The sequence below is a fragment of the Aulonocara stuartgranti genome (genome assembly GCF_965226115.1).
Source record: "Aulonocara stuartgranti genome assembly, chromosome: 3".
Classification (NCBI taxonomy): domain Eukaryota; kingdom Metazoa; phylum Chordata; class Actinopteri; order Cichliformes; family Cichlidae; genus Aulonocara; species Aulonocara stuartgranti.
Genome location: NC_138941.1, coordinates 57,780,749 through 57,841,696, shown reverse-complemented (window position 1 = coordinate 57,841,696; position 60,948 = coordinate 57,780,749). Strand labels below are relative to the sequence as shown.

The window sequence follows — 60,948 nt, the reverse complement described above, 5'->3', positions numbered from 1 at the left end:
ACGTTTAAGCTTGATCAGCTGTTGTTAGAATTGATTTAATATTAATTTCTAGTATCAGCTGATGTTTGTTGGCGCCACAGCTGTAAAGCTGCTGGTCATGATATCGATTTGGATATATGGTGAGAGGGAAACATGAAGATGAAACCAGGAGATGTCCTTACTGAATCATCAGAGCTGAACAGGTGATGGAGAAACAGGTTTACCTTTTAGGTGACATGAATGAGTTGAAGGGAAGTTTTGAACTGTTTCTGAGAGACAAATAACACCAGGATCCTTTTTTATGTAGCTGACAGCTGGTAACTGTGCAGGGGCGGATCTAGCAAAGTGTTGCCAGGGGGCCAGGTAGGGCATTAAAAGGGAAAGGGGGGCACAAGGAAATACTTTGTTATTCTCATTTAAAATGTCTAGCTTTTAACAAATAATTATCTGAATCTTACAACCAAAATTTTTGTCTGATGTAAAATGTATAGAAATCATACATATACCAACAAAACAGTGTATATCACTGTCACAACAGCGTTTGTTGTTTTTTTTCCAAAGGCTTTCCATAAAAGGCTTTATGGCTTTTCCTGTAATACCTGGTGGGCCGGTCTCTAGTCAAAATGCCCGGGCTGATTTTTTGTCCCAGCCCAGCCCTGTGCATGACACGCAGTGAATTAATCTGAGAGGATGCATTAAAAATTAAATGGCCGGGCCAGTGGTGCACATCGCAAATTAGCTCACATCAGTCACATCAGTTGTGCCACTTCTTAATGACGGTATCTTAGCTAACAACTCCAACTACTAGATTTAATTTGTAATTCGCTAACAATAACTTAGCTTACTGGTGAGAGGGACGTTGCTAGCTGGCAGTTTTTTCAAGCGATGTTGAAATTTCCACATTCCAACACTTCAAATGCTTCAGGAGCTGTGAGCTCAGTGCAGCATCAGCACTGTGGAAATACCATGGCTTGCAAAAGTATTGAGGCCCCCTTGAACTTTTCCACATTTTGTCACATTACAGCCACAAATATGAATCAATTTTATTGGAATTCCACGTGAAAGACCAACACAAAGTGGTGCACACATTGTTGCCCTGGCTTCATGTTTAGGGTCGTTGTCCTGCTGGAAGGTGAACCTCCGCCCCAGTCTCAAGTCTTTTGCAGACTCCAAGAGGTTTTCTTCCAAGATTGCCCTGTATTTGGCTCCATCCATCTTCCCATCAACTCTGACCAGCTTCCCTGTCCCTGCTGAAGAGAAGCCCCCCCAGAGCATGATGCTGCCACCACCATATTTGACAGTGGGGACGGTGTGTTCAGAGTGATGTGCAGTGTTAGTTTTCCACCACACATAGCGTTTTGTATTTCGGACAAAAAGTTCAATTTTGGTCTCATCTGACCAGAGCACCTTCTTCCACATGTTTGCTGTGTCCCCCACATGGGTTGTGGCAAACTGCAAACGGGACTTCTTATGGTTTTCTGTTAACAATGGCTTTCTTCTTGCCACTCTTCCATAAAGGCCAACTCTGTGCAGTGCACGACTAATAGTTGTCCTATGGACAGATTCCCCCACCTGAGCTGTAGATCTCTGCAGCTCGTCCAGAGTCACCATGGGCCTCTTGGCTGCATTTCTGATCAGTGCTCTCCTTGTTCGGCCTGTGAGTTTAGGTGGACGGCCTTGTCTTGGTAGGTTTACAGTTGTGCCGTACTCCTTCCATTTCTGAATGATCGCTTGAACAGTGCTCCGTGGGATGTTCAAGGCTTGGGAAATCTTCTTGCAGCCTAAGCCTGCTTTAAATTTCTCAATAACTTTATCCCTGACCTGTCTGGTGTGTTCTTTGGACTTCATGGTGTTGTTGCTCCCAATATTCTCTTAGACAACCTCTCAGGCCATCACAGAGCAGCTGTATTTGTGCTGACATTAGATTACACACAGGTGCACTCTATTTAGTCATTAGCACTCATCAGGCAATGTCTATGGGCAAATGACTGTCCTCAGACCAAAGGAGGCTGAATAATTACGCACACCCCACTTTGCAGTTATTTATTTGTAAAAAATATTTGGAATCATGTATGATTTTTGTTCCACTTCTCACGTGTGCACCACTTTGTGTTGGTCTTTACGTGGAATTCCAATAAAATTGATTCATGTTTGTGGCTGTAATGTGACAAAATGTGCAAAAGTTGAAGGAGGCGAATACTTTTGCAAGCCACTGTACATGGATACATCCGTAGACAGAATTCACAGTGTGTTTTCGGGACTTTCAGGTGTATGGACCAGTTTTCTTTTCTTTTCCTGTCAGAAAGTTTTAATGAGCAGCTGGATTTTTTCTCTCTTTAACTGGCTGGACACAGAGGACATCGAAATGCAGCTGATTGAACTGAAAACCTCAACTCTGTCGGGGTCAAAGTTTGCAGAACTACAGATGCAGTTGGAATCCATAGCTGTGCGTGTTCATGGAGCTGCATTTTCACCGTCTGGACATCACTACCTGATAAGGTTAACTGTCTTCAGAACATTGCAGAGGCCTTATTGACAGTATTTGGCTCTACATATCTGTGTGAGCAGATTTTCTCTCATGTGAGTGTCCTCAGGTAGTCGTCTGAATGCTGGACACTCGGAGACCCGTGTCTCTGAGTGGGAGACCGGAGATCCCATTAACATGTGTATCTCTGTATTAAAAAACATGCCACATTGGCCCAGTTTATTTTCTTAAATAGCATTTGCTTTTTCTGTTGTGTAGTTCATTTGCTGTTATGGAGTTCTTGTTATGGATAAAAAGTGTCTTTTTTTTAAATAGCTGATAACTATTTGCTAATAGCTGCCAACATCTGCAAACAGATATAATTCTAGAAAGTTGCTCTATATAGTGTGTAACTGTTGATATATAGCGTTGTTAACTTTATTGCTAATGCAATCATATGACATATTGACTTCTTAGGAAATTTTAGATTGCACTCATCATCAGAAAGGTTGCCGACCCCTGATCTAGACTCATGTGCTGAATTCACTAGAGCCAATACAATGTGGATATTCTCCCAGTTTGTGGGATGATGGGAACAAGGAATTATAAATGCCACATAAAGTGGGACACCAGATCACTTTAGTGCAGGAGCTCCAGTGTTTCAACTGACCTACAATCTACAACATTATATTACAAATGTACATAATGTAAAGACTCCAGAGGTGTAGTTCAAAAACTGATTTAGGTTTTACAAGTAATCAACTATATTTATCCGTGACAGTGTATCTTTTGTATCTTTTTTGTTTGTTTGCTAAGCTTTAAAAGTAAAGTCAAAGCAAACATTTAATCTGTTTTGAGTGGAGTTTGTTAAACCTGTTATCTGGCACTGTTTAGGCCAAGGTTTAGGTTTGGAAATACCTGGAAATATCTCAAAGGTCATATCTCAGGCTTTAAGATCAAGCATCATAGGCCTACTTGTTGGTTTGATTGTTTATTTAGAAACATAAACCTGTTTTACTCAGGTGACCAGGAAATTTCAGAGCACTGCAGCTGAAGAAAAAGCAGGAAACAAGTGAGGACAGCACTGCATCCAATAACATGGCTTTTGTTTATGTTATTTTTAATTTTTTAATTTTGTCTTTCTTTTTGCATGTTTTTAAAAACCATCATGGCTTAAGCCCCTTTGTTGTTGTACACAAGCATTAGGAAACAAAGCTCCTTTCCCCAGTAACCTCACACTGTACAGAAACAGTCGAGCAGATTCTTCAAACCAAGCTGCGTATCTATTGCAGATTCAGTCTTCCCAGCCTGGAGAAGGTCTACAATTTTGTTTCTGGTGTCCTTAACTTCTCTGCCCTTTCCTGTAGAGAGGACACCAAGCTAACACATTTTTTTTTAAATAGTTTTTTTTTTTAAATTTTCTAATTTTTTTGTAATTGTTTCAATAAATCACATTTCATTTTCCATATATGACAGTTAATTTGTATCATATTTGCTTATCTGTGTTTTTAATTACATAAAAATGTATTGTACCATTTATTTATGTTTTTTTTAGGGGGAAGAAATCACACTGATGATGTTGAAGTCCCAAAAACTGGCAAAAAAACTGTAGGCTGTGCATGAAATATGATGCACTAGGCATTAAAGGGTTAAATACAATTCAGGGGAACTTTATTGGCCCATGACATCATTATTTGTTTCAGTACTTTAGAGATTGTCCAGTGCTTGGCCTGGCTTTGTTGGGACCAAATGTTATTCTCCAGCAATGTCACATTCTTATGGCCTCCTCAGCTTCTTCTTTGGTTTTCTGCAGATGATGCAAAGAAAAAATACACACAATAAGAACCAGAGTTATCTTTGTAGTGCAACCCTCAGAAAATGATCAGTGTGGTGTTTCATTTTTTGGTATGAATTTGAAAAGTCGTATCTTACAGTGAGCTTACTCTGCTCATTAATTCCACTAATGACTCTATCCTTTGTTTTTTAGCGGCCACACTCATGTTGTTGTAGCTCTAGTTATTAGACATAATAGTAGGAGCTTACCTTTGGGGACCACAGAGATGCAGTAGTGAAATTATTGGAAACACTTTTGCGAATATAGCCCACAACGCATAATGTAAATATTCCACATGCCTCAGTTATTATTCTGCACTGCTCTTGCAATACAAATATATACTATAGGCTGAAGAAAACAAGACAAAGGAAAGATTTCATTTTCTTTTTTTTTAACAGTCAGCTACAATCTGACTATATATATATATATATAGATATATAGATAGATAGATAGATACATAGATACATAGATACATAGATATATATAGAGAGAGATTTATATAGAAAAGTAGAATCTAGTCATCTTAAAAAAATCTCAGATTTTACAATTTTAGATTATACAAAAAACATTTAAAGGTGAATACTGATACAGAATTGATGGGTAGGTTATAAAATCACTGACCTTCTCCTTGTGTCTTTCTTTCAGTTCACTCAACAGTTTGTCAGACTTCTGGTTTGCTCTTTGAGAGACTCAAACTGACACTGGGACTCTTGTAGCTAAAAAAAAAAAAAACACCCAAAAAGTGTGACAAAGGATTTTGAACAAATAGTAAAGCCTTGAAAAACACACGGATATGGTGCATATGTTGATCTTAATGTAATGAATACGCACCTCTTTGTTCTTATTCTCCAATTCATTCATCAGAGTCTGCACATTCTTCTCAGCTTCCTCTCTGCTCTGCTGTTCATCCTTCAGCTGCTGCTGGACTTCACTTACCTGGTCTTTAAGCTGGCAGGAATGTAAGGAAGTTTACATTGATTTTTTTTTTTTACCATTAAAAGTGTTAGCTGGTTTATTGTTTTTACGATTTGAAAAAAAAACATATAATGCTGAAATACCAGTATTGCATCATATAAATAATGTATCTACACTTTATTGCTACAGCAGCACCTTCAGCATCCTCGTGTTCAAATGTAGTACAATTTACAATTTACAATTCCTTGTTAATCACGGGAGTGACTTTCTAAAAATATCCCTCAATAGGCAAAATCCGCAAAGTAGTCAGCTTTACTTTTTTACAATTATTGTATATATATAATATATATAATATTCTTATATGTTTTAAGGCTGTAAAACCCCTCACTACACATTTTATACACTTTTCTCAGACAAGCACGAGCATTATCATTTCTCTCTCTCATTTAAACACTCTCAAAGTTCAAACCTTCCTACAAATATAAGTCCAATATTATAGAATGAAATCAACTTCAGAGTCACAATGCTAGCAATCGAAGATTTATGTAAATCTGACAAACTGAACGCAGAAATGAATAAAACGTTCGAGTGACTTACAGTATCTATGTAATGACAACCTTTACTATGCCCCAAAAATATATAGTTTGTCAAATGCACTGTGACCAACGTGACACAAAGCTGAAAGTAAAAAGGAAGTATATTTATAGTTAATGAGCAGTGGGTGTCTCTTGTAGATTATGTGTGGAAATATGAGGACAAATATTGGCTGCCTTGATGTCTAACCCCACTAAACACTTTTGTAAATCAGTCACAATTTAACCCCCCCAAAAATTCAAGTTCATTTCTTAGGTAGTTTTTATATCTGTGTTTTAGCTAAAATCATATGAATAATAAATACATTAAAATCAAGGAATTAACCTTCTTGATTTGGACCTCAAGCTCCTCCTTCAGGCAATTCAGGTCTTCCTTATGTCTCCGCTTCTCTTTATTGAGTTCATTCTCAAACTAGAAGAAAAGGATGATCAAAATGAAACCAAAAGATCAGACATCCCCAGTCTCTGGTCTTAAAACGGGTCACCAGGCTAAGAAGGTGGTTTTCTGTATAGAGATTGAAAATGTGACGTCATTCAGGGGTAAAACCGCAAAGAATTCTGGGAACTCGTGGCAAGAGGTACTAGCGCACACAGGCTTTCAATTGAACTCAGTTATACAGCGATAAAAAGAAACACAAAAAATGGCAAGAAGCTGTTGTATTATTAACTGCAATAGCCGGTCGCATGACAGCCACGGAAAGCCGACGGGTAAAGAGATCTTTTTTTTTTTTTATCGCATTACATCGTTGAAGAGAAATTGTTTGAGCCATGTTTCCGAAGTAACAAAGAGGCAACTGGATTGCAGCCATTCAAAGACAAAATATAACGTCCTAGAACACTCCAGCTCACAGGTTAGTCTGCTCCAAGCATTTCCACAGAGGTCAGTCTGCTGTTGTAGTTAATACGTCATTTTTCTTAACATAATTGGTGATATAGGTTACAAGCAAGTCTGGCGCTGAACAGAAATTGTCGCGCTATGCTCCTTTGTTTATTGTGCATAAATAGTGAATTGTCCTGACACAATATTGCGTTTCGCTTCTGTTATTACCATGGTACATTGACAAAAACAAGGTCCTATTAATAAACGATTAACGAATGTGTATTTATGAAGACGATTTGTGAGACTGGTAAACTTACCTTTGTACGTACGATGGTCTTTCGTTCTACACGGTGCATTTCAAGGTCCTGTATCCATCCGTCGGTAAACTGTACCTGGCCTTGTTGCAGTGACCTGAAGTTACTAAACTTCATGAGTGTATGCACTCACTGCAAGAACCATATAATTATAAATCTGAGCGTGGTGAAAGTTGGGCAGCACACTGACATCTTTTGTCCACTCTGTGCACTCGTAAGGGTCTGACCCTTTCACTCCTTTGATTTTTCCTCGTATCTTTTCTTTGACTTTTCATCAAGTCTGTCTTTGTACGGACCGGCATTCTTCTCCTTCGTTTTGTACATACGTTTTTGGGGGGCAAAGAAAAAGCAAGAATTTATTGGAACCGAAGAATGAACCTTTTGAGGTGCTGCAAATGCTTGCATTTGATGCGGTACTTGGATTGTTTTGCCACGAGTTCCCGGCATGCAATGTGCGAAAGTCACGTGGTCTGTCAATCTCTATACCTTTTTCCTGATCTCCCTGATCTCTGCATTCTTCTCCTCCAACAGATTTTGGGTTTGTTTCAGCTCATCAATAGTCTGACTTGTGTCCTCATGATCAGCTGATGGCTGATGGATCTATAAATCAGTCAAACAAATGTGATTTTTAAACTAAGACACCTCATATTTTTGTAAATATAAAATGAGACACAGAGTAGCAAATCATTTTTTAACCCATTGTGCCAATTAATCACATTCATGAATCTTTCATTCAGATTTACAGTAACAGAGTAAAACTGTTGATGTCTTTTGAGATATGAGACAAAACTGCAGGGACAAATGATAATAAATAAGAACAATTACTGCAACAAAGATAATGAAAATAAACACCAATGATAACTTCTGTCCTGATTAGAGGCACTGAGCTTCATAGCAGCAGCTGAAAGTCTGACTAGATATGATATCAAACATGAAAGAGACAAATATGAGATGAACTCATGGAATGAAACTAAAGGAAATAACCTGTTTTTTATTGGTTTCCAGCTCTTTCTTCAGCATCTGCATATCATTATCTTTCACTTTCAACTCTGCATCCATCTTTTCAATGACTTTCAGTGAATCATCAGGGTCACGGGAGAGAGGAGACTAAGACAGACAAACCAAGAGACACAAATCAGGATGAAACCTGTGTTCAAATAAATCTTATCAAAGCAGCATTTTCCACTGTAAGTGGTTTGCAATCACAGTTATGTAAATGTTTAATATATGTAGGGCCTAACAGGGCCTAAGTTTTATATCATCACTCATAATTATTTATAGTTACAAAAGTAGGACGGTTTAAGAACGTAAAAACATTTCAATTTTGTTGCAATATATAACTGCTGTCCGTATTAATTCCTTATTAGTTGAAAAATATAAAAATATCTATAGATACATTAAAAATTAAAATAAATGTAATCACTTTTCTGTCCAGAAGATCTTCCTCAGCGTTCTTCCTACTCTGTTGCTGTGCACCCTGGACCTTCTGCTCAAACCTGGCCACTATGTCGTTAAACTAGGAGAAGAGTGAAGTGAAGGGTAATCAAAAAAATCTGCATTTCTCCAACTCAATACAGAAGGAATGAAGGAACATCATACAAGACAAACCACCTTCTTCTTGCTCTCCAGCCTTTTCTTCACTTTAACATCCACCTCCCTCTGCTCCTCACGCTGCAGCTGCTGCTGTGCTGTAGCTACTTCCTCATTCACCTGAGATCACAGAGAAAAAAACAACATAAGAAATTAGTATATTAAATGTACATTTTCTTAGCATTGTTAACAAAATACACATATTCTTGAATTGGTGAAAAGTGTAATCAGGTTGCAAAACAAATATGATTTTAAGTGATCTAGATCAAAAGCTGTCTACATTTTAATCCTAGAAGTTCTTTTTAATTCTCTAAAAAACAGGTTTGGTACAGTGGTCATCAGCATCGATGGCCATTGCAGCTCATTTTCCATCGGCTGATTTTTGCCACTGAAAAACTGATAACTGTCTTCTGAATGAAAAAAAAAACAAAAGTATTTTTAATCAAAGAAGATTCTTTAAAAAGTACCATAACATGGTTGTCCTGAGTTAGTGTAATATAAGGTCATGTGTTCTGTAAGAGGTGATGTTGCTTACTTTGTTCCTCGTGGTGACAGCAAGGCCGAGGTTCAGCTGTGAAGAGGCCTCCTGCTTTTCTTTAAGTGTGTCAGGTGTCATCACCTCAGTTTTATCCAACTAACAAACAGAAGCACAGCTGAGAGGATCAATTATTCATTCATTTAGGTTAGCATATAGCTAAGCATGGACTAGATGACAACTGGGGAAACATCTGAGCTAGTTTCATGCATTTAGACCACCTCATTCATGCTCTCCAGCCTTTTCTTCAGAGTCTGCATCCTCACCTCATCATGCCCCCTGTGCTGCTCCTCACCCTGCAGCTGCTGCTGTGCCACAGCTACTTCCTCATCCACCTGAGATTAGAGAAAAAAATTTACAGCTTTTAAAATAAATGTTCTAAGTTTTGGAAGATTTAATTTGCAAAAATGTTACCCACAACATGGTTTGGTGAATTATTCTCCAGTGTCTGCAGGTTCTTCTCATCTCCTTCCTCAGTCTGGTGTTCATCACTGAGCTTCAGGGCTGCAGCTTCTTTTTCTTTTAACTTGGAGAAAAGTAGAACATTATGAAAAAGAAGCACGTTTTGGAGCGATCATCAGACATAAAGAATATTGTGTGTGTGTGAAGGAAATGCTCTAAAAGTGAGATTTCAGACTATTTACAGTCATTTAGCTTAACACAATAAAACTGCCAGCATTATATCATGGACACTCTGCAATGCATCCTTCTGATGGAGGACAAGATTCTATATAGATCATAGAAAAACACTTAAAGCCGGAACATTTCATCATTTTTTTTTAAATAAGAGGAAGATGAGTTACTGATCAAATATGGCTGTGCTCCCTCAAATCTAATGGATTATTTATTTTAACGACTTTGCTGAATTTAGAGATTGTATAATTATTGGCCACACAGATTCTGTGAAGGTGGTGTACTTGTTCACTGTAGTTGTACTTGCTATAAAATATTGTTTCATCAGTGGGGCTAATAAAGACTGAAACAAGCTGTCAAAAGTCAACAAAGCAGCAACTCTAAAAACTCATGTTTGCTTTACAATGGAGTCTCACTAAGATAAGGTAAGATAACTCTTTACTGTCATTGCACAGTCATACATAGTACAATAGTAAAATGAAATTGGAAAACTGTCCAACGTCAGCACTAGATACAACACAACATGACACGATACCACACATCACAACACAACACGGTAACTTAACTAATAAAAATTAGTGATGTGCGATACCACTGATTTCCTTTCCGATCCGATACCAAGTAAAATTCAAGGTGGTATCAGCGATACTGATCCGATACCAATACTCTTAAACTTAATGTTTCATTGCATTTCATAATACAATATATAATTGTATTATGTAATTGTAATAAAAACATAACCATATTGCTTCATAATGATTAGAGGACATCAGACAACTTGTTTTCATTGCTTAATAATGCAGAATAATCATATAGAAATAAAAAAAAACTGACGTTGTGCGCTATTTGAGCATGTTGCCTGCCTGCAGGACTAAAGGACTCTGCGAGAGGCGTCTGTCTCGCCGTAGCAGCACCTGTCCCTGTCCTCCTCTTCTGTTCGCCTCAACATAAACTTATCATATTTTGTGATGTGATTTACTCCGAGGTGTTTGACGAGGTCAGTGGTGTTGCCACAACAACGTGTCCACACAGGACTCTGTTTGCGCTCAGCCATTGTTGTGAGTGTGCATGCCAGGGGCTGCGACACATTTATACAGCCGTATTCAGCATATGACTATGAAAGGCGTAAGAGGAAGTAGTTCCTTCCAAATTAGACGATCCGAATGGTATAGTTTCTTTCCACTGCGTTCATTTTAATGGAAAAACTACAAATTTACCCCAGAGTACTAAAATATCGATATTATAATATGAGAATCGATTCTAGAACATAAATTGCTGGTATCGGAAGAATCGATATTTCAGTATCGATCCGCACACCACTAATAAAAATGACGACTAAGTGTTGCATACTGTTACTATTTCACATTAAATATTATTGCACCTTTTTTTTTTATAAAAATACAAAAATATTATTATTGTTATTTTTGTTACCCCCCAAAAGAAGTCCTGGGAGGTAACCAATCAGGTCAACTGTTTGCACTGATTAGGGCCGTTGCCCTGTTGTAAAAGCTGTCCTTGAGTCTATTTGTCATTTATCTAAGTTTGCCCCACTATCATGCCTTTATTCACAGACATGACAGTCATTCATTTTTACACCATCTGTAATTTGTTTTAAGTGCAGCTGGTTCATTTCTCTCTCCTCCCCCTGTTTTTTTCCTGAGTTGCTATCTTATCTTTGTGCTTCTGATTCATCTCTGACTGAACTTTGTTGTTCAGGTTAGACTTCCCTCTGACACGCAATTCTGCTTCTTTTTTCATCGGAAGTAGATAAAAGTAATGTCCATTGTTTACTTACATGCTTGTTGTCATTTTCTGTTTCCCCTGAGTTCAAAGCTTCACTTGAATTCCTCTCAGCTGTCTTATTTTCATTTTTGCTCCCTCCTGCAGAAACACAAAACATGGTAGATTAGTGTTTTGTTTGATTCTTATAAAGTCTTAAGTAACTTGGGTTGTATCTCTCATTATCCAACATCTTTTAAAATACCATTATAAGGGGAAAAATATTCATATAGCTCATTAAACTTGTAGCAAACTGAAGAAGGAATTTGTAACTTACTGTTTTTCTTTTGCTTACACTTGTATGTGACAGTAACAACAAGAAGAATGGGCACCAAGACAACAATAATAATGATGCAGTTGAGCACCGCAGGAGTCAAATTCTCTGAAGTGAAAAATGAAAGAAAATCATGAAAATAAAATAACTGTAATAATAATAATAATAATCTTCAATGTCAAACACAAAAAGGTTTCTTCATAATCTTCTAACAACCAGTAAAAATTAGTAAGTGAAGAAAAGCAGAGTTTTCTGAAGAATTTTTATACACATATAAACAAGTACTGAGCTTTAGATTTGAAAATACTTGTGTCAGGTTACCTGGGCTGACCAGGAAACCAAACCAGCTTTTTAGGCTCATTTTGTTCTGGAAAACAAGAAGGAAATAGTCACAATAAAGAGATATACCTCTGCATTCATGTTGAAATTAAAAAAGAAAAAATCGTGTGGTTTAAAAACAACATCCTAATTCAACTTTGATGTATGCCACTATGTGATGATCTATCAACACTTAATTTTATTTAATTTTATTTATTTTGAATCAAAAAAGGTTAGAGTTCATGTAAATGATTATAATTATTTAACATAATTATGCTTGAACTTTTTCTTCTCTGTAGATGGCCTTCACACTGTGTAATGTACAGCATAGAGGGATAATAACTATTACAATGTAACTTGTTGTAAATTGCCTCACAAATAAACAAATACACCTTAAATCACAACCAAATCTGCATCTGAGAACTAAAGTTTTACATGTTTGAGGCAACAAGTTGTCAGTTTGAACCACAGAGACACACATTATGTTTCTATTATACAGTAAATTATACAAACAACCAAACATAAAGTATTTACCTCATAAATTACACTGATGCATCTGCTTCCCTGCAGTGAGTGAGGCTGTGCAGCATTTGTCCTTGAGCACTGGTTAAAGGAAACACTCACCTGCAGTAACAGGAGGCGTGGTTTCTTCAGAAGTCTGATGAGGAAAAGAATGTGTGTGTTGCAAACAATCGGTTCTTGCGAGTGTCCACATGTTAAAATGAAACTTCATTAAATGCTTTTAATGCCAGCGTGATGTGATCTGGTTAAGCAGCTGTTGCAAACCTTACCTTTGACCTTTGACCTTGCTATGATGAAATGTTTTCTTGAGTGTGTCCAAACCTTGTTTCATTTGTGCACACAAACATGTTTCCAGGACAGACACAAACTGACAAATCAACAAATCTTAAATCTTAACATTTGATCAGTTTCCTGCTTCTCTGGAAACTGATGACATCATATCTGAGCTCTCATTATCGTTTGAGCGTGTAACCCTGACATGTGATCTAAAGAAGGAAAAGGAAATCTGGACATAAAGTGTACATAAAAAGTAAGTTCTGAGTATTGTCTCAAACTAAACTCAGAGTAATTGCAGCCAAAAGCAAATATCTGGAATCAGTTTGTCTTTATAAACAGAATTTAAAGCTGTTTGTATGTTGCTTCACTAGTATCAGTTGTTCATGTATTACTATTTCAGGAAATCAAATAAATGCTCCTTTTAGTTTTTTGCCTTTATTGAAATCAGCTTTAGTTGATAACATTTACTGATATAATCTAAGACAAAAGAAAACAAATCAAGGGAAACACAAACAGGTTTATGACTAAGTTTGGACAATGAAAGCATGAGGTCACCAGAAATATTCAGTGCATTACTTGTCATAACAGCTGCTTCACTTCTTTATCTCAAGATCTGATCAGTTTCCTGTTTCACTGGAACAACACTGCTTTAGACTGTGGTGTCTTGTTACAACTCACAGATTAAATGGGACAAGTGTCCATGGGTCCCATGTCTTCCCAAGTCCAATCTTTTTGGGCATTATTGTTAGTGGCTGTGGCAATACACCTCACAGGTAACGTTAGTATAACAACATGTGAATGATGACAATACTGAGATGTTGATGTTTATGTTTAGTATCTTGGTTTAAGATCTCACAGTGATAACACTTGTTAAATAGGGCATTACAATTTGTTTTGATGAGATTTGGTCATTAAGTATTGAAATGCACTTTGAAATTTAAACCTCATGATGTTAGTGGAGAAAATAAATAAATAAATATCCTTTGCATTTTATCCACTGGCTGACTTTAAACCATGAAGCAAGAGGACAATTGGGACGATTCAAGCTCTCTGGGATCAATAAAGGTTGACTTCATTCCTTCAAATGGTCTTTGACATGCACTTATCTGGATCAAAGACTGACGAGCAGGCACAGAACAACTCTGTCATCCCTGAAGCCGAGCCACAAATGATGCAGGGATCCAGAATTTTCCAGAGACTGTGACATACAAAAATACCACAAGAAATCGTATTTAGAGTAACTACAGTAGCTGGTAAAGCAATGTCCTCAATGTTGTTTTGAGTTAATAATTATCAGTTGAAACAATGAAGGTGTGCTCAACACTAAACAAACCACCCATACCCCAATACACATGGGGTCAATAATCCAACACAGGGCATCAAAAAAACATGAATAAAATACTGTATTTCCCGCACTATAAGGGGCACTTAAAGTCCTTTAATTTTCTTTAAAAAATCGACGGTGCACCTTATGTATGAATTCTGGTTGTGCTCACTGACCTCTAACCAATGTTATGTGGTACACGGCGCTCAAAAATCTGTCAAAAAATCTTTTACGACTTTGGTAAGCTACGAAGCCGCACTGCTTGATGGATTGTCGAAGCATTACGGCTGCCATAGTCAGGAAGCTTGCGGACTAATCTGGGTCCAAAACTCCGTCCGCTTCAGGCCCCTTGGGTCATTTGAAATAGTGTTTTGTGTTTATTTTCATTATTATTATTTTGTTGTTGTTATTATTATTCTTTGTTCTAGTTTATGCTGATTGTGTGTTTGGGTTTACACCCTTTGGTTCTTAGAGGTTTGGTTTTGTGCTTCCTCTGTTCTGTCTGTACCGCATCTCTGAGTCCAGTCTGTGCATTTCCTGTTTTAGTTTGAAGGTCAGTGTATTTTATCAGTGTGTTCTGTTTGTGCTCTTCCTGTCTCATCAGCGTAATCAGCTTCAGCCGTGTCTCCTGTTTCCTCTTAGTCCTGTTCACCTCTTGTATTTAGTGTCTGCGTCTTCCACTGCTTGTTGTCGCGTCATGCCCTCACTTTCACCGTGTGTTGTCTTTGCTACCCTGCCTGCCTGTTTAGTTTGTTTTTATACTCTCAGTTTGGTTAGTTTTCTGTTCGGTTGCTATCCAGCAATAAAGCAAAGTGTTTTGAGTTATGTTTGCCTCTGTGAGTCCTGGATTTTGGGTCCTCTCTCCCTGCCTGCCTGCACAGAGCCATGACAGTCCCAAAGTCAAATGAACACTGCAGCATCACTGAGAGTTAAAAGCATTCTAAATTCTTCCATCTTTAATAAAATGATCAGTGTTGCTGCTTTACCAGGTGTAACGATGAAGTTTAACACCCAGGCATCCATGAAAACAGAATTGTCAATACAAAATGATACTTAGTAGTCAGTATAATCTTTTAATATTATAAGTTTGCATATGGTAGTGATAGGATGTGCGATCCTTAATAGTCTGCAAAGGCTTTGTGTGCATTCCAAAGTGCTTAGATGAACTGTTGGACTTCCAGACCAGCAGATTTAGGGAAGTCGGTTATGGGGTCATACTCTGACTCGACACCTACACACACACACACACACACACACACACACACACACACACACACACACACACATATAAACATCCACATTCCAATAGGGCTTTGGAGTTGACGTCACGCCGCAATGCATTGTGGGAGCGCGGCACCATTTTCGGGGTCTACGAATCAAATCAAACACACTGTGTTGGAACGACGATTACAAGATGCTTAAAAGCAGCTCAAAAGAGAATGGACTGTATAGAGACCGATTGCGTCCAGAGGCGAAGCGGCAGTACTTGCAGAAAATAGCGTGCATTGGAAATGTGGACCCGTATGAAATACGGCCGTGGAGTAGAAACCCTGAAGACCAACCGCTATTGACGTAGCCTGATATATTTCATACCTTATCTGTGGAATCAGCGCGTACAAGTCGTCATTCAAACAAAGGTAAGTCAGCTCGAGTACAGCGTGTGAAATGTGTTTGATTTCCCTGCAAACATTCACATTAGTGCAGCATAAATTCATTCATGAGGGGAAATTACAGTGAGAACATGTGGAGGCTGTTAGAGGGATAACATAGTGAGTTCAGTGCATTGATGTGACATTGTCCTGAAGGATTTAGTTATTCTTTATGGTTAAAGAAATTGCAATGATTTATTAATGTTTATTATAAATAATTCTAATCATACATCTTGCTTCCATATTTGTATCCTGTATCACTAAAAATACATTTTATTTTAGTTTTATACTTTGATTAATGACCTGCAGAATCTCCTTATCATATTAAGTGATTCATAATTGTCACTTTATGCTTTCTCCATCTCTAAAGTGATGACATCCTTGCATTACATACTTTAGGTTCATTTTCTGCTGGCAGGTTTCTGACAGAACAGGCAGATTTAGACTATAACATGCAGCGTTCTATAGATGGACACATAAAGAAATGAAAAATTACATGTATGTGCTAACTTTCTTGACACTTTGTTACATTTATGATAAAGTAGATTAAACACATTTGTGTCGGCCTTGGCTCATAGTTCTTGTCTTTAAATGAACTTTGTCTGTGTGTGTTTCAGGTGCTGCACTCTAAGACTGAATGAACCAGCATTGCAGCCATGGGTCACTGTGAGCATCACAGGGAAGGTTGAAGCCGCCCGCTGCACCTGTAAGGCCGGAGTCGCAGAGACCTGCACCCACGTCGCTGCTCTTCTGTTTAATGTAGAAGCAACAGTGTTGATCCGTGGCACAAGGACTGTTACAGATGAACCTGCATACTGGGTTTTGCTGGGTAATGTGACCAAGATACAGCCAGAGGTTGGCCATAAGATAGACGACTTCTCTTCAGCTGCCCAAAAACGGCTCTTGATCAAAACATAGACAGACCATCTGTAGTGACAGGTAAAAGGAGCCGTCCTCAAAAAAGAAAAATCCCACCTGCTAGTGTGGAGGAGTTGTCACTGCTATAATGCCATAATGTTTTATCTAGGGGACTAGATTTATGCCTGTAGTGCACTGCTGTGTAAATAATTTGCATTTACTGAATATGTACTGACTGAGACCCACTGTTCAAAAGTTGAATAAAGAAACAAACTAATTGTTGCCTCTTTTGTTTTTATTGAAACCACTTTATAGAACATCACATCAGGTACAATGTAAAATCCATGTCATTTATAGTTTACAAATGACAAAATGTTCACACAAAATCATGAGTGTTTACATGATATCACCCACTACTAACATTACTTTATTTACTGTATCTTTTGAAAAAAAAATACCGCTATTTATACAGCAAAAGACTTAAGAATATTTAACAGGAGCAGGTTTCATTTTCCCTGGTTTTATTATGACACTGTTCACCAAAACGCAGCAAACCTTCACCATCTTATCCAGGAGGGTCACCTCTTCACCCTCACATGGAAGAAGTAATCTGATTGGCATGGTGGTATGTTTGAAGCAGGTCCCTCGTGTAGCGCTGGAAACCAGTCCCGATGTTTCATCCATTTCATCGGCTGGTTTGCTGCAATAATGCCAAATAATTAGTAACTCTATAAATAGAAGATAGTTCTGCACTCAGTAGGCTGTTTGTTTTAATTTGCTATGAGCTCAGAGCGCATCAAAAATAAAACTAATAGGCTATAAAGAGTGATATGAACATATTTAGAACTTACCGGAATGAAAATGTCTGGAGCACCAACAGATATTTGGAGATTGAAGAGAACTGCACGTCAGCTCGTCTCACAGCTGCTATCCAGGCTGGATGCCTTCGTTTGGTAACATCGATACACGAGCTGCTCATGTTGCTTCCAGGTTGGGAAAGGCCAACCCGAAGAAGTGTGCGGTTGGACGGAGGGAGGTACAGTATCTGGGGTACCACTTGGGGGCGGGCAGGTGCGTCCACAGGTGGAGAAGACGGCGGCTATCGCATCCTACCCGCGCCACAAGACGAAAAAGGAGGTGAGACGGTTTCTGGGGCTGGCAGATTACTACCACTTTGTCGTGCCGGGGTTTGCGCAGCTGACCAGCCCCTTGACCGATCTCACACGAAAGGGTGCTCCAGATCTGGTTCAGTGGACGAGGCCGTGCCAGGCAGCGCTTGTCCAGGTAAAAAAATCTCTCTGTGGGGAGCCGCTGCTTCACACTCCTGACTTTTCCTTCCCTTTTGTTCTGCAGACTGCCGCCTCGAACAGAGGGCTGGGGGCCGTTTAGTCCCAGCAGGTAAGGGGGGCCGACTGTCCCGTTCTTTACATCAGTCAGAAGCTGACAGAGCGTGAAAGACGGTACAGCACCGTGGAGAAGGAGTGCTTGGCTATCTGGTGGGCGGTCGACTCCCTTCACTATTACCTCCTGGGGCACTCATTCACCCTCTGCTCGGACCATGCCCCGCTGCAGTGGCTCCACTTTACAGCCCTTTAAGTTCAAGGTAGTCCATAGGCCGGGGGCACAGATGGCTGTGGGGGGGAGTAGGTTCGGCCGGACGGCTCCCTGGCCTCAGTCGGGCGGTGGGGGTGTGTGGCGGAGGTGTGGTCACGGGCCCGGCTGCAGGGGAGGAGCGGTGCAGTGAGCTCAATGGGGCGGTGCTGGAGAGGCAGGTGAGAACAGCTGATGACGGTTTTGCTTCCCCTTTTTTAGTGAGACGGGAGAGGAGCGGAGGAGAAGCTGGGATCAGCTGAGACGGGAGCTGTCCAGACGGCGGACTGTCAAACAAAAGCTCAGAATAAACGTTGCATCTGCGTGTGTGTACGTGGGGAAAGTGCCTCCCACAAAGTTATTCAATAGTTTTGGAATAAAGTGACAAAATTGTGAAGGATTAAAATTGTCATGGTCTCCGGTCCTCGTCAGCTGACAGCCGTCAGGTGCTTTGTTTTTGTTTACCTTTCTCTCTCACCTCTGCTCTCCCTTTCTCTCTCGCCCTCTTCCATTCTCTCTTTCTCCTGCCGGGGCGGAGCTCAGTATGGGCTGCCTACGCACCTGGAGGCGATCAGCACATCTGTCGCTGATCAAGAAAGATTGGAACCCTTCTTAAGAGGGCGAGTCTGCTCTACTCGTTGCTGGATGGAAACCTTCCCTTCCTGGACTCCTGCCTCTTTCACTCCTGGACCCTGGAACCCTGGCCCCTTTTCCCTTTGACACCATTATGTATATATATGAATTCCACTGTAGCAAACACTGTAAATAAATGCACCTTTTGAAGACACTAGTGGTCTGCGCCTGAGTCCGATCTACGAAACCTGACAAAAATATTCCAAGAGCTCAATTTAGTTCATCTGAACATGTTTCAATCACATTTTCTGAACAAGAAATACACAGGTTTATTGAATATGAATAAGTTGTGCTGTTTTAACTCAGTTTATAAAGTTTATGCCAAAGCAAAACAATTGTGTGCAACAAATTACACTATTGAATTAAACAAATCCAACATGTTCTTTTTTTCAGTGTAGTTTACACAAAAACTGGATCTCTTTTAATCACAGTTTCCTCCAAAGATGTGAGATGCTGTCATAGATTTTTCTGCTGCTGTCTTTGGCTGAATAAAAGATGATATACACACAAAAACCAAGTGGATAAACGTTTATTTTATCAATATGATCTGTAAATCATTTGCTTTATTTTTCATATTTTAGTGTGAATCTAAAAAAAAACAAAAAAAAAAAACAATCTTGGCTCACTATAAATTTCCAGTTTTCTTTCTCTGTTGTTGTACTTTAGTGATGTGATAATATGACACATACAGAGAAAACAAGACAAACAGAGGTTTGGGAACAAAGAGGAAACAATCTGAGCATTTTAGATCCAGACTACATGAACCGTATCCACACCCTATGACATTGTACTTATGTACTCGACTCATACAGACTCAGGACTATAAAATAAATCTTTAACTATTTTACAAATATACACATGTTAAGTAAATCCCATTTCCAGCTCCTGTTTCAGGACCTCCACTTCTTACTCAGCTCCTCCCTCCTCTGTTCATCTTTTACCTGCTGCTGGACTTCAGTTACTTTATGTTCAAACTTGGAAGAGAGAGAAGGGAATATAAGAAATGAGGTTAATCTGTAATGAACGCCTACATAAGTTAAAGCAGAGAACATGTATTTGCAGAGCAGTCGCCCCCTGCTGGTCATAGAGGTTGAACAAACTTTGCTCCATTAGCTTCACTTTTCACACCCAGACCAATAAAAAATAAAAATAATGTGTCAAATGCAATTTGCCAAAATTAGCTGCATCTCCTGCTACACGCAGCTACTTTTAGTAGTAGTATAGGTTAGTAATAAACTGAACTGAACACATGTAAATGAGGTGGGACTTACTATGTGCATAAATGGCTGAGAGGCAGAAAATGGGGAAAACAAAATAAAAACAACAGTCTCATCAACGATGACTTACTGAGGATGAATTAATCACTAAAAGTAACTTCATTAAAGGATAAGTCAAATTAGAGTATGTATACACTGTGTATATACTGATATATTGTAATGCAATTTATCAGAAAATGATTAAAATCATATTATAGATAGTTTGATGAACTTCCAATGTAAAGTTTAGGCTATTTCAATAAATTGGTCCTCTAATGAAAAATCAGTAATGAAGACCTTGATGAATGCAGTTAAATTAAAGATATGAACCTTTATGTCTTTGGTCTCAAGCTCCTTCATTCAGGATTTCAGGGCCATCTCAGCATCCTGCCTCCTCTGCTTCTCTTTCCCAAGCCTCTGCTGTAGTTTAGCTACTTCCTCATTCAACTGGGAGAGGAGGGAAAAAGGTAAAGGTACATTTATAAGAGTTCTACATACAATAAAGTTGTAATGAAAAAAAAATGCATGCCAACTTTTATATTGTGAAAATAAATCCAAGGAACAAAATATGAACCTCTTTCTTCTCAGCTTCAAGCTTCCTGGTCTGCAGCTCCTTCTCATCTTGTTCTCTTCTATTTTTCTCAGCACAGAGCTCCAAGAGTTCAGCCTCTTTTTCTTTTAACTCAGGGGAAAGAGAAACATTGAACACATTTAACTGAACAAATCAAATATTAAATATTTAACCTGATTATTTTAGTTTGTGTAATTAGTGTAAACATAAACAGAAAATGAATACAGACAGTGATTTCCAGAAACAAACTGCAGCTAAAATATATTATCTTCAAAAATGTTGGTATTTGGAGTAAAATTCAAACCTGAATGCATAAAATAAAAGATATAAGGTAATAGGTTAATGTAATAATAAAACGAAACGTGAAATGAAATTACCTCTTTATCGTATGTTGTGACACTTTGTGATGATATGTTGTCTGCACCTGGATGGTAGTGACTTCATAATTTCCTATGGAAACAGCAAGGATGTACTTTTCAAAGGACTGGATGGAGATCTGTCACAACTTTATTTTTACAACTGTGTATGTTCCCTCATCAGACAACTTTCAAGATTTTTAGTGAAATGTTTCCATTTTTTCAGATCATGAAAACAGGGATATTCTTCTGGTAAAGGCCAGATGTGTTTCATCCCACCGTGTCACACAAGGATAAATCTGGGGTCTAGGTAAGGCCTCAAGTGTGCCACAGTGAACACCAATCAAATCCACTACTGCTTGAACTGTATCAGTGACCTACGATTGGCCTGAAGAGAACTTGGTTTTATTTGGTAACTGAAGTTAAAATTGGGAGCAAAGATCAGACAGATTTGTGGTAAACAGACAAACAGCAACAACAAACTGTGTGTGCGCTGTAGCATCAACTGGTTAATACTAGAATACACACCTTACAATGTCCTGATGCATGCTCAATCATCCAGATAAGTAAATCCCCAAAGTTTGATTCTGTTCATCTGGATGTAGAATTTTAAGTGGGAGAAACGTTTCATCACTCATCCAAGTGACTTCTTCAGTCTCAGCTGACTGCAGGTTTCCCCAAATCTCATAAACAGTGCCTTTGCAAATTCCCATGACCATTGATTAACCCAAATGCAAATGGTAATATAACCCTTGTGATGGGTTTCAACCCAATTTTTGTTAACCTCAACTCAACCTTGTTGAAAACAAGCAGTTCTTTGAGTCTTTGGGCTGAAGGAAGGACAATACTCGGTGTATAAATGCTCAATCAACAATCATTTATTTCCATATAATTCAACACTTATGAGCATTACAGCCATCATGATGGGGAGCTGCTGGCGGAGGGTACGCAGCAGATCTCAAAATGGTGATGGGTTACACAGCTTTTTATACTCTCTAGTGGCCCCCACCTGGTCATAAAAGCCTAAGCATTCACATTCTTTCTCTCTTACGGCGCCTAATTTATGACCTCGGCTCCTTGCTCCTCTGCTCTCCGTAAGGTGGGGGGGGGGGGGGGGGGGGGGGCATGGAATGTGGTCTATCTCTTCTGCCCTAGACACAAAGTCTCCTGGTTACAACCTTTTTATATGATTCAACAATAAAGTATGTCAAGAAAACAGTGTAAGACATTCACAGCAGATCAAGGATACAGAGTGATGCATATTTATCTAATGAACTACAAAATGATTATGTTCCTTTAACTCAAGAATATAATGAAAACTAAACTACATACAGATCACACACTCTATATTAAAGGGTATAATATGATCTACAGCAATATCATAATTCAACTATTTTGATTACATAAATAAGGTAACATATGATAACAGAATAATCTAATAACCTCAACCCAATTTTTGGATAGTTATCCTAACCCAGTGTGCTGGGTCAAACCACTAACCCAATCATCTTAAGTTGAAACAACCCAGCGTTTGCTCGGTTCATATTTGGGTCACAAATTGGGTTATTTTTAACCCAATTTTTTTAGGGTGGAGAATATTTTCACGGTATTATCAAATCAAAATAAAAAATAAACTCAGAGTTATAATTATATAACATTTGGATCACTCTCAATATACCGGTATGTATAATAATAATATTTACTATGGCAGAATAAAACTAAATGAACAAACAAATCAGAAGAAAATAAAAGAGTGTTTCAAATGCATTTTGCCAAAATTACCTGGATCTCCTAAGCAGTCACTTTTTACAGTATGCAAGCTAGCAGGATTTATGGGTCATTCTGACCCACAATATTACTGTCTATGCCTAAGAAGTATAATACATGAAATAAACTGATGTACAAAAATAAGTAGTATATATTAATAATTAACTGAATATATGTAAATGAGATGGGACCTATGTGTAAAAATGGCTGAGAGGCAGAAAATGAGGAAAACAAAATAAAAACAAATGTTTAAACAAATTCAAAACTCATATATTTCCATGCACTTTAACAGAAAATGATTAAATCATATATTAGATAGTTTGATGAACTTCCAATGTAAAGTTTGGGTTATTTGAATAAATTTGTAATGAAGTAATGAAGACCTTGATGAATGCAGCTAAATTAAAGATATGAACCCTTAGTCTTTAGTTCAAGCTCCTTCATTCAGGACTTCAGGGCCATCTCAGCATCCTGCCTCCTCTGCTTCTCTTTCCCAAGCCTCTGCTGTAATTTGGCTACTTCCTCATTCATCTGGGACGGGAGGGAAAAAGGTAAAGGTACACTTATAAGAGTTTCTACAACATAATTACAAACTGTGATGAGAAAAAATGTTAACTTTTTATTTTGTATTAGAAATATTAGATATTAAATCTAATGAACAAAATATGAACCTCTATGTTCTCGGCTTCAAGATTCCTATTTTTGGTCTGCAGCTCCTTCTCACCTCTTTATCTTCTGTTTCTCTCAGCGCGAAGCTCCAAGAGTTCAGTCTCTTTTTCTTTTAACTTTTCATGGGAAAGAGAAACAATGAAAATTGACTCATTTAACAGAACAAAACAAATATTAAATATTCAACCTGATTATTTCAGTTTATGTAATTAATGTAAACATCAGTAATGAACTTTAAAAAGACATTAAATAGAGACAGTCATTTCCAGAGAGAAACTGCAGTTAAAATATAATATTTTCGAAAATGTTTATATTTGGAGTCAAATTCAAACCCGAATGCATAAAAGAAGGAAACAGATATAAGGTAATAAGTTAATATAATAATAATAAAAAAAAACATGAAAATAAAATTACCTCTTTACCGTTGGTCTCCATGGAGACCAACGGTAAAGAGGTAATTTTATTTTGTTTTCAGGGATTGCACGTTCATCTCAGTATCGCTCCTTATCTGCTTTTTTTCATAAAGCAGGTGCTGCAGTTTTGATACTTCATCATTCAGCTGAGAAGGCAGAAAAGTCTGTTCAGTTCAACTATGATAGGGGACATATTTACCAACCAAAAGGATGGAATAAAGCTGGTATTACATTCAGATTTCAGACAAAATTGCAGTGACCGATAAGAAGATAATAACAATAAAGAACAATATCAATAATAAAAACATCAATATTTATTTTAAAAACAAAATATATGGAGAACTGAGACAGTCACGTCCAGAGAGAAATTATAACTGATTAATAAAGTGTGAGTTAAAACACAAATAATATAACAGAATATATGGTGTAATGGGTTAATGAAATGATACCGCAAATGAAAAACTGAAGTAAATAACCTTTGTACTGTTGGTTTCCAGCCCTTTCTTCAGCAGCAGAAGAAGAAGGTTATCTCAGCATCCTTCTTCTTCTGCTGCTGTTCCCTGAGCTGATGTTAAACTTTAGCTAGTTCATCATTCAGCTGGGAGGAGAGGGAAAAGATATGAAATGTATATTTTCAAGAGTTTTCAATCTCTACTTTTTAAATTATATTTTAACATTTTAGGGGACTACAGATTTTAATACTTGGTTAAAAAATATGGGTTGAAAACACATCAGATATCAGTGGAAGAAAAAAAATCATGCTGCATATGTACAGATATAACAAAAAAAATGTAATTGGTCTCATGTCAACAGGCCCTATCTTAGCTTGAAAGCTTCATAGTACTAGAATGGTAAATCATGTACCTCTTTATTCTTGTCCTCAATCTTCAGCTTCATGGTTTGCAGTTCCTTTTCATTTTCTGTGCTCCTATTTTTCTCAGCACGGAGCTTCATGACTTCATCTGCTTTGTCTTTTAACTTTGGCAAAAGGAAACATTATTTCAAAAGAGGAACATTTGAGTTGACTGTTAACTGAAGTGAAGAACTCTCTCTGAAAGCCAGGTGGTTGGTGAACAAGCCTTCATGTTGATGCTATAAACATTGGCAACAATCTTAGAACTGGAAAATAGCTAAATGTTGTTGTGTCTATTCCTCTTTTTGAATGAGGTTGATGGACTCATATAAAATATTCAGTGCATTGAGATATAACTTGACATCAAACTGAATGTACAGAGCTAAAGGAAATAACAGGAAAAAAAAACCTCTGATTTGCTGTCCTCGAGCTCTGTCTTCAGGGTCTGCAGGTCTTTCTCCAGCGATTCATTCTTAGAGCAGAGTGATTGGACCCTGTCTAAGTCTACATTTTCCTCCAACTGAAAAATAAATAAAGAACCATGTTGTTGTATTAAGCCTAAAACATATTTCTTCTGTGTCTCTAATACCAGGGTCAGCTTGAGATGACGTGATTTGGTGCTAGAAATTTATAAAATATTTTTTTAATTTAAGTTAAAGTTTATGTTTTCACATAAAACTGATTCTCATAATGTAGAGATTTGTTTACTTTGCCTTCCAACTGAAGACACAGTAAACGTTGCAGCATATCCTCACTCTGCTTTTAACAAAGGCTCAATTGCATAAAATGGCATGTGTTGTAATCTACCACAAACTTAATGGAACAGCGCTGATATTGTATGAGGAAGTTTGTGTTTGTATTTGAGAATTACTTTCTCCATCCTCTTGATAGCAAGGGTAAGCTTGGTGAACTTCCTTTGTGACTCATCCATCCCTTTACGCGTGTCATTTCTCAGCCACTGAAGTCTCTCCAGCTAACAAAAAACAAACACAGTGGCTCAGTATCACATTAGTCATACTAATTATACTCCTAGAGCTTAGCTTAATGGCTACATAATGAATGGGGGGGGGGGGGGAGAGTTGCCGATCTGTCTCAGCTCAAATATGCAGAGAGCAGTGACATGTTATCTATCCATCTTCTTCTGCTCGTCCAGGCTTGTGGAATGGGGGCAGTAGTGTAAGCAAGAAAACTTGGACCTTCTTCTTTCCAGCCCCCTGCTTCAGCTCTGGGGGAACATCAAGTGGTTCCCAGGTCAGGAGAGATATGTGTCTCCACTGTGTCCTGGATCTGCCCTGTGGCCTCCTTACAGATAAGAGCAATGTTTTAATTTGTTATATAGAATTACCTCAGTCTTGAGCTCCTCAATCTCCTCATCCTTGCTCTTGAGTTCAGCCTCTGTCTTCTGCAACTGCTCGAATATCTGCAGGATTTCATTCTGTTCATTCTCATCATGCAGCATCAGGACATCAGCTTTTATATCTTTACTCGGAGACTCATTGATAGGCATCTGCTTTTATTGACGCATATGTGATTGAAAGAACAATTAAAAAGTCCTTTAATTTGTTATATGGAATTACCTGAGTCTTGAGCTCCTCAATCTCCTCATCCTTGCTCTTGAGTTCAGCTTGTGACTTCTATGTTTAAAAAGATCAGGAGCTCATTACACACGTGTTGAGGAAGTTGTTTCAGTTTATGCAAGTGGAATTTTTTAATGCTTTTTTTATAGTTTGCTTTTGTGTACATCAGAATAAAACTACACTTGATGGCAGTGTCTAACAAAATCCACTTATGCAAGTGGAATCCACTCATTCACCTGAGATCACAGAGAAAAAAAACAACATGAGAAATTGGTATACTAAATGTATATTTTGTTAGCATTGTTAACAAAATACACATATTCTTGAATTGGTGAATCTCCAAGTGTAATCAGGTTGCAAAACAAATATGATTTTAAGTGATCTAGATCAAAAGCTGTCTACATTTTAATCCCAAAAGTGGTTTTTGCTTCTTTAAAAAAAGGTTTGGTACAGTGGTCATCAGCATCGATGGCCATTGCAGCTCATTTTCCATCGACTGATTTTTACCACTGAAAAACTGATAACTGTGTCTTCTGAATGAAAAAAACAAAACAAAAGTGTTTTTATTCAAAGAAGGTTCCATAAAACACTTGAAAAAACAATTATTTTTTTGTCAGATTGTTTTAAATTTTTTTAGTAACAGATCAGCTACTGATCAAATACGGCTGTGCACCCTCAGTATGTTAAAGACTTTTTTTATTGTTAAAAGACGATGTTTCCTTCTAACCATCACCATGTGCTCACCAACTGTTTACTTTATCTCCTGACATTTAAATGTAGTTCTTTAAAAAGTACCATAACATGGTTGTCCTGAGTTAGTGTAATATAAGGTCGTGTGTGCTGTAAGAGGTGATGTTGCTTACTTTGTTCCTCGTGGTGACAGCAAGGCCGAGGTTCAGCTGTGAAGAGACCTCCTGCTTTTCTTTAAGTGTGTCAGGTGTCGTCACCTCAGTTTTATCCAACTAACAAACAGAAGCACAGCTGAGAGGATCAATTATTCATTCATTTAGGTTAGCATATAGCTAAGCATGGACTAGATGACAACTGGGGAAACATCTGAGCTAGTTTCATGCATTTAGACCACCTCATTCATGCTCTCCAGCCTTTTCTTCAGAGTCTGCATCCTCACCTCATCATTCCCCCTGCGCTGCTCCTCACCCTGCAGCTGCTGCTGTGCCACAGCTACTTCCTCATCCACCTGAGATTAGAGACAAAAATGTTAGAGCTTTTAAATAAAGCTTCAAAATTTTGGAAGATTTAATTTGCAAAAATGTTACCCACAACATGGTTTGGTGAATTATTCTCCAGTGTCTGCAGGTTCTTCTCATCTCCTTCCTCAGTCTGGTGTTCATCACTGAGCTTCAGGGCTGCAGCTTCTTTTTCTTTTAACTTGGAGAAAAGTAGAACATTATGAAAAAGAAGCACGTTTTGGAGCGATCATCAGACATAAAGAATATTGTGTGTGTATGAAGGAAATGCTCTAAAAGTGAAATTTCAGACTATTTACAGTCATTTAGCTTAACACAATAAAACTGCCAGCATTAAATCATGGACACACTGCAATGCATCCTTCTGATGGAGGACAAGATTCTAGATCATAGAAAAACACCTAAAGCCGGAACATTTCATCATTTTTTTTTAAATAAGAGGAAGATGAGCTACTGAATAAATATGGCTGTGCTCCCTCAGCATGCCTCTGTTGCACAGGTGCATAATCTCAATGGAAGATGTCGTCAATTGAAGTCAAATCTAATGGATTATTTATTTTAACGACTTTGCTGAATTTAGAGATTGTATAATTATTGGCCACAAAGATTCTGTGAAGGTGGCGTACTTGTTCACTGTAGTTGTACTTGCTATAAAATATTGTTTCATCAGTGGGGCTAATAAAGACTGAAACAAGCTGTCAAAAGTCAACAAAGCAACAACTCTAAAAACTCATGTTTGCTTTACAATGGAGTCTCACTAAGATAAGGTAAGATAACTCTTTACTGTCATTGCACAGTCATACATAGTGTTGGGGAGTAACGGAATACATGTACCGCCGTAACGTATTTAAAATACAAAATATGAGTAACTGCATTCCGCTAGTTACCGTTTAAAAAGGTGGTATTCAGAATACAGTTACTTTGTTGAAATAAATGGATTACACTGCGGTACTTTCCTGTTTCATATTGTCGCGGGTCAGGACTGCTATTCCAGGCGGCAGCGTTACGGTTGCCATGGTTACAGGGCGACGCTCTCTCTCTCTGCGACTGTTTGTTTCCTGGGTGAGAGAGCGCCTTTTCGTTGTTGTTGTTGTTGTGCTAAGCTAACAGGCAGAATGCTACAATCATAGCTCTAAAGAATGTAGCATCATGGGCAGTGTAGTCCGTGTTGCAGGGAGAATGGACTGCCATACACGTTATGGGTCTGTGAGCGCGAGGAGGGAGAAAAAGGGGAGTGGAAAGGTACGAGTTGTCATCGAGGAAAAACGGGAGCTGGAAGCATGTAAATATAATAATAACCACTACAGCCAAGAAGAGTGCCTGACGAGCCCAGTTGTAAGTAAGCTATTAAGACTCGACTGTATATGGGCTCAAAATGTGGTCATAAATATTTTGTACTTGTAAAAAAGATTTGTATGTGTAAAAAAGATTTGTGTGTGCGTAAAAAAAGATTTGTATGCGTAAAAAGAATTTGTGTGTGCGTAAAAAATATTTGTATGTGTAAAAAAGATTTGTGTGTGCGTAAAAAAGATTTGTATGTGTAAAAAAGATTTGTACTTGTAAAAAATATTTGTATGTGTAAAAAAGATTTGTGTGTGCGTAAAAAAGATTTGTGTGTGCGTAAAAAAGATTTGTGTGTGGACTTAGAAAAAAACCTCCTGCAAGTTACAAGTACAGATTTTGACCCTATTTTTCTTCCTTTCATCTGATTGGTCAATGTCATGTCAGTCACAAATGTAACAATCCAATCAGAGAACAGATGGGTTTGGTTGTCGAGGGGCGCTTTTTTGAACTGCAGGTCCTTGAAGGGTGATACAGTTTGAAGCTGGAGGATCTCTATATAAATATCCGATAGCAGCTAGGTCGCCTAACTTTCAGTAGCTGTTGAAAGGAAAAAGTTGTGGTATATCAGTGGTTAGAAATACCATTATTACTTTAGGATTAGTTTAACACAAAGTCAGGGCTGACCCAGGACCATTGCTGTGAGTCACAGTGCGCAGCATAAAAGTCCTTTCACATCGGACGCAGGATGTGCTGCTAATGCTAATTGCTAACTAAAAGCAAAGGATCCAGAATTTGTTGCTGGCTGCTGGGCTCTGTGGGTTTTTGCAGCAGCTCTACCTGTACTAGATGCACCTGCTCTTTGTCGTTTTTATCTCTGACTTTATGTGAACTACAAGAGTTTGTGGGGTTTTTTTGCTAGTTCTTCAAATGTTCCATAAAAACATGTATGCTAATTCATAACGAAGAAAGCTTTGTAATGAAGACTGTCATTTTCAAAACACTGCCCGCCCCCACCCCGCGGTCCGCAGCGCTGTTGAAAAGGCTGTGGAAGTCCCTGTATTAAACACGTAGACCTGTGACACAAAAATCACCAAACTCGGACGACCACAGACTGTTTTCCTTCGTGGTGATGAAGGAAAACGCTGGGTTGGCATGTAAAAGGGCATTTATTCCCTTCAAAGACCTGCAGTTCAAAAAAAGTGCCCCTCGACAGCCAAACCCATCTGTTCTCTGATTGGATTGTTACATTTGTGACTGACATGACATTGACCAATCAGATGAAAGGAAGAAAAATAGGGTCAAAATCTGTACTTGTAACTTGCAGGAGGTTTTTTTCTAAGTCCACACACAAATCTTTTTTACGCACACACAAATCTTTTTTACACATAGAAATCTTTTTTTACGCACACACAAATCTTTTTTTACACATACAAATATTTTTTACGCACACACAAATTCTTTTTACGCATACAAATCTTTTTTTACGCACACACAAATCTTTTTTACACATACAAATCTTTTTTACACATACAAATCATTTTTACAAGTACAAAATATTTATGACCAAATTTTGAGCCCATAAAACGGCAGCCGAACAACGGACAGTGTGTGCGTTCATAAGACCGTAAGTTAATGTTTTACTTCACTCAGTTGTGTTGGTGTTCAGCCATGAGTGAATTTGATGACTTACCAGCAATTTCTGCTTCTGTTTAAGTGACGTTATGTACAAGTGGCAGTTCGCTAGCATAACAGATTTGTTCGCAAATTAGCTTCTAGCAGAGAGATTCGTTGTTATCGTGTTGTTGATTCTGTGCTCTGTGTAACAGATGGTAAACCAATGTAAAGTTGCCTTCAGTGCATAGTTGTATGCAGTGTGTTAATGCATAATGTCTGACTTTAAGTTTATGTAACCAGTCTGAAGTATAATGTCAGCTTATTTAGTTATATACTGTACTTGAGTACACCTCAGTTGTATCTTTATGTTTATTATGTAATTTGATTCCTAATTGATTTGTATCATTATGCTTTGTCTGCAGAAACCACACACACACACACACACACACTCTCTCGCCCAGCTGCGGGCACATTCTCAATTGGAAATACAAAGAATGACAACTTTATTTCTGGACTCTGCCTGTTTGTTCCTCTCACATCTGAACATTTGCAAGTGTTCTGACCCGACACTCTGAAGTGATTGCTGCCAGCTCAGATTTCTTTAACCCTTCTAAACAATTTGTCATTTATCTAAGTTTGCCCCACTATCATGCCTTTATTCACAGACATGACAGTCATTCATTTTTACACCATCTGTAATTTGTTTTAAGTGCAGCTGGTTCATTTCTCTCTCCTCCCCCTGTTTTTTTCCTGAGTTGCTATCTTATCTTTGTGCTTCTGATTCATCTCTGACTGAACTTTGTTGTTCAGGTTAGACTTCCCTCTGACACGCAATTCTGCTTCTTTTTTCATCGGAAGTAGATAAAAGTAATGTCCATTGTTTACTTACATGCTTGGTTTCATTTTCTGTTTCTCCTGAGTTCAAAGCTTCACTTGAATTCCTCTCAGCTGTCTTATTTTCATTTTTGCTCCCTCCTGCAGAAACACAAAACATGGTAGATTAGTGTTTTGTTTGATTCTTATAAAGTCTTAAGTAACTTGGGTTGTATCTCTCATTATCCAACATCTTTTAAAATACCATTATAAGGGGAAAAATATTCATATAGCTCATTAAACTTGTAGCAAACTGAAGAAGAAATTTTTAACTTACTGTTTTTCTTTTGCTTACACTTGTATGTGACAGTAACAACAAGAAGAATGGGCACCAAGACAACAATAATAATGATGCAGTTGAGCACCGCAGGAGTCAAATTCTCTGAAGTGAAAAATTAAAGAAAATCATGAAAATAAAATAACTGCAATAATAATAATAATAATAATAATCTTCAATGTCAAAAACAAAAATGTTTCTTTATTTATCATCTAACTGCCAATAAAAATTAGTAAGTGAAGAAAAGCAGAGTTTTCTGAAGTATTTTTATACACATATAAACAAGTACTGAGCTTTAGATTTGAAAATACTTGTGTCAGGTTACCTGGGCTGACCAGGAAACCAAACCAGCTTTTTAGGCTCATTTTGTTCTGGAAAACAAGAAGGAAATAGTCACAATAAAGAGATATACCTCTGCATTCATGTTGAAATTAAAAAAAAGAACAAATCATGTGGTTTAAAAACAGCATCCTAATTCAACTGTGATGTATGCCACTATGTGATGATCTATCAACACTTAACTATGATCAGAATAATTTTATTTATTTTGAATCAAAAAAGGTTAGAGTTCATGTAAATGATTATAATTATTTAACATAATTATGCTTGAACTTTTTCTTCTCTGTAGATGGCCTTCACACTGTGTAATGTACAGCATAGAGGGATAATAACTATTACAATATAGCTTGTTGTAAATTGCCTCACAAATAAACAAATACACCTTAAATCACAACCAAATCTGCATCTGAGAACTAAAGTTTTACATGTTTGAGGCAACAAGTTGTCACTTAGAACCACAGAGACACACATTATGTTTCTATTATACAGTAAATTATACAAACAATCAAACATAAAGTATTTACCTCATAAATTACACTGATGCATCTGCTTCCCTGCAGTGAGTGAGGCTGTGCAGCATTTGTCCTTGAGCACTGGTTAAAGGAAACACTCACCTGCAGTAACAGGAGGCGTGGTTTCTTCAGAAGTCTGATGAGGAAAAGAATGTGTGTGTTGCAAACAATCGGTTCTTGCGAGTGTCCACATGTTAAAATGAAACTTCATTAAATGCTTTTAATGCCAGCGTGATGTGATCTGGTTAAGCAGCTGTTGCAAACCTTACCTTTGACCTTTGACCTTGCTATGATGAAATGTTTTCTTGAGTGTGTCCAAACCTTGTTTCATTTGTGCACACAAACATGTTTCCAGGACACACACAAACTGACAAATCAACAAATCTTAAATCTTAACATTTGATCAGTTTCCTGCTTCTCTGGAAACTGATGACATCATATCTGAGCTCTCATTATCGTTTGAGCGTGTAACCCTGACATGTGATCTAAAGAAGGAAAAGGAAATCTGGACATAAAGTGTACATAAAAAGTAAGTTCTGAGTATTGTCTCAAACTAAACTCAGAGTAATTGCAGCCAAAAGCAAATATCTGGAATCAGTCTTTATAAACAGAATTTAAAGCTGTTTGTATGTTGCTTCACTAGTATCAGTTGTTCATGTATTACTATTTCAGGAAATCAAATAAATGCTCCTTTTAGTTTTTTGCCTTTATTGAAATCAGCTTTAGTTGATAACATTTACTGATATAATCTAAGACAAAAGAAAACAAATCAAGGGAAACACAAACAGGTTTATGACTAAGTTTGGACAATGAAAGCATGAGGTCACCAGAAATATTCAGTGCATTACTTGTCATAACAGCTGCTTCACTTCTTTATCTCAAGATCTGATCAGTTTCCTGTTTCACTGGAACAACACTGCTTTAGACTGTGGTGTCTTGTTACAGCTCACAGATTAAATGGGACAAGTGTCCATGGGTCCCATGTCTTCCCAAGTCCAATCTTTTTGGGCATTATTGTTAGTGGCTGTGGCAATACACCTCACAGGTAACGTTAGTATAACAACATGTGAATGATGACAATACTGAGATGTTGATGTTTATGTTTAGTATCTTGGTTTAAGATCTCACAGTGATAACACTTGTTAAATAGGGCATTACAATTTGTTTTGATGAGATTTGGTCATTAAGTATTGAAATGCACTTTGAAATTTAAACCTCATGATGTTAGTGGAGAAAATAAATAAATAAATATCCTTTGCATTTTATCCACTGGCTGACTTTAAACCATGAATCAAGAGGACAATTGGGACGATTCAAGCTCTCTGGGATCAATAAAGGTTGACTTCATTCCTTCAAATGGTCTTTGACATGCACTTATCTGGATCAAAGACTGACGAGCAGGCACAGAACAACTCTGTCATCCCTGAAGCCGAGCCACAAATGATGCAGGGATCCAGAATTTTCCAGAGACTGTGACATACAAAAATACCACAAGAAATCGTATTTAGAGTAACTACAGTAGCTGGTAAAGCAATGTCCTCAATGTTGTTTTGAGTTAATAATTATCAGTTGAAACAATGAAGGTGTGCTCAACACTAAACAAACCACCCATACCCTAACACACATGGGGTCAATAATCCAACACAGGGCATCAAAAGACCATGAATAAAATACCGTATTTCCCACACTATAAGGGGCACTTAAAGTCCTTTAATTTTCTTTAAAAAATCGACGGTGCGCCTTATGTATGAATTCTGGTTGTGCTCACTGACCTCTAACCAATGTTATGTGGTACACGGCGCTCAAAAATCTGTCAAAAAATCCTTTACGACTTTGGTAAGCTACGAAGCCGCACTTACAGTACGAGTTCATAGCTTCAGCATATAAATGGTAACAATGTTTCAATCCTTTACAAAAACACACAAACTACTACTTACTTTAGAATTTCATTTTTAGACCTTGTGCTCAAAACAGTCATTGAAAAAATTCTCAAATCTAAAATCCCAGCTGTTCTCATCCTGCTCCTTTCTTGCCTTCCTTTTTTGAGTACTGCTTTTTGGGGGCTTGTTAAAGAGATTTTCTAATTTATGTTGCAGGTAGACTGATGAACTACTTTGAGTCACAGATCATTTACTTTCCATTATGCTACTTTCCTTTTCTGGTTTACAGAAAAGTGGCCTGTTTTTAATACATGCCGAAACCTTGAAACACTGGTTTCAGTGTTGACTTCACTCATATGTGACTTCATTAACACATGCCTCAACACAATTTCATCACAGATGAAATGCACTTTTAATGCATTTCTGAATTAACATCACATTTCTAAACCCAAAAGCTAAGTCCATATCTTCTGGATATGTAGTTCATGTGTTTAATAATGCAATGTATAATGTAATAATGTAATACCTGCTTTGTTAATTCCCATAGGGAAAATATGAATATTTTCAGTTAACAACGACAAGCTGAACTGTAGTGCGTTTATTTAACTCTGCAACAAAAAATCTATACATTCCCTCAGATAATTAAAAACACAAACAAAACGATCTGACTGTAAATCAACGAAGGTTAAGTTAATCTGATTTCACAAATTCAAAAATTTAAACCCTCCCGTAGTCACAGCTGAAATTTGGCAAACAAAACATATTTCCACCAGACCCACACAGTGTGCTCTTAATCCCTTAATTAATGGGAGGGTCCAAAAGTTAACAAACCAATCACTTTTCTAAACACTTTTCCAAGAGTGAAATGAATTACAAATTTACATAACAAAACTAGGGTTAGTATATTTTTACTGTTTTATAGAAAAACAAAAATGAACATTTTTACACCATTTCATAAACATTCAACAAAAATGAACATAACATATTCCAGTTATAAATATCCCACTGGGAATGTTAAGATGATTTTTAGTATCATTTGCTGGGACAACTTCAGGGCTGTTGTAAATTTAGGTATTTGATCATAAAGTAAATGGAAACATTTAAATTTTAAGCTGATTAAAGTAGATGAAAATCAGGGGGTAACCAAAGCTATCAAAGAATTCAACTGCATCAGACCAAAGACTGGCCAACAGACCAAAACTTTCACTGATAGGACAATACTACCAACACAGCTAAAAACAATGTCGACATGCAAAACTATTCCCAAGACATTAGGTAAATCCTGCAAAAAAAACCCTCTGTGTTTAATACAGATTAAATAGTGACCATAAAGTTATTAACAAAGTGTTTACTAAGGTCATAAATTAATTAAACTTAATTGCTCCCTCCTGACTTTTAGAAACAATGCAAGTTCAGTGCAGTTCTGCATTAACCTTACTGTTAAGACCTAGAAGTTATACTATGTATAATGTATACTGTAATATGTATACAGTAACTGACTACCAATCCCAAAACAAGGAAAAAAGAAGAAGGCTGCACTGCTAATGTGACTAGACCATACATGACTCAGAATTAGAGAAGGGGAAATTATTTTACACATAAAAGATAAGCAAATGCATAAAAAGCTTTACGCATAAAATTCTTCCTCTTCAACATAAAGCTGAATTGTACTGTTTCTGTTGTCTGGACCAATGCATTCAGTCATAGGGAAAAGGAAGTTTTACGAGATTCTGGGTAGTATGCCGTATGCAGTCATGTGTTATGACAACTTTTTGCAGTATAATTATCCAAATGTGCGGTTGTACATTGTGTCTAAACATCTCCCCTTTGGTCTTGTTTGTCCAAAGGACATTGTTTGAGATATTTTGTGCTCTTGTTCTTTTTAGCGAGAAGATACTTTCCTCTTTTAACCCTTCCAAATACAGTAAGTGATACTTGCTTATTCATGTAGTACTATATATGTCATTTTACACAATCTGATCTAAAGGTGAGTTTGCTTGGATGTCTTCGGGGGACGATTGTATCATTTTATTAACACATACCCGAATGCTCCATAACTGCACTGGACCAAAGACTGACCAACACAACAACTTTTATAAATGTTGTGACACTTTGTGATGATCCGTTTTCTGCACCTGGATGACAGTGACTCCGTAATTTCCTATGGAAACAGTAAGGATGTACTTTTCAAAGGACTGAATGGGGATCTGTTAAAACTTTATTTTTACAACTGTGATCCCTCATCAGACAATTTAACTTTGAAGATTTTTGGTGAAATGTTTCCATTTTTCAGATCATGAAAACTGGGACATTCTTCTGTCAAAGGACAGATGTGTTTCAGCCCACCATGTCACACAAGGATAAAATCTGGGGTCTAGGTAAGGCCTCAAGTGTGCCACAGTGAACACCAATCAGTTCAACTACTGCTTGAACTGTACCAGTGACCTTGGCCTGAAGAGAACATGGTTTTATTGGTAACTGACATTGTATTTGGGAGCAAACAATCAGACAGATTTGTGGTAAACAGACAAACAGCTGCACTATGTGTGCACTGTACCATCAACTGGTTATTACTAGGAAACACACTTTGTTCAAGAAATTATTTTCCAGGGAAACAAGTTTGTATGAAAGACAGGGATCAGGCCTTAAGACAAACGATGTGCAAATGCTCTTTCAAAGATAAGATACATTTCTGCACTAACAGTTTCAGCAGAAGAGACCTACTTATCAAGAGCTATAAAAATTAAAAGTAAATAGTCCAAACTAAACAGAAAATACTCTTAACAAAGAATATTAAATGTATATCCAATCTTTCAGCTATAAAACAATAATAATAATATTAATAATAATACAGAGTCACACAGTCAGAATAATGACAGAATAGTTTCATATGTGACTGTTACACTAGTATAATAATTAGTGAATGAAGCACAAAACTAAATGTGAGTATGATAAAGGCCAGTGGCATTTAAGTAAACATATACATGAAACATCAGAAATTAAAGTACAAACATCTGCATTGAAATCCTCCCGCTGTCACAGTGTTACATTACTGCATAGATTGTCCAGTAATACAAATTCACAGTAAGAAAAAACTGTACCCTTCAAAAATTCTGAAATTGATTCAATAAACAATCGTGTAAAATAAATATTGAATTACCGACATCAAATATTTCTTCTTGTGTGTGTGTGTGTGTGTGTGTGTGTGTGTAAGGCATTTAAACAGAGATCAGTTAAATAAAATTCAGGGGACCTTTTTTTTTGCCCGTGACATCATTATTTGTAACTGTACTTTATTAATTGTCCGGAGCTTTGGTTGGTTCTGTTGGCATCAAATGTTCATCTCCAGAGATGTCACATTCTTTCACAGCCTCCTCAGGTTCTTCTTTGGCTTTTTGTAACTAAAGCAAAGAATTAATGCACACAATAAGAACCACTTTGTCATGGTCTGGGTGTGTGAAGGTCTGGACCTCCCTGGTATCCACCCATGGGCAGAGCCTACAACCTCCCTCACCTGAAGCTGATTGAGGCAATCAGGTCGTAGATTTAAGCTGCTTGCTGACACTGCTTCCTCGCCAGTTCGTCAACTACCCTATGTTGGTAATCGGGCCTCACGCTTCATGTCTATGATTCTCAACCTAACCTTGCAATCTTGTGGCCTGCAGTGTCATCTTGCAACCTTACACCACCACGGGATCTTCACCGCTCAGGACACCACCAAACCCACCTGGACCGCACCACCTCTCCTTCAACGCTTCCATCTCCCCCTGCACAGAAGATTTTCATAGCTTCCACCCTCTCCAGAACTCCTCATTGGCTACTGCTCTAACACTGCTCTCCTCTCTTCCAGTACGCACCTAATCACCAGCAGCTGCCGCTGCTTTCTTGGACCTGTCCCCTTGCTTATCCCTCTCCCCTGGCCAAGACCCTCACGGCCCATGTGTCAAGTGCTATCGTAAACATCATTTTTGTGCTAGTTAATAAACCTTTGTCAAACCCTTTCCTCAGCGTCCGCTTTGGGTTTTCTGCACGTGGGTTTGATCTTTGGTACTTGGCCATTTTGTGACACACTTTTACCTTTGCAGTGCACCTCTGAAATGTTCAGTGTGGTGTTTCATTTTTTGCTATGAATCTGAAACATCGTAGCTTACACTAAGCTTTCTCTGCTCATGAATTCCACTACAATTACTGTATCCTTTTTTGTTGTTGTTGTGTAGTTGTAATAATGATACCTTATCTTTGGTGCTCACAACACTTTTGTGATTATAGCCCACAGTGCATAATGTAATAATTCCAGCCCAGCTAAAACAGCCCAGCTTCCACTCTTTCTTTATCCTTTAATAGCAGCTTTTCCCTGATTTGAACAGAAGTGGGTGTGGCTTCCGTACCTGGGATAACATGATAGATGCATGTATTACCTCTCAGTGACATCATACAGAATTAAAAAAAAAGTTTAAAACTGTCTCAAGCATAAGCTTTTGGCTCACACATATTACTTGTACATGCAATAACCTCGTTATCTAAAACTTTGGCGATCCTTAAAATGAGCATGGAGCATTAATACATAAAATGATTCATAATAACAAAAATAGGAAAATAGAAAAGATCTTTAAAAATGGGCACATACCTGGTTTATCTTGTTTTCCAGCTCCTGTTTCAGGGCCTTTATATCTTCCTCAACCTCCTTCCTCCTCTGCTGTTCACCCCGAATCTTCTTCTTGAACTGCAAGAGAAGAAAGAAAGAAAACACATTTATATACATATAAATGTCAATTTAAAACTAAAATTAATTTTATTAATCTTGTGTTGAACATTTATGGTGAGATTTTGTTTCACTTCCCTCCTGTGTGAAGTGTGTTTTTCAAAGAGCAGATTATAAACTCACTGACCTCCTCCTTGTATCTTTCTTTTAGTTCACTCAGCTGTCGCTCAGACTTTTGGCTCACCTCTGTGAGAGACTCAAACTGAAACTTGGACTCTTGTAGCTAACAAAGAAACGTGAAGGATTTTGAACAAATTGTAAAGCCTTGAAAAACACACAAATATTATGGTGGATATGTAGATCTTTATATAATGAATATGCACCTCTTTGTTTTTATTCTCCAATTCATCCTTCAGAGTCTGCACATCTTTCTCAGCTTTCTCTCTGCTCTGCTGTTCATCCTTCAGCTGCTGCTGGACTTCACTTACCTTGATTTCAAGCTGGGAAGAAAGAGAAGAGAATGTAAGTCTTTGAAAATGATTAGAGAAGATGAGACATGTCTTTTTTGTGGGTTTAATAAGGAGATTTACATTTATTTATTTTTTGTTAAAATTTGGATTTGCGATTTGGAAAAAAGCAATAATGCTAAAATTAATTATTTTAGCATTATGGCTAAAATACATTATTTGTCTGATGCAATGTTGCATCAGACAAATAATGTATCTACATGTATCTACACTTTATTGCTACAGCAGCACCTTCAATAATCTTGTGTTTAAATGTAGTATATGTTGCTTGTTAAGTACAAAATGTACAGCTAATGTCTGAATAAAACTGAATAAAATAGTTTTCTATAATGTGTTTGAGTTAACACAGCGGTCCCCAACCCCCGGGCCTCGGGTCCGTGAGTCGTTTGGTTCCGGGCTGCGAGAGTTGAGGCTCAGGTGTGAAATGTATGGTTTTCAGGGTTTTTATCGGTTTTCAGCATTATTTTGTTATCGTTTTTATCGTTAACTTGGTTTTCCTGGGTCTCTTCACGTGTTATGAATAAATCTTCTTTTTTCGGTACCGGTACTAGTTTTATTTTGTTGCATTTATCCGCGACACCTTAAAGGCGTCCATGAAAATATTGCCGGGCATAAACCGGTTCGTGGCGCAAAAAAAGTTGGGGACCGCTGAGTTAATATCATATGAAAAATGAATACATTAAAATCAAGGAATTAACCTTCTTGTTTTGGGCCTCAAGATGAAACAAACAGGTCAGCTATCCCCAGCCTTTGGTCACGTATGTATCATTAGGCTAAAAAGGGGGGATTTCCACATACCTGTTTCCACATCTCCCTGATCTCTGCATTCTTCTCCTCCAGCAGATTTTGGGTTTTCTTCAGCTCGTCAATAGTATGACTTGTGTCCACATGATCAGCTGATGGCTGATTGATCTATAAATCACATAAACAAATGAGATTTTTAAACTAAGACACCTCCTGTTTTTGTAAATCTAAATTGAGACACAGAGTAGCAAATCATTTATTTTAACCCATTGTGCCAATTAATCACATTCATGAATCTTTCAGACAGATTCAGTTATAACGGCCCAGTAACACCAGAACTGAGTAAAGCTGTTGTTGTCTTTTGAGACATGAGACAAAAATGCAGGGACAAATGATGATGAGTAAAAACAATTACTGCAACAAATGTAATTAACACAAATATCAGTGATAACTTGTGTCAGCTCCAGAGCAGCAGCTGAACCCCATTAATGTTAGAACAATGAGTGGATATGACATCAAACTACATGTAAGAGACAAATATGAGATGAACTCATGGAGTTAAACTAAAGGAAATAACCTGTTTTTTATTGGTTTCCAGCTCTTTCTTCAGCGTCTGCACATCATTATCTTTCATTTTCAACTCTGCATCCATCTTTTCAATGACTTTCAGTAAATCTTCAGGGTCACAGGAGAGAGGAGACTACGACAAACCAAGAGACACAAATCAGGATAAAACATGTGTTCAGATAAATCTTATCAAAGCAGCATTTTCCACTGTAAGTGGTTTACAAACACAGTTATGTAAATATTTAATATATGTAGGGCCTAACAGGGCCTAAGTTTTATACCATCACTCATAATTATATACAGTAACAAAGGTAGGACGGCTTAAAAATGCTTAAAAACATTTGAATTTTGCTGTAATAAAGCCCATAACTGCTGACTGTGTCACACTGTGATTTGGCTTCCTTATTAGTTAAAAAGAATAATAAAACAAAACATAATGAATTAATTCAATGCATTTCAAACTGAAATTAGTTGTACAGTAAATACAGTAAAACTTCAAATATCACTTTTCTGTCCTGAAGATCTTCCTCAGCATCCTCCCTACTCTGCTGCTTTGCACCCTGGAGCTTCCGCTCAAACCTGCCCACTCTGTCTATCACCTCGTTCTTGCTCTCCAGCCTTGTCTTCACTTTAACATCCACCTTCCTCTGCTCCTCACCCAGAAGCTGCTGCTGTGCTGTAGCTACTTCCTGATCTAGATCAAAATCTGTTTACATTTTAATGCTAAAATCACTTTTTGCTTCTCTTCAAAACACAGGTTTGGTGGAATGGTCCATCAGCAATGGTGACTTACACCTCACAAAGTTAGAATAGCCAAGTCTTTGCAGGAGAAACATTTTTCTACCTTTATTAACTATCAGGTAAAACATATCTGAAAATAACCCTCATATAAGCTAAATATAAAAGGATAAGTGCCAATTAATAAACAGTGAAGTGAAGTGAAGACATCCACCTCATTTTCTTTGGCCTGCAGTGTCGTCTTCAGGTTATCCACCTCTTTTTCCATCCACAGATTTTTTTTTTTTCCGTAACAGATCAGCTACTGATCCCCCAGTTTGTTAGAGACTTTTTTTTATTGTTAAAAGACGACGTTTCCTTCTAACCATCACCATGTGCTCACCAACTGTTTACTTTATCTCCTGACATTCAAATGTAGTTATTTAAAAAGTACCATAACATGGTTGTACTGAGTTAGTGTAATATAAGGTCATGTGTGCTGTAAGAGGTGATGTTGCTTACTTTGTTCCTCGTGGTGACAGCAAGGCCGAGGTCCAGCTGTGAAGAGGCCTCCTGCTTTTCTTTAAGTGTGTCAGGTGTCATCACCTCAGTTTTATCCAACTAACAAACAGAAGCACAGCTGAGAGGATCAATTATTCATTCATTTAGGTTAGCATACAGCTAAGCATGGACTAGATGACAACTGGGGAAACATCTGAGCTGGTTTCATGCATTTAGACCACTTCATTCATGCTCTCCAGCCTCTTACTCAGAGTCTGCATCCTCACCTCATCATGCCCCCTGTGCTGCTCCTCACACTGCAGCTGCTGCTGTGCCACAGCTACTTCCTCATCCACCTGAGATTAGAGAAAAAAATTTTACAGCTTTTAAAATAAATGTTCTAAGTTTTGGAAGATTGAATTTGCAAATGTTGCTCACAACATGGTTTGGTGAGTTATGCTCCAGTGTCTGCAGGTTTTTCTCATCTCCTTCCTCAGTCCGTTGTTCATCACTGAGCTTCAGGGCTGCAGCTTCTTTTTCTTTGGCCTGAAGCTTCCACTTCAGGATCTGCAAGTCTTTCTCATTTGACTGATCTTTACCATGAAGTAGTTCTTCTACTTTGTCCTCCAGCTGAAATATAAATTGCGAAACACACTGTGTTATTAAGCAGGACATTAAAAGGCAAGATTAATACGAAAAGAAAACAAAATCTAATTTTTCTTTATAGTATATAATACTGAGGTAGGAAGTCTTGACATTTCTCTGTTATAAATTGGTATATTATGGTACACCTATATATAAGATTCAGGTGAATCCAACAGCCCTGACATTATGTGTGCATGTGCTACAGAAGAGTGTATGTTTGTGTGTGTTTACCTTCTGCACCCTGCTGATGGCGAGCTTAAACTTCAGTTGTGAAAAAGACTCAGGGATTTCATAAATGAGGTAATTTCTCAGCCATTTAAATGTCTCCAGCTAAAAACCACAAACACAGTTAAGTTAGCACCATAGCTTATACTTGGCCTCAAGCTTGTAGTCATCAGCAATGATGACTGTAACTTTACAAAGTTTGAATAGCCAAATGAAGCATAAGTCTGTGCAGGGGACACATTTTTCATAGTTGATATCAACTAGAACTCCCAGAGAGCAGTCATTTTGCGTTTCTACCTTTAAAAGCCGGAGAGCAGTCAAATGATGGAAGTGGAAGCTAAATTGGCTAGTCATTCATATGTATATAAGGTTGTTAAAAAGGAATTCAGGAGGGGGGGAGTGGGGGTGTGTGATTGAGGGGGTGGGGGAGTGGAGTGTTTCAGTTTGCCATCTTAGGGAGAAATCAACACACATGGGTGTAGGTCCTTTGTTGCTGACATTTATTGATAAAAACAGTACAAAAAACCAACCATTTGTACACATATTTACAAATAATAATAAAAAGCGAGTGAGTATATTACAACATTTTCAGCAATCACTCACAATCCTGGCATGGCGTGGCAGCAGAGGTTGAAAACACCTAAGAAATAAGATAAATTGTTATTTCCATAGCCCTTTTACACACAATGAAACACATAAACATAGAACCACAAAAGACCTGCAACATACCTGAGTGGTGAATTCATTGCGATCTGTCTGTCTAGTGGATTGAGGAATTTCCCTGCGAATCCTGTTGACTGTGCCGAGGATGGTGGTTTTCCGTCTAAGAAGTTTTTGCGCAAGTGAAAGCGATGTGAAAAAATTGTCCGTGGTAACATTTCTGCCCTTGTCTAGGAATGGTTCCATCAGCCTCATTACTACATTTTCAGAAAGTCTCTCCCCAGTGGGACGATTGGGGTCCTTGCCAAGATATGGGAAGACATTGCAAATGTACTTGGATTTTAGGTCGCAAGCCACCCAAAACTTGATCACAAACTTGTCAGGTTTACTTGCAATATACTGCAGGAAACTGCACTGAGTCTTTGATGGGAAAAGCTGTTCATCAATGGTGATATGTAGACCAGGGTTGCAGCACGTGATGCAGTTGGTGACAAATGATCCCCACACACTGGAAATTGCAGCGAACTTGTCAGTCTTTGCTCGATCACAGCGGGTGGACTTGTCATCAAAGCGTAGGTGTTGCATGATGTCTTGGAAGCGGTTTCGTGCCATACAGGGAGTGCAGAATTATTAGGCAAATGAGTATTTTGTCCACATCGTCCTCTTCATGCATGTTGTCTTACTCCAAGCTGTATAGGCTCGAAAGCCTACTACCAACTAAGCATATTAGGTGATGTGCATCTCTGTAATGAGAAGGGGATGCAGAGGGATGCAGCAGTCTCAAAATTGCAAAGCTTCTGAAGCGTGATCATCAAACAATCAAGTGTTTCATTCAAAATAGTCAACAGGGTCGCAAGAAGCGTGTGGAAAAACCAAGGCGCCAAATAACTGCCCATGAACTGAGAAAAGTCAAGCGTGCAGCTGCCAAGATGCCACTTGCCACCAGTTTGGCCATATTTCAGAGCTGCAACATCACTGGAGTGCCCAAAAGCACAAGGTGTGCAATACTCAGAGACATGGCCAAGGTAAGAAAGGCTGAAAGACGACCACCACTGAACAAGACACACAAGCTGAAACGTCAAGACTGGGCCAAGAAACATCTCAAGACTGGTTTTTCTAAGGTTTTGTGGACTGATGAAATGAGAGTGAGTCTTGATGGGCCAGATGGATGGGCCCGTGGCTGGATTGGTAAAGGGCAGAGAGCTCCACTCCCACTCAGACGCCAGCAAGGTGGAGGTGGAGTACTGGTTTGGGCTGGTATCATCAAAGATGAGCTTGTGGGGCCTTTTCGGGTTGAGGATGGAGTCAAGCTCAACTCCCAGTCCTACTGCCAGTTTCTGGAAGACACCTTCCTCAAGCAGTGGTACAGGAAGAAGTCTGCATCCTTCAAGAAAAACATGATTTTCATGCAGGACAATGCTCCATCACACGCGTCCAAGTACTCCACAGCGTGGCTGGCAAGAAAGGGTATAAAAGAAGAAAAACTAATGACATGGCCTCCTTGTTCACCTGATCTGAACCCCATTGAGAACCTGTGGTCCATCATCAAATGTGAGATTTACAAGGAGGGAAAACAGTACACCTCTCTGAACAGTGTCTGGGAGGCTGTGGTTGCTGCTGCACGCAATGTTGATGGTGAACAGATCAAAACACTGACAGAATCCATGGATGGCAGGCTTTTGAGTGTCCTTGCAAAGAAAGGTGGCTATATTGGTCGCTGATTTGTTTTTGTTTTGTTTTTGAATGTCAGAAATGTATATTTGTGAATGTGGAGATGTTATATTGGTTTCACTGGTAAAAATAAATAATTGAAATGGGTATATATTTGTTTTTTGTTAAGTTGCCTAATAATTCTGCACAGTAATAGTCACCTGCACACACAGATATCCCCCTAAAATAGCTAAAACTAAAAACTAACTAAAAACTACATCCAAAAACATTCAGCTTTGATATTAATGAGTTTTTTGGGTTCATTGAGAACATGGTTGTTGTTCAATAATAAAATTATTCCTCAAAAATACAACTTGCTTAATAATTCTGCACTCCCTGTAGCTCCAATTATCTGTGGGTTTCCCAGGTTTGCTGACCAGCAGTCATTTACACTACCTTTCACCCCAATAGAAGCGTACGCTGCAGATGGAGAGCCAACGGCTAAGGCCAGGAGAAGTATCTCGAGTCGCCTTCAGAGCTTCCTGTGTTTCATCACTCTTGACATGCTTCATAGCATTCAAGAATGGACTATTCAACATGCACAGCAAACGGAGCATGTTCATTGGTTCATGGACCTCCCTGAACTAATGGCATTTATTGCAATTGTGATCTTGCGGGGGGTTTACAGGGTTCCATCTGTAAATGACTACTGGTCAGCAAACCTGGGAAACCCACAGATAATTGGAACTATGGCACGAAACCGCTTCCAAGACATCATGCAACACCTACGCTTTGATGACAAGTCCACCCGCTGTGATCGAGCAAAGACTGACAAGTTCGCTGCAATTTCCAGTGTGTGGGGATCATTTGTCACCAACTGCATCACGTGCTGCAACCCTGGTCTACATATCACCATTGATGAACAGCTTTTCCCATCAAAGACTCGGTGCAGTTTCCTGCAGTATATTGCAAGTAAACCTGACAAGTTTTGGATCAAGTTTTGGGTGGCTTGCGACCTAAAATCCAAGTACATTTGCAATGTCTTCCCATATCTTGGCAAGGACCCCAATCGTCCCACTGGGGAGAGACTTTCTGAAAATGTAGTAATGAGGCTGATGGAACCATTCCTAGACAAGGGCAGAAATGTTACCACGGACAATTTTTTCACATCGCTTTCACTTGCGCAAAAACTTCTTAGACGGAAAACCACCATCCTCGGCACAGTCAACAGGATTCGCAGGGAAATTCCTCAATCCACTAGACAGACAGATCGCAATGAATTCACCACTCAGGTATGTTGCAGGTCTTTTGTGGTTCTATGTTTATGTGTTTCATTGTGTGTAAAAGGGCTATGGAAATAACAATTTATCTTATTTCTTAGGTGTTTTCAACCTCTGCTGCCACGCCATGCCAGGATTGTGAGTGATTGCTGAAAATGTTGTAATATACTCACTCGCTTTTTATTATTATTTGTAAATATGTGTACAAATGGTTGGTTTTTTGTACTGTTTTTATCAATAAATGTCAGCAACAAAGGACCTACACCCATGTGTGTTGATTTCTCCCTAAGATGGCAAACTGAAACACTCCACTCCCCCACCCCCTCAATCACACACCCCCACTCCCCCCCCCCTCCTGAATTCCTTTTTAACAACCTTATATACATATGAATGACTAGCCAATTTAGCTTCCACTTCCATCATTTGACTGCTCTCCGGCTTTTAAAGGTAGAACGGTAGAAGCCTGGGAGTTCTATTAAACATAGATATCTGAAATTGGATATATCTGAAAATAAACATCATATAAACTAAATATAAAAGGATAAATGCCAATTTATAAAAAGTGAAGTGAAGAAATCAACCTCTTTTTCTTTGGCGTGCAGCGTCCTCTTCAGGTTATCCAGCTCGTTTTCCATTGACTGATTTTTACCACTGAAAAAGTGATCAACTGTGTCTTCCAGCTGAAAAAAGAAAAGTGTTTGAAATGAGTCACGATCATATAGATCGATCAAAAGACTTGAAGCAGGATTTTTTTCCCCTTGATTTTAACATATAAAGTAAGTCAAAGATCAGCTACTGATCAAATATGGCTGTGCTTCCTCAGCGTGCCTCAGTTTTAAAACAAAACCTTTCCTTCCAAACATCACCGAGTGCTCATTGAAGGGGTAACTGTTTAATTTATCTAATGACATTCAAATGTGGTTCCTTAAAAAAAACCACCATAAGGTGGCAGATGTCATTATTTGGTGTAATATAAATAAAGTTATAAAATGAATTGTGTTCATGTGGGCTGTAGGAGGGGATGTTGCGTACTTTATTCCTCCTGATGACAGCAAGGTCGAGCTTCAGTGAAGAAGTCTTCTGCTTTTTCTTAAGCATGTCAGGTGCCATTACTTCATTTTTCTCCAACTAACAGACAAAAGCACAAGTGAGAGGATTAATAGTCCACTCATTTGAGACCTGGGCCCTGTTTCAGGAAGCCGGTTTAGAAAACTCAGAGTGAAAAACAATACGCAGGGTTGAGTAACCCCGAACTGTCCAACTCGGAATATTCGGTTTCAGAAAGGCTGATAACAAGTAGTTCAATCAACGCGGAGTTGCTTTAACCCCAAGTTAAGCGCGTGCACGAGGATACATAAAGCCCTGATTAGTGGAGCACAGATTAAGCGAGTCACCATGGAGACGGAGGGAAAGAAGGCGCGGTCAATGTATTTTACAGCGCTTGAGGCCGAAATTCTGACGGCAGCATATGCCGATAACATGCAAATTTTGCGGAAAAAAAGTAACACAGCCACAGCTGCAAAAGAAAGGGAGCATGCATGGCAAAACATAGCCGACAGAGTCAATGCGTGAGTGTTAATTTAAACATTGATCTAGGGATTTCCACCCATTTAACACGTTATTTTATTATATTTTATTTTATATTTTATACATTTTATTTTGTGACGTGATGTGAGCGCAGGTGCAACCCAACAGGCCCCAAACGTGCCTGGCAGCAAGTAAAAATGAAATATAAAAATATAGTCCAAACAGGTAAGGTGTAATTGTATTATGAGCCATAGTGCTTGGTCTGTTTGTTCCATGTAAATCAATTGCAGTTAGAGGCTACATTAATTTTCTTTCTGTAAGCACTTATTGAAATTATCTGAGCACATTACAAGTACATATTTGCGTACTCTGTATGCTCAAATGTGACCCGTTATAGCCAACAGAAAAAAGCGGAGGCCCGAAAAACAGGTGGGGGTCCTCCACCACCACCACTCACAGAGCCTGGCCACTTGGCTTCCACATTTGTGATAATGTTGGCAGCATCACATATGATCTTCACAGTGCAGAGAACACAAATTAGCATCCATTACTATAATGAAATAATTTGTTAGTTTGAAATGCTACAGGGAACTATGTACCTGCACATTAATGCTGTGGAAAGACTTCCTGTTCACATAGTCTCCTTCATTTACTGAAGGAGCAATGATTGGAATGTGGGTGCCATCTATACAGCCAATCACGCCTGGGAACCATGAAAATAAATGTGACATTTAAGTAGTAGTTCAAGTATCACCACATCATGAATTAAGTTTTGGTCATCCTGATACCTGCAATTTTGTGGCATCCCTCTTTGATAAATCTTGTGGGTCTATGACCGGGGAACACCACAAACGAGTACAGGAGACGTTTCAGTGCAACTGTAACATTCCTGACTGCCCGACAGACGGTAGCCTTGGAAACGTGCTCAGTGTCATCAATATTATACAGAAAGCTCCCGTTTGCAAAAAACTGAAGTGCAATACAAATAATATGTACAGAACTGAGAGGATGTCCGCGATGTGTCACATGAGCAATATTAGGCCTGAGGATGTTATTCAAATAAATTATAGATTGTGCTGAAAAACGGTAACGTTCACACAGAAAATCATCAGGAAATGATAAAATGTCCAAACGCGCTCTGATCACTCTCTCCCGGCGGAGAGCTCTGCGGAGAATTTGGGCTTCAACATCTACTGGCTTTTCAAGGAAGGGACACGCCATGTCTGACACTTCCTACAGTCAGGTTTCCGACACAGAGGCGAAGAACGGGGGTAGGTTAGCTTCACGGAGTGTGTCGTCATAGTAACTCACTCAGAGGAGAAAAATGTTTAATTTTTTTAAATTAAAAATAAAAAAATAATTAAAAATTGATAACATTTAAGAATTAAAGACTAAAGTATTAAAGCAAAGAGTTTAACCTCAGCATCGTCAGTCTTCAGATCTTTGTTTGGTGTCTGCAGGTTTTCATTCCCTTCATTCTGATCCTCGACCATCCGGACTTCAGCTTTTACATCTTGACTCTGAGTCTCAGACTGTTTTTTAAAGTAAACATGCAACAAAAAAAAATCTGAATTTTAGAGGTTTTAATTGCTCTTCTTTCTTCTGTTGGTGTAAATCATATTTAAGTTTTTACTGGGAGTTACTGTAAACTGACACCAAATATGAACTTTACTGGAATAAATAACGATGCCTTGTGAAGAAGATAAATAATTAGAAACTCAATGTACCTCATTCCCCTCGATCTCATTTGCCTTCAGAGTCTCTGCCTTCATCTTCTTCTCAACTTCCTGCTTCTCGTGCCCTTCATCCTTCTGACTCTGAGTTTTTCTGACTTTGGACTGGGAGAGAAATGAGAAATAAAACAAGTTAAAGTGGTGAAGCACACCATTTAACATGTCTGTGGGCAGTTTGGCTCAGCCAATCTTTTCTGCATCATAGGTGAAGACAAATGAAATTAAGAGTTGTAGGCAACAAATGCACAGGTGCATAATTTCACTAACTATAAAGACTGAAACAAGCTGTCAAAAGTCAACAAATCAACACCTCTAAAAACTCATCTTGCTTTACAATGGAGTCTCTTTTTATTGTGGTATCTATTTCTGCATTTTTTAAGTTTGCCCTACTATCATGCCTTTACTCACAGCCATGACAGTCATTCATTTTTACACCATCTGTAATTAGTTTTTAGTGCAGCCTGTTCGTTTCTCTCTTCTGATTCAGCTCTGACTGAACCTTGTTGTTCAGGTTAGACTCCCCTCTGACAGACAATTCTCTATTTCTTTTTTCATCAGAAGTAGATAAAAGTAATGTCCATTGTTTACTTACATGCTTGTTGTCATTTTCTGTTTCTCCTGAGCTCAAAGTCTTATTTTCATGTTTGCTCCCTCCTGTCAGAAACACAACAAGTTGTAGATTAGTGTTTAGTTTGATTCTTATAAATTCTTAATTAATCTGGGTGATCTTGCACTTTATCCAACATCTGTTAAAATACAATTAAAATGAAACAAGTTATTCATAGAGCTCATTAAACTTGTGTCAGACTGAAAAATGAATTTAACTTACTGTTTTTCTTTTGTTTACACTTGTATGTGACAATGACAACAAGAAGAATGGGCACGGAGACAACAGTAATACAGATGCAGATAAGCACCGGAGTAGGAGTCAAATTATCTGAAGTGAAAAATTAAAGAAAAAATGAAAATAAAATAACTATATTAATATTAATAATAATCTCTAATTTAAAAAATTTTTTTCTTTAGTTGTCATCTAACTGCCAGTAAAAAATAGCAAGTGAAGAAAATCCAAGTTTTCTAAAGTATTTTTAGACACATATAAACAAGTACTGAGCTTTAGATTTGAAAATACTTGTGTCAGGTTACCTGGGCTGATTGGGAATCCAAACCAGTTTTTTAGGCTCATTTTGTTCTGGAAAACAAGAAGAAAATCGTCACATTAAAGAGATATACATTCATGTTGAAATGAAAAAAAAAACGAAGTGGTTTAAAAACAACATCCTAACTTTACTTTGACATATGCCAGTTTGTGATGATCTATCAACACTTAACTATGATCAGACTAATTGATTTTATTTATTTTAAGTGAAAACCATAGGAGTTCATGTGAATGAGGCCTAAATTATTTGACATAATTATGCTTAAACTGTTTCTTCTCTGTAGATGGCCTTCATTGCACGCACACTGTGTAATGTACAGCATAGACGGATAATAACTATTACAATGAAGCTTGTTGTAAATTTCCTCACAAATAAGCAAATACACCTTAAATCACCACAAAATCTGCATCTGAGAACTAAAGTTTTACATTTTTGAGGCTACAAGATTAGCAAGATTAGTTAGAACCACAGAGACACACATTATGTTTCTATTATACAGTAAGTTGTGCAAACAACCAAACAACCAGTATTTACCTCATAAATGAAACTGATGCATCTGCTTCCTTGCAGTGAGTGAGAGCATTTGTCCTTCAGCACTGGTTAAAGGTTAAAGGAGGCGTGGTTTCTTCAGAAGTCTGATGAGAAAAGAATTTGTGCCTGTCAGACAAACAATCAGCTCATGTGAGTGTGCGCACGTCAAAAGGAAACTTCATTAAATGCTTGTAATGCCAATGATATGGTCTGGTTGAGCAACTATTACAAACCTAAGGCCTCGACCTTTGACCTTGCTATGATGAAACGTTTTCTTAAGTGTGTCCATACTTTGTTTACATTTGTGCACACAAACATGTTTCCAGGACAGACACAAACTAACAAATCAACAAAGTAAATATGTGGCAAATGTTACTAATGGTTAAAAGTATTTTTGATGATATTCAAAATAATGATAATAAAAAATAAATAAATGAACAGACAAACGATGCTCCTCTGGTATTGAATGATGAAGACAGTTTAATAAAAATTAAGTTGTTTAATTTAATTTAATTCAATAAGCATAAATTATAACTGAAGTTTACGTCTGTTTTATTGTGCAGTAGCCTTTGTACCTTCCTGGTGTTGCTTTCTATTGTCATAACTGTTAAAGCCCATTATTGTTATCCCAGTTGCTTCATCTGTGCTTCACTACACGTTTTCTCTCTTTGTTAACCACATGCTTCTAGACTCATGTGCTGACTTCAGTAAAGCCAATACAATGTGGATATTCTTCCAGTTTGTGGGATGATGGAAACAAGGAATAATAAATGCTACATAAAGTGGGACACGAGGTCACTTTAGTGCAGGAGCTACAGTGTTTCAACTGACCTACAATCTACAATATTAAAGGAAAAATGTGCATAATGTAAAGACACATTCCTCCCCGTGTGTGGCAGCCTGTTACAGCAGCTACGCTCATTCTGAGCTTCTGTATCTCCTCTTTACTTTCTCGTTCTGGCATCGTTGTACTCAATTGTATATAGCATTTGTATTCTATTTTATTCTATTGTATATAGTATTTTATTTTATTCTATTCTATTGTGTACAGTTGTGTACAGTATCTTATTCTTATCTTATTACAGTGTTTTTCCAATTTTTCTATGTGACTTTGCACTGTCCACTTTCTGCTATAACAAAACAAATTTCCCACGTGTGGGACTAATAAAGGTTATCTTATCGTAATCATGTTGAACTCAAAAAAATGAAACGATATTGTAACTCATCGTTGATATATACCATGCTTTGATGATCTATCCGCAGTTAACTATGATCAGAATTAATGATTTTATTTATTTTTACTAAAAAAAGGTAACAGTCCATGTAAATGAGCCCTTAATTATTTGGCATAATTAAGCTTTTGCTTTCTCTTCTCTGTAGATGGACTTCATTGCACACACACTGTTTTATGAGCAGCCTAGAGTTATAATAACCATTGCAATGTAGCTTGTTGTAAACTGCCTCACAAATAAACAAATACACTTTAAATCACAACAAAATTTGCATATGAGAACTACATTACAGTTTTATATTTGTACAGTTTAACACTGTAAAACTGTCAGTTAGAACCACAGAGACACACATTATATGTTTCTATTATACAAACAACCAGTATTTACCTCATTAATGAAACTGATGCATCTGCTTCCTTGCAGTGAGTGAGGCTGTGCAGCATGACTCCTTCAGCACTGGTTAAAGGAAAACACTCACCTGTGGTGACAGGAGGTGTGGTTTCTTCAGAAGTCTGATGAAAGAAAAGAATGTGTGTTGCAAACAAACAATCAGTTCATGTGATGTTAAAATGAAACTTCATCAAATGCTTTTAATGCCAGCGTGATGCGATCTGGTTAGGCAGCTGCTACAAACCTAAGGCCTTGACCTTTGACCTTTCTATGATGAAATGTTTTTTGAGTGTGTCCATACTTTACATTTGTGCACACAAACATGGACGGACACAAGTCAACCAAACACAGTAAATATGTTGCAAAAATATTGCGATGCTTGAAAGTAATTTTAATAACAAAAAATTAATTAATAAATAAATGAACAAGCTATGGTTCTCCGATATTGAATGATGAATACAGTGTAGTTTAATGAAGTTAACTCAATAAGCATAAATGATAACTAAAGTTTTTCTCAATTTATTGAACAGTATTACCTCCCTGTTGTTGCTTTCTATTAAACCACATTATTGTTATTCCAGCTGCTTTTCTGATGGGTAATCTATGCTTCAGTACTTCATCTTCTCTCTTTGTTAACAACACGATTCTAGACTCATGTGCTGACTTCATTAGACCCAATGTGGGACAGGGAATAATAAATGCTACATACAGTTGGACACCAGGTCACTTTAGTCCAGAAACTCCAGTGTTTCAACTGACCTCCAATCTACAACATGACAGTACAAATGTAGACAATGTAAAGACTCCAGAGGTGTAGTTCAAAAACTGAGAATTATATTACAGGATTTAAAGTTAATCAACCTATATTTGTCTGTGACAGGGTACTTTTTGTTTGTTTGTCATTAGTTTAAATGAAGAAATGAAATTTAAATGAAGAACCTGTTTTCTGGTACTGTTTAGGCCAAAGGTTTGGAAATACTTGGAAATATCACAAAGGTCATTAATCGGGCTTTAAGAACCAACATCATACTTATGCTTTTGTCAAGTGACCAAGAGATCTCAGAGCACTGCAGCTGAAGAAAGAGAAAAAGAAACAAAGACACAGCACTACACACAATGACACGTCTTTTGTTTATGTTATTTATATTTTTTCATTTTTTCTGTCTGTTGCATGTTTTCCACATTCACAGTATTTTTTTCCATTAAGTACCATCATGTCTTAAGCCTCTTGGTTGTTATATACAAGCATTAGAAAAAAAAAGCTCCTCCCACCAGTAAACTCAAACTGTAAAGAAACAGTCGAGCACGTGACCTTCAACAGAATTCAAGGGAAAAATGCTGTGTTTGTTTAACATTTTCTCTTTAAAACAGACCCTACTTCATTCTTTCACCTTAACATTTGATCAGTTTCCTTCTTCTCTGGAAACTGGTGACAGGTGGCATATCTGAGCTCTCATTATAGTTTGAGCGTGTAACCCTGACATGAGATCTAAAGAAATAAAAGGAAAACTGGACAGCAGGCAAGGCCTGTTTTTTTCTCCTGCTGCTCAAAGCATTGCAAATATGCATTTTACTCATGTTAGATACAGTCCATGATCCAAGGAGATCCCAAAGCACAGTGGTCTCATGACCAAAAAACAAATAAACAAGGAAAACAAAGAACATGAAATCAGTGTCAATCAAAATCAACTTCTAAAACCCACTTTCACCAAGCTTAACGTTTGATATTTAATAGTAATAATAATAGTAAATGGTAAATAAAAAATAAATAGCATGGCTTCACCATAGAACTATTATTACAGTAATATTAGGAATATGGTATTTCATCTTGTATTTTCATCATTACTACATTAACCTGTAAATACATATAAATACATAAAGAGTAAATTATGTGTATTGTCTCAAGCTAAACTCAGAGCAATTGCAGCCACTAATAAGTATCTGGAATCGGTTTGCCTTCAAAAACAGAATTTAACGCTCTCTGTATATTGTTTCACTATTATTAGTTGTCCATTTATTATTATTTAAGCTAATCAAATAAATCCACCTTTTAGTTTTGTGCCTTTATTGAAGTTAGTGTTAGATTTGTATTGTTTATTCTCATTTATGCTTAGAAATATTTACTCATATATGCTCAAAGTATATAATCATTTGTAGAATATCTCATCCTAGGAGGTCTGTAACAACTCTGTGTAGCATGAAGAGGGGAGTGCATTCACTCCTCTACACAGTGTTCTGGCATAGATCACACACCTCCTAGGAGAGGTCGTATCTTCTCTTGCTGATATATGGTATAGCAAACACACGTATATCTGTTTGAGTGTAAGAGTCTCTTGCTTAGATGGACCTCTAGACTCCTGGCACCAGCTTTGGGGAGTCTTCAAAGGGTAAACCGATTGATAAACCGAGCTGATATTTGATGTTTACACAACTACTTTCTCGCCTGAAAATATGTTAAAAGTTTATTTTCTGACCCAGAAAGATTAGTAGGAGTAATTTTAAAACTTAGTAGCGGCCGCCATTGTTGGAAACTGGAGTTTGGCTGGGCCGCGCTATGAATTCTGGGATATGGTAGGCCACGAAGGACACACCCGACCCATCCTTCAAATTCGGGGAAAAGGAGGACGCATTTGTCGGCTGCATTCGGAGGAGTCTACGAATTTGGACAGCCTTCGGCGCGTCGCTGTGACGTAATCGGTCTACAAATGCGGCCTCAGGAGGATGCAGCCCATGAATTTGGACACGACCACTAGGTCACTTTAGTCCAGGTCACCAGTGTGTCAACTGACCTACAATCTACAACATTAAAGTACAAATTTACACAATATAAAGACTGTAGTGTGTAGTTCAAAAGCTGAGAACTATATTACAGGATTTTAGGGTAATCAGACTATACTTGTCTGTGACAGGGTACATTTTTTTTCTGGCACTGTTTAAGCCCCTTTGTTGTTATATATAAGCATTAGGAAAGAAAGCACCTCCCCCCAGTAACCTCAATGCAGGAATAAATCAACCAAATGACAATCAGTAGAATTCAAGGGAAAAATACATGGCATCTTTTCATCATTTAACATCACCTCTTAAGACAGACCCTACTTCATTCTTTCATTTGATTAGTTTCCTGCTTCTCTGGAAACTGGTAACAGGTGACATCATATCTGAGCTCTCATTATAATTTGAGCGTGTAAGAACCCTGACACGAGATCTAAAGAAAGAAAAGAAAAACTGGAGAGCAGCCCAGACCTGCTGCCCCAAAACATTAGAAATATTTATTTTCCTCATGTTAGATGTATGATCCAAGGAGATCTCAAAGCACAGTGGTCTCAAAAACTGATTTTAAATCTCTTTGTAGCATGTTGTCAAGAATCCATCAGATGGCATCAAACGACCATGAATAGCCTCTGCTGCACTCCTTTGCTTAAAAATATTACTGCAATCTACAAGTTATGTTACGAATAGGTATGTTTATAAACCACTAGGATATAAAAACATTGTATAACAGTATTAAAAACTAATCAAGAGTTTAATAAAAAAAAAAAACTCACAAACTCTTTCAACACCAGCTAAACATATTTGATGGGTTGAATGTGATGCTGTGTTTGTGGTGAGGCTGGTGAATTTTAATGAGTATTTGTTTTAATAGCCTAGGCAGATTACCTAGGCAAGTTCTCAGCTATATGTTTAATCACAAACATAATTAAATAAATGTCTCTATGGTTAATTAGTATAGGCTTAGAAGGCTCAGAAGGTAAAAAACTACATTTTCAGCAAATTGACGTCCCTTACGGACGGTTTCGGGCAGGCAATGGCGAACATGCCGTAGTTCGCGCTGACGTCTATTCCAACGTAGAAAATGTTATGAACAGCTGAAAGCGTGTTTCTGGAATATTATGTTTTTGTTGCTGCAAGTTCTTTTTTGCAGTTTTTGCAAAGCCATATGTGGAAGGAAACCGTGACTTAGGACAAGCTGAAAGCATAAGATGTAAGATGAGGAGATGTAAGTACAGCTCCTCCGGTTTCATGTGCAAAAAAAAATATTGCGCTAACTTACGTGGTTCCGGTTCGACAGGGATTTAAAAATAGTTACTCAAAACGGAGCGTGCCGGCTCCGACCGGTTTTAAAGGGTTAAAAGCAACATTTAGATATAATTAATTTCAATTAAGTTTTATTTATATACCATCAAATCACAACAACAATGACCAAGTCAAAGTACTTTACATTGTGCTTTACATTGTGACCGCCCCGATTGCAGCTCCTTGATGACATGAAGGAGGACAAAAATCCCATTTAACAGGAAGAGACTTCCAGCAGAATCAGGCTCAGGGGTGGGCAGTCTTTGGTGACCGGTTGGGGTATAACAACATTAAGGTTACACATTTTAAAATTGCTCACTTTCTCATACACAGACACACACACATACACACATATTGGTGCCTTGCAATTTGTTTATTTCACAAGCTGTAAATGTGAAGGTAAAACAATTCTTTAAAAATAAAATTCAAGTCAGAAAGCACTTGTCCTTGTTTTGACGGTCTTTTCTTCCATTTTTCTTCTCCTTGGACACAGAGGCCATATTGAAAAATGTGAGACATTTGTTGTTGTTTTTAAGGCACACAAGTAATTACACATCACAATCACACATGACAATACTTAAAATTCAAAAAGTTGGTGAGATATATTAATGAACAAATATGAATATATTTAGATCAGTTTGTTCATGATTCTATTTTGAGTTTCTTATTATCACAATTTAGTTCTTGGATTATAAGGTTCCCCCTTGTGTATTTGCCCTCTGTGTTTCTCTCTATGTGTCTGTGTTTGTTTGTGTGAGCCCCTGCGTCTTTTCTCCCTCCTTGTGTTCCGTTCTGTTTCCCTAGTTCGTCATGTCTCCTCTCTCTCCCTCATGTTCCCTTGCTCCGTCTTGTCTGCCTTTCCTCCACTCCTCTGCCAAACTCATGTGTCAGTCTTGCATTCATTCATTTCCTGTTTTATTGTGAGGGTCTTGTGTTCCATGTTCAGTGTGTTTTGCTTTCCTGGTCTCCTCATGTCTAATTTGTCTCAGCTGTGTTCCACGTGTGTTTTCTGTTCCCTTGTCGTAGTACTGTGTATTTTAAGTCTGTTTCACTTTCTCCCTCATTCATGGCAGTGTGTTTCTCTGTGTGTTTCTCTGTATGTTTAGGTTCCAGAATTCCAGTTTAGTTTTATTTTTATTTTGTATCACCTGCATGCTAGCAATAAAGTTGTGTTTTTGAGTTTAAGTCCTGCCCATCAGCCTGCTCTGGGGTCTTTTCCCGCTGCACAGACAGTTTATGACAATATTAACAGTATATTATTGAATCACAATTGCACTACTCAGCTGAAGTATAGGTACGTATTCATTATAGGTTTGGTATCTACTATAAAATATTTTTATTAACTTAATTTTCTAGTTCGTGTTGAAAAGTAAAATTTCTACGATCTCTTTCAGTGTATAGAAACAGTCAGATGCACAGACATCTGTTACCAAAGTTTCTCTTTCGGCACTTTACAATAAACTGAGAAATAAACTTTTTTAAGGGTCAATGACTTTTGTTTTTCTTTCTTCTTTTTCTCCCCTTTTCCTTTTTTCAGTATTTCAGGCTTTGTACCATGGAAAAAATTTTATGTTATATATTTATTGACATCCTTGATTGGTTTAAGCTGGAATGTAAAATCATGAGTTTCAGTGTATAGAAATTGCATATTTACAAAACAGTATTATCAAATAAAGATTGAATTCTAAAGTTTTCTTCCTAGTATTTTACGTTTCAGGAGGCTGATAATGGTAAGGTGTGCACCTCCTGAGTTTTGAACTTAAACATTTTTTTTAGTTTCTCCATCTTCCTCAATGTGCTGACTTTTCTTCTTCTCTTGATAGAGCTGATTGTTAATTTTACAATGGTTTCCCTTTAGCTACACATTAAAAGACATGAAAAGAGTAAAAATGGGAGACACGCCATTTTTAAGACAAGAGGGAACGAATGTAGATAAAGTGAATCAAATAGATAAATTTGCCTGTTGCACCTTGGAAATGAAAAGCATCCTTTTCTTAATTCTTTACCTATTCAAGGCCTACAAGGAGATACCCTTTAAATCATATTTCAGGGCAGCTTATAGAATCAAATTTCAAGATATGCGTCAGAAGTTAGTCAGTAAACCCGTTATTAAGGGTGGTTGTCGTCTTTATGGGTAAAAGAATTCAAATTCAAAATAAAGAATTTAAACATAAATTTAAAAAAATCCAACCTTTATCAAACTGGATTTCAAAGGACAACAAATACATTAAACTAATCTTGATATTATATTTATTTTATATATTGCTTAATTACACTGGATTTCATTGTCACTAATAATCTAAGTTACCATTGCTGTCTCATGTTTGTAGTCATTGATGGTTCAATTTTTCTTGGTCAGTGTCATAAAGAAAGAGATAAAACATAGACGACAACTGGTAAGTGGTTTATGACCAACTAAATAATACAAACCTTCTCTTGTTTCTCAGCTTTCTCCCTTCTTCGTTTCTCCTCCTGGAGCTGAATAAAAAGTGAAAAAGTGAGAAAAGACTATACACACGTTTTTTTAAAAGGTCATAATATAATGAATAGTGATGTGCTTTACCATTGATTTCCTTTCCGATCTGATACCAAGTAATATTCAGGGTGGTATCGACGATACTGATCCGATACCAATACTTATTTTATTCATTGTATCTCAAATTATAGCATCATAATGATTATAGGACATCAGATTACTTGTTCTTATCACTTAATAATGCAGAGTTCATCATATAGAAATAAAAAAAACTGAAGTTGTGCGCTATTTGAGTAAATCGGTTTGGCTGAGATTAAAGTTATTAGATTAAATTAAATTAAATCTAACTTTACTAATCCCTCGGGAGGGTTCCACCGGGGCTACACAGCTGAATAAACGTCAAACAGAAAATGATTAAACAGAAGAGTTTGCAACATGTCACACCCGGGTATATTTTAGATAGCAAAGAGTAGACAGAGTAGTAGTAGTAGGCAGAGTTTCACTCCACCGAGGGAGCCTGTGACGTACTACCCGGCTTTCTTTAGACCACGAAGGCCGGGTCCTAAGGAGGAAACAGCCTCTGAATTTGGACACCCCTGGTGTTTCCGGGCCGGCCAATAATAACGGTGACATTTAACGTATTTTATCCAATAAATAAACCCCGTAAATGTATTTATCACCCAACCAACAGCCCTTTTGAATGTCTCCCTAGTATGGCCACAACACCTCACTCTTGGAGCACTTTTTTGCCACATGTATTGCAAACCACGTCTCAGCTGTTTGTGGAGGTAAAATAAGTCAGCACATGACTCCAATTACACTCAGCCATTGTTGTGAGTGCGCACGCCAAGCAGCTGCGAGACATTTATACAGCCATATTTCGCACATAACTATGAAAGGCGGAAGAGGAAGTAGTTCCTTTGAATGTAGACAATCTGAATGTTATAGTTTCTTTCCACTGTGTTCCTGTTAATGATAAACTACAAATTTACCCTAAATTACTAAAATATCGATATTTTAATGTGAGAATCGATTCTAGAACATAAATGATTGGTTTCGGAGGAATCGATATTTCAGGATCGAGCCGCACATCACTAATAATGAAATCACACCTCTCTTCATTGGGTTAACACTTAAAAAATGTGTTTCTTGTTCTTATTTCTCAACAGAAATTAGCAGGTTGGTCACATTGACGACATCATATCAGCTGCTGTGCTACCAACCACTTCATAGAAAGTCATAGAGAGTGTGCAGTGTG

At 37.7% G+C, this 60,948-nt stretch overlaps 3 protein-coding genes and 1 long non-coding RNA gene across 4 annotated transcripts; all 4 read right to left on the bottom strand.

The window, feature by feature from the left end:
• Window positions 1-3,860: 3,860 nt before the first annotated feature.
• On the bottom strand, window positions 3,861-12,609 carry LOC309701830 (uncharacterized protein). Its single transcript, XM_082526103.1, has 15 exons — window positions 12,583-12,609; window positions 12,052-12,097; window positions 11,734-11,838; window positions 11,473-11,558; window positions 9,463-9,570; window positions 9,311-9,379; window positions 9,045-9,143; window positions 8,531-8,629; window positions 8,343-8,435; window positions 7,904-8,026; window positions 7,406-7,519; window positions 6,111-6,197; window positions 5,109-5,225; window positions 4,899-4,993; window positions 3,861-4,250 (listed from the first exon to the last, which is right to left on the bottom strand). Exons 2-14 carry the CDS (start codon window positions 12,089-12,091, stop codon window positions 4,928-4,930), a joined length of 1,206 nt encoding a protein of 401 aa, XP_082382229.1. The 5' UTR covers window positions 12,092-12,097; window positions 12,583-12,609; the 3' UTR covers window positions 3,861-4,250; window positions 4,899-4,927.
• Window positions 12,610-16,330: 3,721 nt separating this feature from the next.
• LOC309703142 (uncharacterized protein) lies at window positions 16,331-17,656 on the bottom strand (the record flags this gene model as incomplete). Its single annotated transcript, XM_082527852.1, has 3 exons — window positions 16,331-16,569; window positions 17,233-17,377; window positions 17,529-17,656. The coding sequence occupies 3 exons, from the start codon at window positions 17,654-17,656 to the stop codon at window positions 16,447-16,449; spliced, it is 396 nt and encodes a 131-aa protein (XP_082383978.1). The 3' UTR covers window positions 16,331-16,446.
• Window positions 17,657-31,360: 13,704 nt separating this feature from the next.
• LOC309692327 lies at window positions 31,361-32,514 on the bottom strand. The gene is made up of 4 exons (XR_014272280.1): window positions 32,482-32,514; window positions 31,944-31,989; window positions 31,619-31,723; window positions 31,361-31,443 (listed from the first exon to the last, which is right to left on the bottom strand). It is a non-coding gene; the product is annotated as an uncharacterized lncRNA (long non-coding RNA).
• Window positions 32,515-33,852: 1,338 nt separating this feature from the next.
• Window positions 33,853-51,605, bottom strand: LOC309703141 (uncharacterized protein; the record flags this gene model as incomplete). Its single annotated transcript, XM_082527851.1, has 17 exons — window positions 51,522-51,605; window positions 50,974-51,019; window positions 50,657-50,764; window positions 50,420-50,481; window positions 49,822-49,932; window positions 49,513-49,626; window positions 47,600-47,695; window positions 47,149-47,247; window positions 42,984-43,082; window positions 42,546-42,737; window positions 42,395-42,463; window positions 42,129-42,227; window positions 40,900-41,022; window positions 39,435-39,551; window positions 39,239-39,334; window positions 38,977-39,072; window positions 33,853-33,939 (listed from the first exon to the last, which is right to left on the bottom strand). The coding sequence occupies exons 2-17, from the start codon at window positions 51,011-51,013 to the stop codon at window positions 33,853-33,855; spliced, it is 1,608 nt and encodes a 535-aa protein (XP_082383977.1). The 5' UTR covers window positions 51,014-51,019; window positions 51,522-51,605.
• Between the last annotated feature and the right edge of the window lie 9,343 nt (window positions 51,606-60,948).

What these genes read in the sequence shown, in the direction of transcription:
- LOC309701830 (XM_082526103.1), bottom strand. Translation starts at nt 12,091, where the DNA reads ATGAGCCTAAAAAGCTGGTTTGGTTTCCTGGTCAGCCCAG. An exon ending in ATAATTCACCAAACCATGTT is followed by an intron (nt 9,380 to 9,462) that starts GTGGGTAACATT and finishes CTCTAATCTCAG; the next exon opens with GTGGATGAGGAAGTAGCTGT. An exon ending in CTGTCACCACGAGGAACAAA is followed by an intron (nt 8,630 to 9,044) that starts GTAAGCAACATC and finishes CTGTGATCTCAG; the next exon opens with GTGAATGAGGAAGTAGCTAC.